The sequence below is a fragment of the Henckelia pumila genome, chromosome 4, assembly GCF_033568475.1.
Source record: "Henckelia pumila isolate YLH828 chromosome 4, ASM3356847v2, whole genome shotgun sequence".
NCBI classification, from domain to species: Eukaryota; Viridiplantae; Streptophyta; class Magnoliopsida; order Lamiales; family Gesneriaceae; genus Henckelia; species Henckelia pumila.
The window spans coordinates 158,949,106-159,021,194 of NC_133123.1; the positions used below are offsets into that span (position 1 = coordinate 158,949,106).

The 72,089-nt window shown below is 35.9% G+C and overlaps 6 protein-coding genes across 6 annotated transcripts; 3 read left to right on the top strand and 3 right to left on the bottom strand.

Annotated features, from left to right (window-relative positions):
* The first annotated feature begins 24,729 nt into the window (after positions 1-24,729).
* LOC140865915 (probable myosin-binding protein 5) lies at positions 24,730-28,133 on the top strand. Its single transcript, XM_073270756.1, has 4 exons — positions 24,730-25,674; positions 25,773-26,639; positions 27,048-27,270; positions 27,562-28,133. The coding sequence occupies exons 1-3, from the start codon at positions 24,942-24,944 to the stop codon at positions 27,254-27,256; spliced, it is 1,809 nt and encodes a 602-aa protein (XP_073126857.1). The 5' UTR covers positions 24,730-24,941; the 3' UTR covers positions 27,257-27,270; positions 27,562-28,133.
* A 925-nt stretch (positions 28,134-29,058) lies between these two features.
* LOC140862196 (rhicadhesin receptor-like) lies at positions 29,059-29,821 on the top strand. Its single transcript, XM_073265202.1, has one exon. The coding sequence runs from the start codon at positions 29,059-29,061 to the stop codon at positions 29,728-29,730; it is 672 nt and encodes a 223-aa protein (XP_073121303.1). The 3' UTR covers positions 29,731-29,821.
* Positions 29,822-32,568: 2,747 nt separating this feature from the next.
* Positions 32,569-33,237, top strand: LOC140867598 (germin-like protein subfamily T member 1). The gene has a single exon (XM_073272663.1). It carries the CDS (start codon positions 32,569-32,571, stop codon positions 33,235-33,237), a length of 669 nt encoding a protein of 222 aa, XP_073128764.1.
* A 1,485-nt stretch (positions 33,238-34,722) lies between these two features.
* Positions 34,723-35,394, bottom strand: LOC140862197 (germin-like protein 5-1). Its single transcript, XM_073265203.1, has one exon. The coding sequence runs from the start codon at positions 35,392-35,394 to the stop codon at positions 34,723-34,725; it is 672 nt and encodes a 223-aa protein (XP_073121304.1).
* A 6,409-nt stretch (positions 35,395-41,803) lies between these two features.
* LOC140864590 (uncharacterized) lies at positions 41,804-45,743 on the bottom strand. The gene is made up of 4 exons (XM_073268868.1): positions 45,228-45,743; positions 44,002-44,115; positions 43,584-43,862; positions 41,804-43,404 (listed from the first exon to the last, which is right to left on the bottom strand). Exons 1-4 carry the CDS (start codon positions 45,699-45,701, stop codon positions 43,213-43,215), a joined length of 1,059 nt encoding a protein of 352 aa, XP_073124969.1. The 5' UTR covers positions 45,702-45,743; the 3' UTR covers positions 41,804-43,212.
* Positions 45,744-47,178: 1,435 nt separating this feature from the next.
* On the bottom strand, positions 47,179-49,099 carry LOC140862198 (uncharacterized). Its single transcript, XM_073265204.1, has 3 exons — positions 49,003-49,099; positions 48,521-48,659; positions 47,179-47,851 (listed from the first exon to the last, which is right to left on the bottom strand). Exons 1-3 carry the CDS (start codon positions 49,097-49,099, stop codon positions 47,179-47,181), a joined length of 909 nt encoding a protein of 302 aa, XP_073121305.1.
* Between the last annotated feature and the right edge of the window lie 22,990 nt (positions 49,100-72,089).

Here is a 72,089-nt window from a genome sequence, read left to right on the forward strand (position 1 = left end):
TAACAAAATCCATAGTCACATGCTCCCACTTCCATTCGGAAATCTCAAGATTCTGCAATAATCCACGTGGTCGTCGATATTCAGCCTTGACCTGTTGACAAACCAAACATCGAGAAACAAATTGATACACACTCATCTTCATCCCTTTCCACCAGAATCTAGTTCACAAGTCCTTATACATTTTCATGATTCCAGGATGAACTGATAATCGACTCCTGTGAGCTTGAGATAGAATATCGTTCCTGAACTCCGCAACATTAGGTACAACCACTCGATTAGATAAGCACAATAAACCATCTTCCTGAAAATGAAATCCAGATGTATTAACTCCATTGGCTAAACGTGCCAAACGCTGAGTCTTAACATAGAATATCTGAGCAAATATGATCCGAGAATACAATGCTGGCTCAGACAAAATAGTATATAATCAAATCCCATTTCTCCCTTTCTTGTGCTTGAGCGTAAAACTCAATGAACAACACTCTTGAATCATATGAGATACTTCACTAGTCTGAAGTGCAGAAAGTCTCACCTGCCGACTCAAGGCATCAGCAGTAAGATTAACAGAACCTGGATGATATTTGATTTCACAATCATAATCCTTCAGAAGATCCATCCAGCGTCTCTGTCGCATATTCAACTCCGCCTGAGTGAATAAATACTTCAAACTCTTATGATCCGTGAATATCTCAAATTTCTCGCCATAAAGATAATGCCTCCAGATCTTGAGTGCAAATAAAATGGCGGCTAACTTGAGATCATGTACTGGATAATTACTCTTATGTGTCTTCAACTGTCGAGAAGCATAGGCAATAACATGTCCATGCTGTGTCAGAACACATCCTAACCCCTGACCAGAGGCATCAGTATAGACAACATAACCTCCTGATCCAGAAGGTAGAGCTAGCACAGGTGCAGTAGTAAGACGTCCACACAGCTCGTGAAATGACTCCTCGCAATACGAGGACCATATGAAGGCAACATCTTTCCGTGTAAGTTGTGTCAAAGGTCTGGCCAACTGTGCAAAATTATCGATAAACCGACGATAATATCCAGCTAGACCCAAGAAACTACAAATCTCAGCAACCGTCGTCGGACGAGACCAGTTCAGCACTGCCTCTATCTTACTAGGATCAACAGATATCCCTTCATTAGAAATCACATGACCGAGAAACACTACCCGATCAAGCCAGAATTCACACTTGCTCAATTTCGCATACAGCTGCTTATCTCGTAACGTCTGTAAAAAAATTCTCAAATGCTATGCATGCTCATCCTTGTCATGAGAATAGACAAGAATATCATCAATGAAGACGATGACAAATCTATCCAGATATTCTCGAAATACCTGATTCATCAGATTCATAAAGACTGCCGGTGCATTCGTTAAACCAAATGGCATAACCAGAAATTCATAATGCCCGTATCTGGTCCTGAAAGCAGTAGTAGAAATATCTGAGTCTTGTACCCGCATCTGGTGGTATCCAGATCTCAGATCTATCTTGGAGTAAACAGAAGTACCCTGTAGTTGATCAAATAGATCATCAATCCGCGGCAAAGGATACTTATTCTTGATGGTGACACGATTCAACTGCCTGTAGTCAATACATAATCGCATCGATCCATCCTTCTTCTTGACGAACAAAACAGATGCTCCCCATGGAGAAACACTCGGACGAATATATCCCTTATCAAACAGATCCTGTAACTGCTGTTTCAATTCCCTCATCTCTGATGGTGCTAAACGATAAGGCGCTCGGGATATAGGCATAGTTCCTGGTACTAAATCAATACCAAATTCAACCTCTCGCACCGGAGGAAAACCAGGAATCTCATCAGGGAATACATCAGGAAACTCACCGACTACCGGTAACTGATCATTACCCGTACTACTCATGGACATATCAACTGCATAGATAAGGTAGCCCTCCCCACCTGACTCCAAGACATGGCATGCCTTCAGAGCCGAAACAAGTGGCATCGGAGGTCGCGCACCCTTACCATAAAAATACCAGCTATCACCCTCAGCGAGATGAAACTGTACCAGAAGCTGATAACAATCCACAGTAGCATGATAAAAAGTCAGTATATCTATTCCCAAAATACAATCAAAATCTGTCATCGCTAATATCATCAGATTAGCTGACAATACATTACCTTCAAACTCTAGAAGGCAACCCATCACTAGACGCTTAGTTACTATCTCCTGCTCCAGCGGAGTAGATACAACTAAATCCATATCTAATGATACATAAGGTAATCTATGTCTCTTAACAAAGCGACTAAAAATAAAGGAATGCGATGCTCCAGTATCAATTAAAACAAGTGCAGGAATACCACATAACAGAAAGGTACCTGCCAACATGCGATCGCTTCCCTCAGTAGCCTGTTCTTGAGACAGAGCAAATATTTTCCCTTGAGTCTAGGGACGGTAACCAGAAGAACTCTGTGGTGCTGGTTGCTGTCGTGGAAAAGTAGAAGCCTGAGATCCAACCTATGATCCCGATCCACTAGCAGAACCCATGCGCTGAGGACAATCTCTCCGCAGATGTCCCTGCTGACCGCAAATATAACAAGCACCAGTAGCTCTCCGACATGAAGCTGCAGGATGCTTCCCTCCACAGTGACTACAAAACTCCTCCTTCTTCTTCTTTTTCCCAAAACAGAACATACCTTGTGAACCACGAGATCCAGATGAAGTAGTAGGAGTAGAAGAAAACGTAGGTCCAGATTGCACAACAGATTGAGCTCTAGGCTCAAATGATCCACTAGGCTGTGCTGGCATCAACAACTGTGCACGCCTGTTGCTGGTCTCCACAAGACGGCAACGGTTCACCAAAGTCTCATAAGATACTGGGTCATCACAGACAACAACCTATGAGTAGATATCTTGGTTCAGGCCTTGTACAAAGAGATCATACTTCGATGCACCACTCTCATTAATATGAGGACTGAAAGGTAGCAGATCAAGAAATCGTTGCTGATATTGATCAATAGTCATTGATCCTTGCCTCAGAGTAAGCAACTCCATCGATCGTGCTTGGCGAACAGCTGGAGGAAAATACAGTTTCTGGAACTGCTGACAGAAATCTCCCCAAGTCACCTGTCCTCTCTCAGTACGTGTCTGAGCAGCTTTGGCATCCCACCAAAAATGTGCTCGATCCTCTAGAACAAATTCTAGAACTTCCAATTTCTGATCCTCAGTACAATCGAAAGCACGAAAAGTACTCTCGAGTTTAGACATCCAACTTCTTGCTTGCTCAGGATTCTCGCCTCCCACCAAAGGTTTCGGTCCTACTTGCATGAATTTATTAATAGAGTAGCGACGTCTACCCTCATGATGATGATTTTGATCATCATGATGGCGGTGATGACGATGATGATGACCACCTCCCTGGCCAACACTACCGTGACTCTTGTCAGTCATATCCTGAAAAGAATTGCACATTAAAATCCCAAATGCACAAGAATTACTCAAAACTAATTCTAAATCCCAAGTACTAATCCCAAAATCTAAGCATGCTCTGATACCAAAAATGTAGTGACCCTGCATGGAATCACCTACTAACTGGCAACTAATAGCATGCATTAAACTTAATACAGCAAAATACTTAACAGAGTAAAAACGTGCGGAAACTTAACCATAATTTACATATCAGCTTAGTATAAAAGTGTCAAGCTTATTCATCAGTAGTGATACAACCATATCGAAATACTTAAAAATAAACATTATACAGCTATATCGAATCCTGCTGTATAACTAACTCCTCAAGGCCTGCTCCCTAATCCTACCTTGAACCACCAGCTCCGTCCATCCTGCGACCTGCCCCATGGAATAGGGTGTCCAAGATAACAACTAGGACGTGAGCGCTAACGCCCAGTACATAAACATGAGTACACGTATAAATATGATGCATGCAACATGATAACTGGTAAAGGGTCATCTGAAAAGTCATGCTCAGTACAGGCGCCACATGAGTGCTGCCACCGAACGGATCAACCTCTGGGTGCAACCACACTCGTCAAGTACACCAGAGTAGTCAGACATAAATGTCCCCGCCGTCGCGGTACTCTCAGTGACAGACTATCGAATATAGAGCTGAGCGGTTCTATAGTCAGGTATAACAAGGTATAGGCTCAACGTGTATATGCACATGACATATGAATAAAGAAAATGGTAAATCATATCTCATGCCATATAATAATGCCAAATAAATGCAACATATAAACATGTATACTCGCTGGCAATCTCAGTCAATGTGTACGTACCTCTAGGCTAGTTCAAGTATAGTAGGATCCTAGGTTCCAAGCCTATATTCAAAAGTTCACCGTATCACTACATAAATTCTATAAGCCTTAACTAAGCTAATAAGTACTTCCAAAAATTAAATAGATTCCCGAACCATACCTTCGTCCGTAGATAGCCCTTTGGAGTCGCTAGTCCCGGATGACTATAACCACTTCTTGGTTATTCCAAAACCTCTATTATAACCGATAGGGCCCTCAAGTGTATAACTCACACTATATAACTGAAGAAGAAACCTCGGGAATTCGTATTTCAAATTATGACTCCGAAGAGCCCTATTTATAGCCAAAAATCCGTCGGAGTTCGGAGCCTCCGAACCTGCATGTACGACACTTGTAAAAAATCGTGGATTAGTCATCTAGCATTGCTGTCTGGGGGAGTTCGGAGCCTTCGAACTGGCTGAGTTTGGAGCCTCCTAAGTGCTGGGTTCGGATCCTCCGAACTTTGTATTTGAGTTCGGATGGTCCGAACTCATTTCGGTGCCTCCGAACTGTCCGAGACCCCCAGGACCCTTCCTACCATTTTCGGACGTTCCGGAGCTGAGTTTCCACTTATTTTTACCAAATAAGGAATCCTTAATCATGTTTTGCCACATTTAAAATTATATGCCATATCATAGCATGGAAAGTGGAACTTGGCTATCACCCTTATATGCAGTGACCCCTCTGGTAATTCTGAAGTCCAATTATGCCCTGAAATTGGTTAATTACTAACCCTTAATCATGTTTAACATATCATTATCTTAAAATAGAATCTGGATTACTACAGGTTGGCCAGCTGAAGATTCGCCTAAGTTTTTATTTTATTGTATATGGTTGATACAACATTCGATTTGGTTGTATAACTATTTGGAGTAATTGCAGATTCCTTTCCTTGGAATTGTATCTTTGCTTATTGTTTCCGCATCTTAATTCTGGTTTACTGTTTTATTAAGTTAATTGCATGCCTAAGTTCTATTTAGTAGGTGATCTCGGTAAGGGTCACTACATTTATGTTATCAGAGCATGCATAGTATTCTTGGGATTTAGATTCTGCATAAGATAACCGTGAGGTAATTTTTGTAGATGGCAGATCACGGTGATCAGAGTAGCCATGGTATTATAGGTGGACGTTGGGGCGATGGTGACCGGGAGCGTCGCCGGGAACGCCATCATCGTCGTCATGATTATCAGCGTTTCAGTGTGCGCCAATTCTTACAGATGTGTCCTAAGCCCTTGGTTGGAGTCGAGACTCCGGAGGATGCGGAGAAATAGCTAGATCGCATGGAGACAACTTTTCAGACATTTCACTGTACTGAGGAGCAGAAGATGGAGACTCTTGGTTATCATCTGGATGGGCGAGCTCGTAAGTGGTGGAGATTCACTTTTGCACCATTTGTTGCGGCGAGAGGAGTTACCACTTGGGCCAAGTTTTGCACAACTTTTCAGAAGCTGTATTTTCCTCCTGCACTTTGTCATATGAAGGCGGGTGAGTTACTGAGTTTGCGTCAGAGATATATTTTTATTGAGGAGTATCAGCAGAAGTTCTTTGATCTATTTTCCTATTGCCCCGAAATTGATGATAGTTCCGAGATGAAGTACAATCTATTCCTTCAGGGTCTTAACCCGGAGATTCATGACCGTGTGGCGGTCGGTGATGATATGACCTATGAGGGTTTGGTGAGCCATTGTCACCAGGCGGAGGATAGCATTAGGCGTAACAGGTCTTTCTCTCAGTCTAGGCCTGCGAGTTCTTTGGTTCATCGTGCTCAGTCTTTCAAGAAGTCCGGATCTAATTCTTCTTCCTCTGGTTCCGCTGTTGTTGTTTGTTTTGGGAAGGAAGAGAAGCGCGACCATTGCGGGAAGAACCATCCGACCGACAGATGTCGTAAAGCTTCTGGAGCATGTTTTTTTTGTGGAGAGGTTGGTCATATCCGGAGGGATTGTCCACTATCTGGGGGAGGCGGTTCTGGTTCTGGTTTGGGATCGGGTTCTCAGGCCACCGTTCAGCAGAGGTCGTAGGGACAGCCTGCTGGGAGTTCTCACTTGAAGCCGCGGGCTTTTGGCTAGGTGTTTTCCTTGAGGCACGATCAGGCAGTGGAGGAGAACGAGAAGGTCATCGCAGGTACATTTTTGTTATTTGGCATACCTGCTCTTGTACTTATTGACACTGGTGCATCTCATTCCTTGATTTCTAAACGTTTTGTTAAGAGGCATAAGTTACCATGCATTGCACTAGACGTAGTAGTTTCTATTTCTACTCCGACGGGTCAATCTGCTTTGGCTAAGACTCTAGTGATGGGTTGCCCTTTAGAGTTCGAAGGGAACATTCTGATAGCGAATCTCATGGTTCTGGCGATGAATGACTTTGATTGTATTCTGGGGATAGACATGCTGACTACCTATCGAGCTTCATTAGACTGCTATCAGAGATTAGTACGCTTTCATCCGGATGGGAGTGATAGCTGGTTTTTCTATGGTAAGGGAGCGCGACCCCCGATGCCATTGGTATCAGCTTTGAGAGCCTGTCGAGCTCTAGAGTCTGGTGGGGAGCTCCTGTACTCTTTGTGAAGATGAAGGATGGGTCTATGCGTCTGTGCATTGAATACCGACAGATGAACCGTGTTACTGTGAAGAACAAGTATCCTTTGCCTCATATTGACGACTTGTTCGATTAGTTGCAGGGTACTTTGGTTTACTCCAAGATTGACTTGAGATCTGGGTATCATCAGATGAGAGTCCGAGATCAGGACATAGCCAAGAATAAATTCCGTACTCGCTATGGGCATTACGAGTTTCTAGTGATGCCGTTTGGATTGACTAATGCGCCGGCTATATTTATGGATCTGATGAACCGTGTCTTTAGGGAGTATTTGGACAAGTTTGTCGTGGTTTTCATTGAAGACATTCTGGTGTATTCGCGTAATGCGGACGAGCATGTTTCTCACTTGAGGTTGGTACTGCAGACTCTTCGGGATGAGCAGTTGTATGCCAAACTGAGTAAGTGTGAGTTCTGGATGGATCAAGTGGTTTTTCTTGGCCATATCATATCCAAGGAGGGGATTTCTGTTGATCCAAGCAAGATTGAGGCTGTGCTTAATTGGTCGCGTCCGACGACGGTTGCTGAGATCCGTAGTTTTCTGAGTCTAACATGATATTATCGTCGCTTCATTTTGAACTTCTCTCAGCTAGCTCGACCGTTGATGCAGCTTACCCGCAAGGGTGTTGATTTCTACTGGTCATCAGAGTGTGAGGAGAATTTTTGTGAGTTTCGACGGCGTTTGACTTCTGCGCCGGTGTTGGCATTACCGTCAGGATCTGAATGGTATGTGGTTTACACAAATGCTTCTGTTCAGGGGTTAGGTTGTGTCCTGACTCAGAATGGGCATGTGATCGCAACGCTTCTAGACAGTTGAAGTTGCACGAAGACAATTATCCAATTCATGATTTGGAGTTGGCAGCCATTGTGTTCACTTTGAAGTTTGAAGATCTGGCGTCATTATTTGTATGGCGAGAAATTTGAGATTTTCACCGACCACAAGAGTCTCAAGTACTTGTTCACTCAGGCGGAGTTGAACATGAGGCAGAGGCGTTGGATGGACTTTCTTAAGGATTATGATTGCGAGATTAAGTACCATCCGGGAGCTGCTAATCTCACTGCTGATGTTTTGAGTCGCAAGGTGCGACTATCCGCACTTCAGACATGTTCGATGTCTAATGCGATCGAGGAGTGTTGTTCTTCAGGTTATACCTTCAAGCACAAGAAAGGTATGCAGAGTATCCAGATGTTTGCGATATTATATGAGCCAGCCTTGTATTCGCGGATTCGGGATGCTCAGATGTCTGATCAAAGACCCAACGTTTGGCTCGTCTAGCCAACGAGGGTAGCACGTTTGGATATCACTATCAGTCAGATGTTTTTCTGTGTTTGTATGGTAGGCTTGTGATTCCGGAGGATGAAGAGTTGCGATAGGAGATCTTGTCTCAGGCACATCGCACTAAGTTGAGTATTCATCCTGGGAGCAATAAGATGTACAAAGATCTATATACTCGGTTTTGGTGGAAGGGAATGAAACGCAGTGTGTATCAGTATGTTTCGAAATGTTTGGTCATCAGCAGGTCAAGGCAGAGCACCGACGACCTGGCATTTTGCTTCACAGTCTGCCTATTCCTGAGTGGAAATGAGAGTTTATCACGATGGATTTTGTGACCCATTTGCCGGTATCCTCGAGGAATTGTGATGCTATCTGGGTTGTGGTGGACCGACTCACCAAGTCAGCTCATTTCATTTCCTATAGCCGAGAGTACAATGTGGATCGTATGGCTCGGTTGTGCATTCAGGAGATCGTTCGACTTCATGGAGTGCCTGTGAGCATTGTCAGCGATCGAGACCCCAAGTTTATTTCTAGGTTCTGGGGGAGTGTTCAGCATGCGATGGACACTACTCTCAGTTTGAGTACTGCCTCATCCAGAGACAGATGGTCAGTCAAAGTGCACTATCCGTACTTTGGAGGATATGCTTCGAGCGTGCATTATGGATTTTGGTTCATCCTGGCAAGATCATTTTCCATTGATTGAGTTCGCATACAACAACAGCTATCATCGTAAAATTGGGATGGCACCGTTTGAGGAGTTGTACAGACAACGTTGTCATACTCCACTTTTCTGGGAAAAAGTGGAGGAGAGACAGGAAGAGGGACCAGAGTTAGTCCAGCAGGCAGCAGATATTATTGATCAGATCAAGAAACGGATTAAGACTGCAAAGGATCTACAGGCCAGCTATGCCAATACTAAGCGTATGCCTTTGCAGTTTGACGTTGGGAAGAAGGTATTTCTGAGAGTTTCACCTTTTCGCAGGATTATCAGATTTGGCCTCAAGGGCAAATTTTCTCCCAGATTTATCGGTCCGTTTGAGATCTTGGAGAGCATTGGCGATTTAGCGTATCGGCTAGCCTTGCCATCGTATCTGTCCAGTATTCATGATGTGTTTCACGTATCTCTGTTGATATGGTATGTGATGGATCAGTCTCATATTCTAAAGCCGTCTGAAGTTAAGGTGGATACGGATTTGACCTATATTGAGAGACCTATTCATATCCTGGATCATAAGAATAAGGTCTTGCGGAATAAATTCATTCCTCTGGTTTTAGTTCAATGGCAGCGTCGAGGCACTGAAGAAGTCACTTGGGAGCTCGAGAGCAGGTTGCATTCGGAACATCCTGAGTTATTTTGACTTTATTTCCCTGTTTTATTCGGTTGTGAACTTTGTAAACATTTAATTTGAATAAAGAATGTTCTGCATATTGTTTATTCTGTCAGTACTTAAGATCTGATTTTGAGGATGAAATATCTTAAATGGGGTAGAATGTAGTAGCCCGTACCCAGAATTAGTGAGTAATTGTTATTAATCCAACAAATCATGTTAGTTTAGATTAAATATGATTAAGGGGATTTCTAATAGATTAGCGGAGTCCGGAAATGGACCCAAAATGATCAGAATGGTCCGGAGGGTAAGGTGGAATCGACGCAATGTCCTAGGATCGGATGCAACGTTTGTGCCAACAAGAATGTGTCACTGCTTACGCACATGATGTGACGTTTGAACGCAACGATGGAGAATGGACGCAACAAAGGTAGAACAGAAGCAACGATGGAGGAACAGACGTTCCGTTCGATGTCTATAAATAGAGGTGCCGAGATTCATTTCCAAGCACACCTTTCACCTCTCTTCTCTCGATTCCTTGGTCTTCAAGCTTAGATCTAGGGCATTCTAGACGTCCCATTGGGAATACGGAAGTGGCGTAGCGATCCAGACGTCGTAGCGGAGCTGTGGCCTAGTTTTGAGGCAAGCGACAACAACGGGCTAACGACGAACGAAGGTATAGCTTTTGCTTCCTAAAAATATTTAGGAGTATGCAATAGCTTAGTTAAGGCTTTTAGAGCACTTTCATGATATTAGTATCATTTCACAGTGTAGGTTTGGACAATAGGCGTGGACTTAGAGCTGGTAGAGCTTGCCTAGTATTTGAGGTACGAAAGTACTGTTCGAGATATCCTGACTGAGTATGCATGTATTATGTGACTGCATGATTTATATGACATGATTTTATGTTTCATGCATTTGCATCTTGAGCTATCTCTTTTGAGATGTCTGTTAGTAGGGTTTTACCCTATCCTGTTAGTGGATAGACTTCCATCAATTTGGGTCCGGCGTATCCACTGGTATTTTGGTATGTGAGTCACCTCCTGAAGCGATGACACAGCATGCTACATACCAGGGCCCAGTCTATCTTTGTTATCTAATTCTTGACCTCTAGTCAGTAGGTGGTACACTTGCATTCATGTATACTCATACTCTCGTGCTGAGCATTTTATGCTCACGTCTCGTACTTTGTGTTTTTGGACACCCTATTCCATGGGGCAGGTTTGCGATTGGATGAGGATGGTTGATCCAAGAGGGGCTAGGCAGTGGTTGAACAGCTGAAGCTTCGCCTAGGTTTTTTATTTTATTGTATTGGGTTGATACAACATTTGATTTGGTTGTATAACCATTTGGAGTAATTGCATATTCATTTCCTTGGGATTGTATCTTTGTTTATTGTTTCCGCAGCTTAATTTTGGTTTATTGTTTAATTAAGTTAATTACATGCCTAAGTTCTGTTTAGTAGGTGATTTCGGTAAGGGTCACTGTACTCCAGGTCTTGAGGGAGAGACAGTTGTATGCGAAGTTGAGCAAGTGTGACTTCTTGATTGATCGAGTTGTATTCCTTGGTCATGTCATTTCTCAGGAGGGAGTATCTATTGACCCCAGCAAGACAGATGCTATTTTGAATTGTTCGCGTCCGACTACAGCTTCTGAGATCCGTAGTTTCCTTGATTTGGCAGGGTACTACCGGCATTTTGTGGAGAATTTCTCTCAGATAGCTAGGCCTTTGACACAGTTGACAAAGAAAGATGCTTCTTTCGTGTGGTCTGATGCTTGTGAAGAAAGTTTTCGAGAGCTGAGACGTCATTTGACGACAACGCCAGTTCTTGCTTTGCCGTCTGGATCAGGTGGGTTTGTAGTCTACAATAATGCTTCTCTCCAGGGTTTGGGGTGCGTGTTGACTTAGAATGGCCACGTGATTGCGTATGCTTCCAGACAGTTGAAAACTCACGAGGAGAACTATCGCGTACATGATCTAGAGCTTGCAGCCATTGTCTTTGCTATGAAGATATGGCGTCACTATTTGTACGGGGAAAGATTCGAGATCTTCACCGATCATAAGAGTTTGAAGTATCTGTTCACTCAGGCTGAGTTGAACATGCGGCATCATCGTTGGATGGATCTGTTGAAGGATTATGATTGTGAGATCAAGTACCATCTAGGTTCATCGAACCCCGTTGCTGATGCGCTTAGTCGCAAGGTCTATGTGAGTTCCCTTCTTACAAGTTCAGTTTCGAAGGTAGTGGATGAATGTTGTTCTTTGGGATTCACGTTCCGTCATAAGAAAGAACAGCAAGTGATTCATGTTTCTTCTGTGCTTGCATATCCAGCATTGTATTGACGAATCCGGGAAGCTCATAATTCTGATCTGAGGACTCAGAATTTAGCCCGTCTGGATGAAAGTGGTAATACTTCTGGTTTCCATCTGCAGGGAGACGGTATGTTGTGTCTTTCTGGTCGAGTAGTGGTGCCCGACGATTCTTCTTTAAGGGTCGAGATCTTATCGCAAGCTCACTGCAATAGATTTTCTATACATCCAGGCAGGATGAAGATGTATAAGGATCTTCGCACTTGATTTTTGTGGAAAGGGATGAAACGCAGCGTCTATCAGTTTGTATCCCGATGCCTTGTGTGTCAGCAGGTCAAGGCAGAGTTTAGACGACCCGGAGGGTTACTTCACAGCTTAGAGATTCCTGAGTGGAAGTGGGAGAATGTGACAATGGATTATGTCACCCACTTGCCTATGTCTTCTAGGAATTGTGATGCTATTTGGGTTGTCGTGGATCGATTATCTAATTCAGCACATTTTCTTCCCTATAATCAAGATTATACCTTTGATAGGATGGTGCAATTGTATGTGCGAGAGATTGTTCGATTACATGGCATTCCGTTGAGTATTGTCAGCGACAGAGATCCAAGGTTTACCTCTAGGTTTTGGGGTAGCTTACAGCGAGCTCTTGACACTACTCTGAGTTTGAGTACAGCTTACCACCCGGAGACCAACGGGCAGAGTGAGAGGACTATTCGTACTCTCGAGGATATGCTTCGAGCTACAGTGATGGATTTTGGTCCAACGTGGCATGACCACTTGGCGTTAGTGGAGTTTGCTTATAACAACAGTTACCATAGCAGCATTGGCATGGCACCATTCGAGGCCTTATACGGACGTCGTTGTCGTACGCCTTTGTTTTGGGATGAGGTTGGCAAGCATCAAGTTGAGGGTCCTCAGATGATTCAGCAGATGACCGATGCAGTGGAGATGATCCATAAGAGAATTTAGGCAGCCCAGGATCGACAGGCTAGTTACGCTAACACTCACCGCAGACCATTACATTTCGAGGCAGAGGATCATGTGTTCCTGCGAGTGTCACCTTTCCGGAAGGTGATGAGATTTGGACTCAAAGGCAAGTTTTCGCCGAGATTTATCGGTCCGTTCGAGATTTTTGAGAAAGTTGGAGACTTGGATTATCATCTAGCATTGCCACCGTATCTTTCCAGAATCCATGATGTGTTACACGTGTCTTTGCTGAGGTAGTACGTGGCGGATGAGTTGCACATCATGCATTCGACAGAGGTGAAATTGGATCAGGATTTGTCCTACGTGGAGAGACCTCTCAGGATTCTTGACAGAAATGACAAGGTGCTTTGCAATAAGAGCATACTCTTGGTGATGGTGCAGTGGCAGCACAGAAGTACATAGGAGGATACTTGGCAACTGGAAAGCCGGATGCGAGCTGAGTATCCAGAGTTTTTTTGATATTTTGTACTTTTCTTTGTAAGGAAGATTTTTACTTTGTAATGTTCAGTTGTAATAAAGAACATCTAGTTGACTTTTCATGTTTTCCTCTATACTTAAATTTTGAGGATGAAATTTCTTAAGTGGGGGAGAATTTAGTGACCCGTATCCAGAATTACTGATTAATGAGTAAATAATCATGTGATCATGTTTATATTTAGTAAAACATGATTAAGGGGTTTCCAAAAGAATCTAAGGAGTCCAAAAATGGATCCAGAACACTTGAAAATGGCCGGGAAGGTTCCGAGAGTTCGGAGGGTTCGAAGGCTCCGAACCATGTTAGGAGGCTCCAAACGGGTTCGGAGGATCCAAAGAAAATGCGTCATTGGTGACGTCACTGATGGGAATTTGGGGGATCCGAAGTCAGGATCGGAGGCTCCGAACAGGAATGGAGGCTCCGAAGTCAGGAACGAAGGATCCGAACCAGTTCGGAGGCTCCGAAGTCGAGTTCGGAGGCTCCGAACTGTGGCTATAAATAGGGGAGCCAAAATCCATTTTCACTCGCACCTCTCCTCGCTTCTCTCTCAATTCCTAGGTCTTCTAACTCAGATCTAGGGAGATCTAGGCGTTCTATAGGGAATCCAAAAGTGTCATAGCAATCCAGATATCGTAGCGGAGCTGTGGCCTAGTTTTGAGGCAAGCGACAGCAAAGGGCTAATGACGGACGCGAGTATTGCTTGGCTTCCTAAAAATATTTAAGAGTATAGAATAGTTCAGTTAAGGCTTTTAGAGCTTAATTATTGATGCATGGGTAACTACATTGTGGTAGCAGTAGACTGGACTAGTAGGCGTGGGATCTAAACCGATGGTGCTAGGAATTACCTGCAATTGTTAGAGGTATGTAAGTATTGACCGAGATAGCCGGCATGATATATTTTCATGTATGTTGCATGAGTATGTGCTATATGTTTTATCATGTTTTACCGCCTTAGCACATGCACGATTTTACGTATGACTGCATCCCGAGAGATGTGAGTCATTGACAGTCTCCATAGGGAACAGTGATCTCATGTTGGACTCGAGTTAGGTATGACAGTTTTCATATGGGACTTGTATCCTGTTTTGGATTCGGGTCAGGATGGGGTTGGCTCAGCCCTGATATAGAATATATGAGTACCCCGCGGAGTCGCTTTCTAGCCGGTTCTGTATATTCCTGGCGCCTTGAGCAGTGTTTTACCTGTGATTTTAAATCATCTGTGTGCGCATATTTGTACTTATATCATTGCTTATGTATTGAGCGTAGTCGCTCACGCCCCTGTGTTTGGATATTATGATGTACCTTGTGACGGGGCAAGTTTGAGGCTGGACGGTCCAGGCGGCTCTCAGCAGGATTGAGGATCCGAGAGCGTGAGGTTTTAGAGGGTAGGGATTGTTTACCCTGAACCTTCGATTTGGTTGTATAATGGTATTTATACACATATATTATCTTCGGTTGTATTCTACCGATTGGATTTGTTGTATTTTAAATTATCCGCTCCTTACGCTTTAATTATTATTGCATGCGTTTTATTATAACTCCGATTAGATAGTGAATACGGGTTGGGTCACTAAAAAAAGATGATTTTTTTTAGGATTGGTTACACCTTCTCTATGAAACCATATTTTCATTGTTGCATATATGCTTGACCCTATAAAATAGAGTAAAATGTAAATTATACTCACATTTATAGATAGATAAATATCAATAAGAAACAATATATATACACATCAATATAATGAAATATGCATTACAAAATGATATCTCCCTTATTTTCTTACGAATGTAGATCGTAACAACGAATCAATCATAGCTTAAGCGTGTCTACTTCAAGGATAACTCTAATTGAGTTATTTGTGTATTTTGATTGAATCATTATATCATTGTTTTATATTTGTATATATTAAGTGTGTGTTCAAATAAAATGATAATTGTTTTTGTATATATGATATACTTTTCAAAATTTCATCAGTAAAAAGGTAAATAGTGATATGATATATATATAGAAACACACATACAAAATTTATTGAACATTTCACACAAATATATGGTAAACTACCAAAATTTGATTTGGTAGAATATATATTATATATATCATTTATGCAATATTTTTCATATATATTATAAATATATCAAAATCTGAACTGAAGCAAGTTTTCAGACGTAATTAGCTCCATAAAAAATGTCCATACCACTAATATTTATCTCTATCCTTTTTATAACATAATTGTTATAATATTATGAATGTCAAAGATTTGGGTGATCGGAGAAAATCATAATCAAATCTGTGGGAGATGTTAAAGAATCAATATAATATCACTTTCTTGTAATATCATAGTTAACATACCCGAGAATTTCTTGTACCTATAAATATGTCACTCATGTAATACTTTTGATATATTGAATTTACTTGTTTTCTTTGCATATTCTTTGGTTAGTTTCTTCTTTATTTTACAACACATTATCAACATGATTTAGATATTATTTTTATTTTGAAATTTTTAAAGAAAAGTCACGCAATTCATCACTGATTCTTGAATTTCTTGTACTATTGTTTTCATCGAATTTTTATATATGCACTGTTCTTAGTTCTCATCATATTCTTATTTATCCTAATTATAAACGTAGGACACATCATCTCTTATGTGCCTTGTACGTGTATTTCTTTGTCAAGATCGTGTCATTCCTTGTCCTCTTTTGATTGGCATGTATATAGATGATATGTGATGACATGATGTGTGAATTAAATTCCCTAGTTAAAGCATGATTAATTTTGCACTATTGAATACATGATTAATTTTGTTTTCTCGTTTTATTTGTTTAAATTTATTGGATATCATGCATCACATATAAATTAGATATAATCATATTAAATATGGATTCTAGCTTGTCTCGAATCATGTTTTTATTCCAATCATGTTATGCCATGTATATGTTTAAATTCGGTTTAATTAACGTGACTGATTCATGATTTTTGTGAAATATAGATTTCATCATGTCGAATATCTCAAAACTTGAATTTGACGCCCTTGATATCTCCAGCAAAAATTATATCTCTTGGATACTAGATGCTGAAATACATCTAGATGTTATGGGTATTGGAGATACCATCAAAGTGGAAAATAAAGAATCACTACAAAATCGTGCAAAGGCTATGATATTCCTTCGTCACCATCTTCATGATGGTTTGAAAATTGAATATTTGACGATAAAAGATCCGCTTGATCTATGGAATAATTTGAAAGAGAGATATAGCCATCAAAAGATGATGATTCTTCCAAAAGCACGATATGATTAGATGCACTTGCGCTTACAAGATTTTAAGTCTGTAAGTGAATATAATTCTTCATTGTTTCGCATCAGTTCACAATTGAAATTGTGTAGAGAGAAAATAACTGATGATGATTTGTTAGAAAAAACATATTCCACATTTCATGCCTCTAATGTTGTCTTACAACATCAGTATAGAGAGAAAGGTTTCAAGAAGTATTCTGATTTGATTTCATGTGTTTCTTGTGGCTGAGCAAAATAATAAGTTATTGATGAAAAATTATGAAATTCGTCCCACGGGTGCCAAACCATTCCCTGAAGTGAATGTGGCAATGCATGATAAAAAGATGAAACAAAATAAGATCGGATTTGGTCGTGGTCATGGGCATAGCCGTGGCCGTGGGCGCAGTCGATGACGCTTTCATCCATATGGCCGTGGGCATGAAAAATCTCGTTACTTTAACGATGGTTATAATAATAATAATGATCAAAAGAATGGAAGTTCCAAAAAGTGTGGTAATGACCAAGAGATCAAATGTTGAAAGTGGTCAAAACGATAAATCAATGAATTCAGAAAATGGGTGCTATAGATGTGGAGATAAAATGCATTGATATAATAATTATCGTGCATCGAAACATCTTGTTGATCTTTATCAAGCATCAAAAGAAAAATCAAAGGATGCTGAGACTAATTTTATGTATCAAGGTGATGATTTAAAGTCAAGACCCATCTCTGTCCGCACATTTTGACATTTCTGATTTCTTTGAAGATCCAAAAGAAAAAAATTTGATTATTTATTGAAGATGGAAGCGTGCAAAATTATTGAATAATTTTTTTATTGTTTATTTGGTTATTTTAATTTAAGTTTGATTTATATTTATGAGTTATTTAGGACTATTGGTTTATGAGATTGGTTTGACTATGTTTATCTATTATTAATAAAAGTTATTTGTTTCTTATTATGAATAAAATATTTTATTTTTATGGATTCTATTATTGTGAGTAGAATATGAATTTTGGACAGAAATCAATATAGATTTATGTCGCGTTGACAACGCAATGGTCAACACAATTTTTGAAAGTACAAGCATTATTGAAAGCTCTAGAAAAGTAAATATTATATGGAGAGACAAATTGTGTTACTCTCTCATAAGTCTCAAAGAAATTTATTGAGCTTTCAAGATATCCATCGGAATGGATATCATATTGAGACTATAAGCGAAGAAGGAAAATAATATCCTTTATTATGAAAGAAATGTCGAGAAAGAAATACATTGTTGAAAAATTATGGACATTTACTTATGGCTTATACTATACAAATAAATGTAGTGGAGACGAATGCAACGGTTAGCCAAGAAATTCATTGATATGAATATGTTTATGACTTGACATAATCAATTGAGAAATCCCAATTTTATAATGATGCGAAAAATAATATTGAAAATTCATATGGGCATCAATTAAGAAAGAGAGATTATTAATGTTAATGAATTCTCATGTGTTGCTTGTTCTCAAGGAAAATTATAAGCCTTCACCAGCTAAAATTGATATTGAATCACCTATATTTTGAGAGGGTACAAGATGATATTTATGAACACATTCACCCATCATGTGAACCATTTAAATATTTTATGTATCTATGAAATGGTTACATGTGTATTTACTATCATATTGCAAACTGATGTTTGCAATTCATATTTAGAAAAATTTATTGATAATGCTGGTGAAATTACATCCCAAACTTTCAATGACTATTGTAGTATGTCAATTGGGATCATTTGAACATCTTGTTGAAAATGTTCATATACAAAATGGTTTAGCGAAATTATTGATTAAGCGTCTCCAATTGATAGCTAACCATGGATAATGAGAACAAAACTCACCAAATATTTATGGGGATATGATATTTTGTGTATAGCAACACTTATACGCATCAGATTGACTAGTTACCATGAATTCTCCCCTTTACAACTAGCTTTTGGCCAAAAGCTTAAGAATAAATTTGCATATGCGATGATTAGGGGGAGAAAATATGAGATTACCAAGATAATTAGCTTGAAATGCATCATTGCATCATTTTGATTATCAGACAAATGTGAACTTGAGGTTCAAGGATAGACCATTTGCAAGATATTGCAAATATATTATTTGATGCACTAAATGAGAAAAATGGTTACTAAGTCACACATAATAGCTGCTAATGCTCCAGCACATATTGATGTTCTGAAAGAACAATAAAACAACGAGCTCGAATCAAGCGTGGTAGAGAAATTGGATCCAAAGATAAAAATCCACGAAAAGAAAAGGAGCAATAATATAGATGTCCATATTAAAAAATATGATTGATCAGTCTCAAATGTAGATGATCAAACCCCCGAAGAAGTTCAAGTATTTGAAAATGAAGAGATCTCAACAAATTATTTCAAAACAGGGAAATGATTTAATCAATTGAAAATTATTGTCGACAATAAAATTTGCCTATGGTGTGGCATTTGATGTTATGATCTAGATCACAAGTTTGTTAATGAATGTCATTGTAGACATGATTGGCCAAGTTAAAATAGTGCAATACAAGAAGAGTTAAACTCAATAACGAAACATGAGATTTTGGGACCTGTGGTCCAAACTTTTAGGAGTAATGGATGCAATTAATTTTGATATCTTATAGGTATATGGTACAAACGACTTATTTTATTTTAATGCTTGTGATTTGCAATTGATTAGTTATGCAGATATCTTATTGACAAACTGGATGCTTGTTACTTATGATGGAACACTTATATCCCGAAGATCTATGAAGGATATGAGGCATACACTTCTCAACTAAATTCAACATTAATTTGCTCAGGTGATAACATGGCCGATCTTTTCACAAAATCATTGCCGACATCAAATTTTGAGAAGTTGGTGTACAAGATCGGAATGCGGCAACTTAGAGATTTCAAGTGATATTTGCAACAAGGGGAGTAAATCCAAACTGCACTCTTTTTCCCTTATCCATGATTCCCAAGTGGTTTTTCATGGCAAGGTTTTTAACGAGGCAGTTGAACAACGAGGGATATATGTTGTATTTTTTTTCTTCGCTAGACTTTTATCCCATTGGGTTTTTTCTAATAAGGTTTTAACGAGGCACATCCGTCGAATGACATCCAAGGGGGAGTGTTACAATATTATGGATGTCAAAGATTTGGGTGATCGGAGAAAATCATAATCAAATCTCCGGTAGATGGTAAAGAATCAATATAATATCACTTTCTTGTAATATCATAGTTACCATATCCGAGAATTTCTTGTACCTATAAATAGGTCGCTCATGTAATACTTTTGATATATTGAATATACTTGTTTTCTTTGCATATTCTTTGGTTAGTTTCTTCTTTATTTTACAACAATAATTATATTTTGAAACAAATTTGACTTTCTGAATCATGTGAACGAAATAAAAAATTTTGAATTGAAAATTGTTATATTTATTTACACAAAACTCCCGCGAAAAGGTCTTACGGATGAATTTTGTGTGACAGATCTTCTATTTGGATTATCCATAAAAGAGTATTATATATTATTTTATGACAAAAATATTACTTTTTATTAATATGTGTAGGGTTGACCCGTCTCACAGATAAAAATCCGTGAGATCGTCTCATAAAGTTCTACTCATTTATTTTTAGTATTAATAATTATCTAGTTTTTATTATTAATTTTTTGGCTAATTAAATTTCTGTAAAGAAAATAAATTTGAACCAATTATTTTTGTACATTATTATATATACGTATATTCATATTTGGAATTGTGAATCAATTCTAAACCAAGAAAAAGTTGAAAAGAATTTACGTATATTAATTTTATATATAGAATTATTTAATTGAATTATTATTTCATGGTTTTATATTTTAAGCATTGTTTATATATTTCAAGTATGCTCAAGTCGAAATATTAAAGGGATTTTCGGTAGATTGTTATATATATATATATATATATATATATATATATATATATGAGTTCTTTTATGGTGCGCAACACTATATGCCCACTTCATGTCCACCATGTACAAGTCAACTCATCTATTGTACCGGTCAAATCATCTATTGTACATGATGGGCATGAAGTGAGCATATAGTGTTGGACAACATAAAAGAACTATATATATATATCATAGAACATTTTGCATATATGGTAAATATACAAAATTTGGTACATTATCATATATATCATTTATGGAAAAATGCACATATATATGGATAAAAAAAATAAATTAAATTACAATTTAGTAATAAAATTCGATCAAATTTCAAATTTTGAATAGAAAATTAGTGCATTATCGTACAAAAATATGAAAATGTTCACTTATATATATAAAAAATTAAATGTAATTTAAAATTAATTATAACATTCGGTATAATTTTGAATCGAACATTGGTACATTTCATAGAGTGTATTTATTGAAATTTTCAAATATATATACATAACAAATTAACTGAAATTAAAATTTATTGATAACGTCTAATTAAATTAAAAAAATTTAATTAAAAATTGGTGCATTACCATGTTTCATATATGGACAAAACAAAATTAACTAAAATTAAAAATAGTGATAAAATCCGATGAAATTTAAAATTTGAACAAAAAATTTGTAAACTATCATGTATTGTATTTATGAAAATTCTCACTATGGAGATAAAAAATTTAATTGAAATTTGAGATATTATTATATACATAACATTATGAATATTTTCACGTATATTTGGAGACAAAAAAATTTAAATGATTTTTTAAAATATAAAATTTATCAAGTTTTGAACCGAAAATTAGTATATTGTCATATATAATATTTATGGATACTTTTACACACAAAAAACTTATTGAAAATAAAAATAATGATAATATCCGATTAAATTTTAAATTTTAAATAAAAAAATCTTTATCATTATCATCATCCTCATTATATATATATATAGCATTAATTAGTATATTGTCATATATAATATTTATGGATATTTATACACACAAAAAACTTATGGAAAATCAAAATAATGATAATATCCGATTAAATTTCAAATTTTAAATAAAAAAATCGTTATCATTATCATCATCCTCATTATATATATATATATATAGAGTTATGCTATGTTGCCCACCTCTCGTGCCCACCTTCATGCCCATCTATGAGGTGGTAATCATCCATGAGAAGAATCATATACAAATGGTTCATCTAATGGATGAGTGTCACCTCATACATAAACATGGTGGTGAACACGAAAAGTGGGCATTTTCTTTTTTTTGTAATTATATTTTGGCGAAAAATTACTATATTTTTTTTAAAACTCAGATTCAGAAGAAAATATCATTATCGGGTACTAGTGCAATGGCATTACATAGCGGACACGCATTCTTCTGTCGCAGCCATGTTTTGATGCAATCCGCATGATATCCATGGCCGCAATCGAGCGTCCAAATCGACTCGTTCTTCCCTTGCTCGTGCAAATCATCCTGGCACACTGTACAGATCTCAGTGGTGTCTTGTGGAGTAGCAGCCCTAGTTTTCATGTGCTTGGATATCGCTTCTTCTGATAGTACTACTGGTGGTGGCCCTCCTGATCTGTTTCGGTTTCGAACGTCGAGATCGAAGATGGAATGTCCATCGATCATATGCTGCTGATGATGATCATGGTCATCATGGGTGGTACGTGGAGATGTTGAAGCATCTTCTATAACCAGAACATCGTCGTCGTCGTCGAAAATCTGACCGAGCGTGATGGCATCGGAATAATAATTGGCTGCCGTGTATGGATAGGGATCCACATGAGTTTGAGGCTGAAAACGTGCGGCATCGGCCGATGGAACGTTGAACAAATCTGCTGGGATCGTAAGCAATAACTCGATCTCATCACGATGGTTAGCAAAACGTGGTGGCAAGTAACTGGCGCCGTTGTTGATGATCTGCTCACGGAGGAGGAGGTGGCGTGTAAATATCTCAAGAGCCCTGAAGCGGGGAGCCATCAAATTTGAAGAGGAGTGCTTTTTTTTTTTTTTTTGGCTGGAACAATTATTGTATATATTGAGAATGTGAGATTTAGAACACATGCAATGTTACATACATATATATATATATATGTTCGGTGTTGGGACTTTACCTGGTTGGATTATAAAAGTACAAGGTTTTCTGTCCAAAAAAACAAAAGAAGAAGATATATATATATATATATATATATATATAATTCGGTGTTTGGGACTTTTCCTAGTTGGATTATAAAAGTACAAGGTTTTCTGTACAAAAAAAAAAGAAAAAAAGAAAGAAGGTATATATATATATATATATATATATATAAAACATCAAATCAATAAGATATTTCTTGAAATCAAGGGGTCGGCAATTGAAATCAAAGATATTTCTAATATTTAGTTTTTAAAAGATTTTAATATATAATATTGAGAGTAAGAATTGTAATACACGCCAATAGAGGATAAACAGACAAATATGTAATTTAGAAAATGTAGTTAGCTAAAAAAATTGAGTGTAATAATTTCTTTCATATAAGTTTCATTTGAATGAAGTCTATTACGTCTAAAAAAACCAAAACCAAAACAAAAACAAAAACAAAAACAAAAGGAGTTATATAATTCGATAACTTCTACTTTACTTTCTTCTTATTAATTGTGTCATACAAAAATTGTTATACATAAATTTCATATATTATAGTATGATTTTTTTTTTCCCATTTCATTTATGTATTTCCAATATTCCAATAAAAATTCTTGTAATAATATTCAATGAAGAAATAGATTTTTGTAACCGACAAATAGTATAGTTAAAAATTTTGGAAAATAAATAAATTCTTATAGTAAATATTATATAGAATTTTAACAAATTCTCATAAAATTTTTAAAAGTAAATAGAAAAAAAATTCAAAAATTCAAGATTTGTTTCAAATTGTATATTAATAAAAAGTCTTGCAAAATAAATGATTATAGTATTATATAATATCTTAAAAAAATCTCAAAAAATTTAAAGTAAATAGATAGAAATCCAAAAATCCAAGATTTATTTCAATAATTTACATATATCAAAGTATATTATTCGGTAAATAAGTGATTTTTGTTTAATATTTTTACTAAGGAACATTTAATGATAATTAATAGTTTTATTTTCTACTATTTGAATTTTTTATACCGAGTAAATAAATATTTTTGTATGACACAATTAATAAGAAGGAAGAAAAATAGAAGTTATCGAATTAAATAAACTCCTTTGTTTTTTTAGAGTTAATAGACTCCATTCAACTGGAACTCATATGTGAGAAATTATTATACCCATTTGTTTTATTCATTTTTTCATCTTAATTTGTCCCATTCTTTTATGTAATTTTACTTATATAATCATCATTAATATATCATTTATATAGAATAAAAGGTAAACATGTATATAAACAATGAAAAAACTCTACCCCTACATTTATACTTTTATAGCAGAAATATTATGAAATTTTTTAAAGATATTATATAAATTTTACAATAATCATTTATTTATTTTGCAAGACTTTTTATTAACATACAATTTAAAACAAATATTGGATTTTTTATTTTTTTAATTTAATTTATATATTTTATGAGAATCTATCAAAATGCTATATAATATATATTTACTATAGCCATTTATCTATTTTGCAAGATTTTTACTATACTATTTTTCGGTTACAATAATCTATTTCTTAATTGAATATTATTACAAAAATTTATATTGAAATATTGGAAATACACAAATAAAATAAAAAAATCATAATATAATATATCATCAGTAATTCTCATAATTAATTAAATATTTTATTTGAATTTGTCAAAATTCTATATAATATCTACTATAAGCATTTATTGATTTTGTATAAGAACATTGTTTATTATCATATATATCATATTACTAATATAGTGGATTAATTAACATTTATTTACTGCCTCTAAAACAAAAACAAAAACTCGCTGAAAGCATTGCTAGGAAGTTGAGAATGAAGAAATATTATTACTTTTTATTTATAAAAATACTATATATTATGGCCATCATTGAATTTTCAGAACGGTGATGCGTTAATTGAGGAGGCAATTCCCATTTTACGAATCAAACTTGCGAACTGTTGTTTACCACAGATATCTCAAAACCAACCGAATTTTGGCAACCTTTGAATCTAACAACCTGTTCGCCACTCTTCCTCGTACAGACACAGCTGCCACAAAGAGGGAAAAAAAAAACCCAAAAGGAAACAGATCATGATCTGGGATTCACCTGTTCTTGCCATGATCATGATCTATTCCGAAAAACTTTCTGAATATTGATTCCTTCCTCGGCAAGACCCTTTTGATCAATCGTATCTGTTTGGATTCTGAGGCTTTCTTGGTTAATTCGGAAGCGTCGAAATGCCGGTGGGATCGTTCAAATGTTTCGTGGAGCAGAAGCTCGGGAAATTCCCGCATTTCTTGATATATGCATTCCTCGAATGGGTGATGATAATATTGCTTTTTGTGGATGGCTTTCTCGCCTTTGTTTCGAATGAATTCGCCAAGTACTTCGAGCTCAGAATCCCATGCTTACTCTGCACAAGGATAGATCATCTTCTTGCACACAGGAACTCCAACTTTTACTACAATGATTCCATCTGTGAGCATCACAAGAAAGAAATCTCGTCCCTCGCGTATTGCCACGTCCACAAGAAGCTATCCGATTTGCGTACCATGTGTGAGGGTTGCCTTCTGTCTTTTGCCACGGAGAAAGATTCCGACTGTGATAAGTACAAGTCCCTTATTGGGATTCTGCACAAGGATATCGATTGCTTTGTGGAGGATAATCAGAAGTTGTTGATGAATTTGGGGAATGGCGACGATGGGAAAGAGATATCAGATGAAAAGAGTGGTGCACACTTGTGTTCTTGTTGTGGGGAGGCTCTGAAACCGAGAGCTTCCGCGAAATATGGGCGGAGTCTGTCCATGAATGCTCCGACCCCATCCCCTAGAGCGCCCTTGCTGGCGAGGAGGAACGAAGAGGGGCGTAGCATATTGTTACCACATGTTAAGTACACTGAGCTGAAGTTTATGTCAGATGCAGAGCAGGAGCTCTCTGAGTATGAAGATGCTCCAAATGGAGAGAATCAAGGTGAAACAATTTTTTGTTACATTTTCTTTAACTTTCTATCTATGTAATAGTATCTTCAAGTGCATGATGTTGAATAGTTTTCTTGTGTTCTATGATAGGAAGAGACGATGTAAAGTCGGCTTCGGTGCCATTGCTACCTGATTCAGAGGAAATGACTGATGATTCTTGCAGAACCCCTAGTTTTGCCAGAGGGACCAGATTTTTTGGAATCCCTTTGTCAGATTCAGCTCAAGCTAGTCCTAGATGGGGCTACAAGATTGGTCGAAAACTAGCAAACATCGATTGTGCTCCTGAACCCAATGATGCAAATTCATTCAATGAACTAGATGGAGACATCTTGAACCGGTTGAAAAGACAGGTCCGTTTGGACCGCAAATCGTTGATAGCTCTATACATGGAGTTGGATGAAGAAAGAAGTGCTTCTGCGGTTGCAGCGAATAATGCCATGGCCATGATAACTCGTCTGCAAGCTGAGAAAGCAGCTGTGCAAATGGAGGCCTTGCAATATCAGAGAATGATGGAAGAACAGGCGGAATACGATCAAGAAGCTCTGCAAGTGATGAAAGACATGCTTTTGAAAAGGGAAGAGGATATAAAGGCTTTGGAGTCGGAACTGGACACTTACAGAGAAAAGTATGGGCTTATCAAGAAAGTAGGAAGTGATATATGTGAGATTGATGCTGATGAAGATTATCAAGACATGAAGTCTCAGTCCTTGTCATCCTATGGTGAGAGATCAGAATGTGGGAGCTCGAATGGAGCGGATAGAAACGAAAATGAACGTCCCAATAATTCGATGGAGGATGGAGAAGGAAGTCCAAACGAATCATCTTTGGATTTCGAGGGTGAGAGATCTTATCTTCTTGGTCTATTGGTAGATCTTGAGAGAAAAATCAATTCACCTTCAGATGAAGTGTCCAATTCCTCTGAAGGCGTCGCGATCAGTAATGAAGATGGAAGCAAAGGTAATCGAATGTCTAGTTTTGTTTATGATAATGTAGTTATATTTAATGATAACATTGATCATTATTGGATCTTGTAGGACATAAACAGGAATCATAAAAAACACTTGCATGAGTTAATTACAACAATTCACAGGAAACTGTGCTGTAGGAAAAACCATTTTGTAGATATGATTAACTCGAAAAGAAAACGATGATACAGTACTCTTTGAGCTTGTATATGTCAGTGATGATCTGATTGCAGACCTACATGATTTACCAAAGAAACGATTCGTCCGATGTAGCATAGAAAAAATAGTTATGCACATCCTTTTTTCAGTCCTTTTACATCTATAATTTAATGCTCCTAAATATTTCCCATATTTCTGTTGTTTTAAGCTCTGATATCTATCCTTTTGTGCGTGATCACAGGAAAAGAGCAGAAGGGTAGCCTTAAAAGAGAGGTATCTCTAATAAGGGAGAGATTGAGGACCATTGAAGCAGACAGTGGATTTTTAAAGCATGCAGCCATGACGCTGCAACGAGGAGGCGAAGGAACTAAACTCTTGACTGAAATAGCTCAACATCTCCGGCAGATTAGGGACTCAAACAAATCTATAACAGAGGATTCAGAAGCATGAAACTTATCCTTCAGGTGAGATTCCAAAGTACTACTTCCCGCACCCCAAGCCGCACGACTTCTCTACTGATAGGGCAATTAAAACAACTAGCCTCATGTTGCAACAAGCCTGTAAGTCTAGGGGCATGATGATACACCGCTTGTTTATTCAGAATTAGACTATATTGCCCTTGTTGAGGTTTTGAGGGTGACTTGAAAACCTTCAACAAACAATATAATAAACTAGGTAAAAGAGTGCATGATGAGGAAAATTTTCTTGAAAATGCAAAGGAATCTGATTTTTCCCTCTACTTCTTTTGGTTGCAGTGTTCTTTTTTGTTCACTTCTCCATTCTTTTCTCCACAAGCTAGGCCACAGAAACTTGTACATGTATTAAGCATTGACATCGCATGACACGCCGTTGGATGTGAAAGCCGTGACGCCTGGCTTGGATGCTTTATGAGCTCCTGGTTCACCTATATCTTCTTCATTGCACTTGAGAAAGTTCTTGAAAAGGCAGTTTTTTATTTGTTGACAATGTACAAGTACTTACACAATCAGCAACAGCAGAGGGTACTATAGATCTTGCACTTGGAGAGTAAACTCATGCTTTTTTTTTTTTTGTTTAGGACAATTTGTGCAACTGAATAAGAATGTAAACTATTCGAGCTAGTTTCTCCTACAACAGGTGCGACGCATTCGATACTCAAATTAGTCGAGCAAAGATTCTATGCTACTTCGAGAAAAACACTTTCGATGTATTTGTACGATATGTTTGTCTGAACATCTTACTTGAAAACAAAAAATATAGATATACTCACATATATGTATTCAAATCAAATGTTCAGGCAAACTCCTCGTACAAAACTTTGTGTAACGTAGAATCACTCAGCAACGTGTTAACAATTGACCTTATTTTGTTTAAACCTGTACATGATACAATTTTCTGCTAACTGAAAAATATATAAAATAACAATATGCATTTATTTTTCAGTATCAAAGAAATTTTCTCCTACAGTCTACATGATAATTTACCAGAACACATTGAGGAAATTTTCTCCTACAATCAACATGATAATTTACCAAAACAAATCAACATCTAATTTTTTTTTTAAAAAAAAAATATTATGTGTGGTGCAGGAGAGAAAAGAATATATTATAATAGTATTATTCAACTCCTTTTTTTTAATTAGTAACAGTTTTTCAATATGGTGATGTAGATATGATTTATTCAAACATTGAGGATTTATATATTTGTGTGCTTGAGCGCGCGCTTGGTTCATGAAACGTGATGTAAACATAGAACCTAACCAGTTGAATATTGCATCCACATTCATGAAATTATTAATAAATATCACTTTAAATATAAGACAATTTCATATTTTAAGAAATTTAAGACAAAAAGAGGCCAAACCATTTTTTTGAGATGCTACTTAATTACAAGTCTTTGTGTACATATAATTAATTTAAAGTCAAACAACTACTCCCAAACCCCTTAGTTCCCCTCTCTTGTCATCACTCAAAAGCCAAAAATTCTTTTATTTTTGTTTTTTTAAAATACAAATATAATTTTGATCCAAATTACAAACATATAAAGTAAATGTCTGTACTACAGACATGATTTGAGCGTAAACTCGAGACGTGTTTATCTCGAGCAGAAGAAAAACTAATAAATTAAAAAAACTACACGCAGTCAACGAGAATCGAATTTGAGACCAAATGATACTCTCAGGGCCTCAACTTATCTTCGAATATATATATAGAAACCGCATACCCCCACAATATATATCCAACAGGCAATAATCCTCCAAATCAGCTACTTTAATGGCTTCTTTAATTTGCAAATATTCATCATGTAATGCCATAATCTTAACACTTTTGCTGCTAACACCATTTCCTTCTCACTCAGCTGATCCTGATCCTTTGCAAGATTTCTGTGTCGCAGATTTGGCAAGCAACATAGTGCTGAATGGTTTTCCCTGTAAACCGGCAACAAACGTCACCTCGGAAGACTTTTTCTTCGACGGGCTAGTCCAAGAAGGTGACACCAACAACACCTTCGGGAGCCAGCCCACTTTGGGCAATGTTTTGGCATTTCCAGGCCTGAATACCCAGGGAATTTCCATGAACCGGGTCGATTTCGCTCCTGGAGGACTGAATCCTCCTCATTCACACCCCCGGGCGACGGAATCAGGCGTAGTGATCCAGGGAAAACTTCTCGTGGGGTTCATAACGACGGGAAATGTGTTTCACTCGAAGATCTTGGGGCCTGGACAGATGTTCGTGATTCCCAGGGGACTGGTGCATTTCCAGATGAATGTTGGAGAGCAGAAGGCCCTGATTGTCACTGCTTTCAACAGCCAGCTGCCTGGAGCGGTTATCGCCCCGTCGACTCTGTTCGCGGCGACGCCGGCTGTTCCTGATTATGTGTTGAGCAAAGCTTTCCAGGTTGGAAGTGAAGTTATTGATCAGATCAAGTCCAAGTTTGCAGCTTAATAAGTTATTGTTTCTTTCGTTTTCTTTAATTACCTTTTTTTTTTAATAAAAAAAAAAAAATTGGGTTTGCGTAGCCATTTGGTTTGGCCAAAATAATGTAACCACTTTAATTGTTTTTTGTTTTTCATGTATGTTGTTTGTAATTTGTTGATTGTGACAAGAAAATGGTTGTGCTTAATTTTGTTGTGCAAATTACTTGTTTTTTTAGAGTTGCAAATAGAGAAATTAAATGATGTCCATTATAAATTGATGACAAAATTTAAATAAATTATGTTATAAAATTCATTTAAATTATCTTAATATTTAATTAAAAATATGCACCATTTACTGACTAAGTTTCAATTAATTCCGTGAAGTCTAAATGAAATTATAATTATATCCTCATTATTTGTAATTTATGTATAATTATAATATATTATCTTATTTAGAAAAATTTTTAGTTACTAAAATTTCGTTTATCTTAATTTAAATTTTTTAATATTTAATTTATGATCATGTCACTACTGAAAATAACTAAAAATTAATTAGCATAAAATTTTTTACATATTAAAAAGAATTTATGTATATTTACGCATCGACACGTACACTAGTATTAATTAAAAATTGAGATAATTGTTAATATAACAATAATTTTTAGTTCAAAGTATAATTATTTTAAAATATTTTTAAAATAAAAATACTTATTGCATAAATTAATATTTCATGAATTAAAATATTAAATTTAATTACCTTAAAAATTTGCAGTTACTTTTTCCGGGGTACACTCAAATGTATGAGTTAAAACCTTGAGTTTCTTGAAATCAGGTATAAAACCTTATAGAAACGACGTAAATGTGTTTGAAAAAAAAAACACTATTTTTTTTATAGGAACATACTAGAGGTACAACAAATATCGTGTACAACGATATTTATAACAATAATATCGTGAGATTTTGTTAGTTTATCGCGAGATTTTGTATTTAATATATCGTACGAAATTTTGATAAATTAAATTCTTGTATTGATTTTTTTGTGTTGTAAGATTTAGTGTATAAATTTCGTTGTAGCTATAGCATCACTCTTAGCTTTTTTATAAGCTTGAATTTCTAGTTTTTTAGTTCCACTTTTATTTATGTTTAAAAAAAAATTAAAAGAAAATTTTAACATTTCTCCAAATGCCAAAATTACTTTTTTTTTATTTTTAAAAAATAAAAATATAAACACTTTTTTTTTGAAGAAAAAATATAAACACTTGACACTATAAAAAAATTTGTTTTTAAGAGCGGTTTTTTACAAGCAGTTTTAATTAAGTATTTTTTCAAATTATAGCTTCTGCATCCAAATTAACACTTAAAACTTATACAACGTAACTTTAAAAAATGTTGTTTTTAAATTATTATTTTAAGTACGTACCTAGCTACTCCCATATTGTTAGTGGAAACAATATCAATTATTACGGCGCAGTTTTTTCCCAGTCAACTTGTTAAATTATTTCGTTAAACAAGAAGATATATATGTTCCCAGGTGTTGTATTAATCAAACCACGAAGATATATTGTAATATTTATATTGTCCCATGAGAGTAAAACTATTTTGTTTAGGCGCATGTTGTTATTAATCAATTAATGAATTAGCTAGGTTTGAAGCGGTCGGGTTACCCTAACGTAGTAAATATTCAACTAGGAAAATCCTAAATTTTTTCTTCGTTATAATATTTTTTCCAATGTTTAAAATTATAATCAATCAAATGAAGAAAATGACACAAAAACTAACCCTAGCAAGGATTCCCGAAATCTGCGATTGACAGAGTCTTTTAATCTTTCTTTCAATTTATTTTTCGTCAACTTTAAGGTACCAAATATCTAGCTACTCTTTACCCAGTCAATTAATTTGTCCTTATATATTATCGTATCCTCCATAATTTATATATATATTTAAAAAATAATAATATTCTATATTGAACTCTTCTTACCTTTGGTATATTCTCTAATTAATCTACGGTCAAATTGTTTCAAATGATATAACTTTCGTTTAACTGTATCAAGAAGAGATTCCAGCATTGCGAGTCTATATTAAATATGTGGAGGAAATAGAGAAATTCTTGGTCTACATTATATTTTCATTCTTTAATTTATCAAAATTAGTTTATAGTGGAATAATTTGGATTCTTTGTACTTTTATAATTCCAGTTTTGGTTGAGTTTTAGTTGTGCTGATATGATATCAGATATTGTTGACGTCATTAATTCTTATCATTTTTTATATGATAGTTCAATATTGACAACGTTTTCAGCAACATATTAACACCAGGTGAAAAAAACAAGACCAAAAGAATTAACCAAAAAATCTAGTTATTGCACTAAAATAGGGAAAATTGTATTTTTTTTTGTGCATCTTTGCGATTTTTGGTCCGCTATATTGTCAAATCTTAGACTAATTAGATACCCAGCTATCTCTGTTTTTCGTGTCTAACATTTCTTCCAATATATGTGACGTTGATATAGCACAAATGCGACACTGATGTGACATTGACGTGTGTAGTGTCACTTCAACATTTCCAATGAAACTGATTAAACCAAAACCAAAATATATAAGACTTGAAATTCGAATCTGATAACATAAAAGATCAAAATCATAAAATGATAGTATTGAGTATCAGAATCGAAAAAAAAAATACCTAATTAGTACTAGACCAAAAACATAGTTAATTTTCCCATTAAACTAACCAAAAATTATAAAATCCAAGCGTCATCCTAGCTTGGACCTGGTAAGTGAACCACATTGTACAAACACTTCCTTAAAATAAACACATTCATGTTAGAACTCAACTATGCAATAGAATCACGAGAAGAAAACCAAAAATGGAGGCCAAGATGATCTCCTTCTTCACCATGATACTCTTCCATGTCCTTATACTCTTGCTCCCAATTCCGGGCCATTCCGCAGACTCCGATCCCTTGCAAGACTTCTGCATCGCCGATTTACAAAGCCCCCCTCACCTCAACGGCTTCCCCTGCAAACCCGCCTTCAACGTAACTTCTGACGACTTCTTCTACTCGGGGCTGGTAAACGAAGCAAACACGAGCAACTTGTTAGGGAGCTACGTGACTCAAGCCAACGTGCTCGCGTTTCCGGGCCTAAACACGCTCGGTATCTCCATAAACCGCGTCGATATAGCCGTAGGAGGTGTCACGCACCCTCACACGCACCCACGTGCGACCGAGTGCGGGGTCCTGATCCAAGGGAAGCTGCTCGTGGGGTTGATCAGCAGCGGGAACACGGTTTACTCGAGGAACTTGAGCGTCGGGGAGGTTTTCGTTATCCCGAGGGGACTCGTGCACTTCCAGATGAATGTTGGGGAGGAGAAAGTGCTGGTTTTCACGGCTTTCAACAGCCAGATGCCTGGTACCATTCAGATTTCGAGGAACCTGTTCGGTTCGGTGCCGCCCGTTCCCGATCAGATCTTGGCTAAAGCGTTTCAAGTGAATCAAACTTTGGTAGATCAGATCAAATCCAAGTTTGCTGCTTGAAAATCATGTGTGGAAAATATTGTATGTTTGTTGATTGGTTTGCATGTTTCAGTTTGAATGAAATAGTGAATCAGTGTGTAGTTATCAGTTTTAAACTTGTAATGTTTTCCCTTCAATAATAGTCTTCCAATTAATGTAATCGAATTTATTGAGAACTCTTGCGAATGCCTGTTATTGGTATATAAAAATGTAGGCATAGTTTTCATCATAAAGTTTTTAAATGTTAAATTTAGAAAACTGCTATTTTAGTAATTTAATTATGTATTTGTTTATTTGCGATTTTGGTGTTCAACGTACATTGTTTAATTTACGTACATTGTTTAATTTAAGTCTTTTGTCCTTCATGTTTAAATTTTGTATCCTTCGTCATCGAAAATGTTGACATGTCACCACGTATCAGCGCACATCATGTCGGAGCTGTGCAAGCGCCCCATTTGATGGATCAAAATTGCAAAAATGAGATAAAGATAACGTGGGACCAAGACTTATAAGCCTTACAAGATAGCAATTGATAATCAAAATCGTGGAAAGACAAATGCATATGACTAGCTAGTATTGCAATTTTTTCTATAAAATTTTGTTACCATATAAATTGCACAGATTTTATGAGGACGTACCGAAATTAATTGGAAAAACTGCAATTTTGGACATTTATGTTTGTTATTTTGCGATTTTGGTCTTTTATGTTTTCATATTTCAATTTTAGTCCTGCATGTTTTGATTTTTGGTAATTTCGGTCCCTTTTATTCGAAAATTCTTACGTGACACTGTATACATCAGTATTGCATTTGTGCCACATCAGAAAAATGACTAAAATTGCCAAAAAAATAAACATAACGGACTAAAACTGAAATTTGAAAATATAAATGACCAAAATTGCAAAGTGACAAACATACATGGCTAAAAAAGCAATTTTCTCGAAATTAATTATATGCACCACATGCATATTATTCATGCCCAGAGTTTGTACGACCTTGGTAGTAAGAATATTGACATAATTTGCAAACTAAGAATATACTACTGTAAATCTGGTGTGTTCTTTTTTCGTATGCAGTATATTTTTTTTTATCAATTATTATCGTTTCGATAATTAGGACCAGAGTTTAAACCCTATATATAACACATATATATATTCCACTCGCCTAACAGTGAGACTGGAGCTGCATGTCACAAAGATTGTAACAATAAATTTTATGTATTTAAACCTTATTCTAAGAAAAAAAAATCATGTATTGTCCACACAAAAATGTAAATTAAATGACAAGATTAACACAAATATGAGAATACACTGACTGCATGCATGAAAAGCATGCACAACACGATTACATTACATTACACTGCATCAGGAACTAATCGAACAAGATCCAACAGAATTCGAGTCACAAACATTAATAAACAGCACGACGAAAAACGAGCAGGCTTGAGTTTATTGATTCGACATAAACACGAAAACCAAACAATTAAGAATCATGACTTACACATCATTCAACTCGCGAACTTGGATTTGATTTGATCCACCACACTTTGGTCCACCTGAAAAGCTTTAGCCAGGACTTGATCAGGAACAGAAGGCGTCGAACCGAACATATTCTGGGCGACATTGACGGTACCAGGCAGCTGGCTGTTAGCAGCAGAGAAAGCAAGCGCAGGCTCATTTCCAACGTTCAAATGGAAGTGCACCAGCCCCCTCGGAACCACGTACATCTCGCCAACGCTCACGTTCCGCGAGTAAACGACGTTCCCGCTAGTAATGATCCCCAACAAAACCGTCCCTTGGATTAAAACCCCACATTCCGTGGCTCGCGGGTGCCAGTGAGGATTCGTGACACCGCCTACAGCGATGTCAATACGAGTCATGGAGACACCGAGCGTGTTTAGCCCCGGAAAGGCGAAGACGTTGGCCAGGTTTAAGTAACTTCCCAAGTAATTGCTTGTGTTCCCCACGTTGACCAGGCCGGAGTAGACGAAGTCGTCCGAGGTGACGTTAGAGGCCGGTTTGCAGGGAAAGCCATTGACGGAGAAGGTACCGAGTAGATCGGCTATGCAGAAGTCCTGCAAGGGATCAGGATCAGTGGAATGGCAAGGTATGGGGAGTAGAAGTAGTTGGAGAAGTATCATGAAGAGGGAGATGGAGAGAAGGATGATATTAGCCGCCATTTTCGGTCCTGTTGCGGAGATATTAATTCAGTAGCAAATTGAGCAGTGATGCAATGGAATTTAAAGAAGTTCATGCAGTATTTATAGCAGGTTTTTTTGCTGGTTTTTAGTCTTCATTTTTAGTTTTTTGTTTTAGCAATTAAAGGGAACAAAAATATGAAAGAAATATTGCAGTGTGAGTCTAACGTTAGATCCCCTTATAAGGATGTATTGGTCAAGGATTTCTCTTTTTGCTAGATTGAACTCACACTTATATGGTAGTGTTGCAAAATACACCGCCTAATTGTACAGTATTCCAGTTAAAAGTCGAGATTGCTAAAATCTCTTCTGAAAAAATAATGATATGTTAACTCCTTGTATTTTGAGATATCGAGCACATACATCTTCGTGATTCTAAATTTTGAGTAAATCCTCCTATGTCCGTACGTGTTTTTAAAGGCATATATAATCAAAATTTGAAAACACGAAGAATTAAAAATCATCGAGTGTTTTTTGCAATCTTGTGATTTCACAAGGGTACACGTACATGCAAGTAACCCTAATTTATTTAATTTTAAGTTCTTCCGAGCTTTTAGATACAATTTTCAAGTATATTATTCACTAGAAATTTGGAAGCACTTAAAATAACCTCTCACAAACACTTCTTATCGTCTTCATACATGACTATCTGTTTTGAGGAAAAAAATATCGGCAAAATTGCGTAAAATTGAATAACAGGTTAATATGTTCGACGAGGTAGCTATACATGGATTCACGTCGTTGCTAGTGAATCTCGTTATATGCCATCGCGTTTGGATGGGACGAATTAATCATGTTAGAATCACATGTTAGCTAGAATGTGAGATTTAAAACGCGTGGTGATGGGAGGAATTCCATTTTTGCGAGGGCCATCTTTTGAACTATGAAGACAAGATGTTACATGTACGTAAGCAATCTTTTAAACTATGCAGACAAGACGTTACATGAATCAAAGTGGTAGAGTTCAACCTAGCATATGAATATTATCCTAATGATAGATCTAATGTCCCATGATTTGCTACGTCAACAATATATAATTAATTACGCATATATATAAAAATACGAACCATTTAATATATGATTTAGATATTACCCTTAATGTAAGATCTCATTAACTAAAGTCACCTCCTGATCAATGTGTAACAGCCACCTAAATTCTGGTACGAGGTGGGCAAACATGTCATGTTCGCAAGGACAGAACATATCCTGGTATATCTTATAATAAAGTAAATAGCATAAATAATTGAGTAGAAAATGTTGACATCGGGCATATAAATTGACCCAATTTTTCTTTTTTTAAAAAAAAAAAGAAAAGAAAAGAAAAAGAGAAGAGTACCTGTGAAAGATCTTTCAAGTCAACTGCAAAAGTAAGAGGTTCTAGCTAAGGGTAGTTTTATTGTCGTTTTCTTTGATTGGATCACGAAACCTAGAAATTCAGTTATATTTGGTGAAATAATATTGCGAGGAACAATGAATATTGTATCTGTTTGAATGCTTGAAATTTCAATTTCCTAACACACCTATATATAGGCCAACCATCGGAGGTGACATGCATGTCCACACATTTTGTGAAACTTCACTTCAGATTTAAATTTTTGTGAGACGTTCATGTGAATATCTTATGAGTGCTTATGATATGAGGTGTCCATCAAGAAGTACTTTGCGTGTATTTATATATATATACTATTGATTATCTGAAATAGAGGAAACATAACATAATATTGGTTAGGTACTCATCATTGACAATTGACAAATGAATTAATATATATTATTGCGTGCAGTGCATCGTGGAAAAATCATGAGATCAAGGAGCATGCATGCATAAAATTAAATTCTAAAAATAATAATATTTCATCTGTTGAAATTAATATTTATAAGATAGTGTTTGGGAAAGCTTCTAGAAAGCAGTTTTCAATTTTTCTTTAATAGAATTTTCAAAATTCAAAATTCTGTTAAAAAAAAATTAAGAAGTGTTTTTTAGAAATTTTTCGAAACACTACCTAAATTTCTTTCCATTTGATTTTGAAATCCTGGTGACGTTTCCCGTGGAGAGAGTTCAGCGAAAGTGGGAAATTAAAATTGAGATTTTAGTCCAACTTATCATGAGTTGGTATATTTTGAGTTTTATTTGTGTAATTTGTCAAGTTTTTGTTTTCATCCAATTACTTGAAATTTTTTTTGTCTTGTTTTTGCTAGAAACAATTAAACTCATGAAATATTGCTTATTTGATACTTATGATGTCTTACGAGGTTCATATGGTGCAAATAAAACCCATATCACACACATTATATAAACTTCATCTAAGGAAAAAATAAAGCAAATCGAATGACGCCACGTATTTCGAAATGAGAGGAAAAAGTTCTCCATTTTTCTTAGGCAAATTTTAATATATGTAATATAAGTTTTATTAATTATGGCCTACATATTAACCATGTTGGATAACACTGATGAAAAATAAGTAGTATTCGCTGGATCTAGTGACTTCAGATAAAAAAAAAAAATCAAAACCAAAACAAAATCTAATTTCCTAGATATAAATAAAATCAAATTTTAACAAGTACAAAAATAAAATCCAAAACAAACCAATTTACAAGTCCAAAATCCAAATTTGTCGTTGAAAGCTCTCTGTAGTGGGAAACCCAAAAAAAAATCAAAACTAAAAGTGATTTATTTGGGGATGGGCGAGGTGTTAAATAAATTTTTCATTATCGAGTAAATTAATTATTTGATCGTTTATCAAGTGGGTGGTAAATTGGTAATCAACTGCTTAGTTTGCTTAAGCCTAGTTGGCTCCCTCTAATTATTTTTTGTTTTATAAGTGAAATATTATTATTTTCTTGAGACAAATTAAATTGTATTATATGTTTATATGTAATAATTTCCAGATATAATTACCATAACATAGTAATAAACTATGAGATAAGTAAATTGAAAGAGAAAGACGAAGACTTTTTATCCGTGACATTGCTAAAATTTTAAAAAAACACTAGTTGTGTTTGCACACACGTTATGTGTATGATTAAAATATGAATAATATTTATTTTATACACATATTATATGTTTGTTTCAATCAATTTAAATTTGAAAATAAAATGAGTTGTGCGTGTGATTAAAATATGTACATAATTTATTATATACATGTATTATATTTTTTATTCAAAAATCAATTTAAATTTGAAAATAAGATGAAATTAAGCACAAAAATGGAGATTATTGTTGACAAATAAAGTTTAAAATAGAGATGGAGATTTTGTTCTTTTTTTTCCTTCCTTCTTTAATAACATAGTAACATATATAAAAGTTAATCTGGCTAGTAAAATCATGATAATTGATAATATTTTATTTGATAAATGAGACTTTATTGTTTACGTAATTTATTTGAGAAGACCGATCGAGAGCATTCCCATCATCCCATGTGTTGATGAAGAAAATATTTAATAGTCGAATTCCAAATTTTATTAGGTGAGACGAATAAATTCTTAAAATGGTCATGAAAGGTTGTTCATTTTGTATTTTAGTCATGTTTATGTTTTGGATTTTGAACCTTTTTTTACGAAGTTCAGACGTGACACTAGAAATTAATACTAATAAAATATCGAAACACCACCTTATAACTTATTAAATTAAAACTCAAAATTAAACACCTATCGAATGAAAAAACAAAATGAGTAAGCTTCTTTTCCATTTATAAAAATAACATTCAATAAAAAAAAACTTTATTGAGAATTATATTCAAAAAATGTAAACTTATCTTCTAATCAAATATTCTCCAACAAATTGATTTTGAAAGATGGTGGGCACTATTGATACAAACGTGAAAGAATCTGACAAATAATTAAGCATACGAGACCGGATAAATTTTTTGGTTGCACGAAGTTCCAATAAAAAATGCATTTCATCTACAACAGAATTCATGAGGTATATATAATATTCTTTTCATGTATGAATCTATGTATTATTTTTGTATAAATCGAGAGTAACCCGCGATTGTTCTCGGAATTCTTGATTTGGGAAAATGTGAAGGAAAACCATGATTCCCTCTCGCATGTCTGTCTATTTACAATTTTTCTAAATTTTTTTCGACAACTTTGATATTTTTCATTAGAAGTGTTGATACGACAATGTATATGTTACGTCGACTTCATGTTAACTCAATGTCCTCCACATCAATACGTTGGAAAAAGAAACAAATTGCGAAAAAAAATAATAATAAACTAAATTGAAATTTGATAACACAAAAGTTCAAAATTATAAAGAAACACATATGGGGAATCAAAACTAAAATTTTCCTAATTTTTTAGTTTCGGTTCCCATTCTTGGGAAAGCCGAGACTTCAAACATATTTGCAACTTTTGCATGCATATATGATATATCGACTTTTACAACAAAGATACAAGAAAAATAAAAGGTTAAATTTTGCTAGACGATGCCTCTGTTATGATCACTTCTCTCGGGTTTATATTATGGATTCTATATAATATAGTAATTTGAATCCATAATATCACAGATTCTATAAATTACGCCTCCGTAAACTATAGATTCGACTTATAATTTTCACGAGGAATTTCGATTTAGCTACCTTAATTAGGATACTACCATATAAGAGTGAATATTTAATGATAGATATGAGGTCCACTCGAAAATGGAATATTTACTCTCTCTCAGTTATAGTTCATAATCAGAAATTATGTGTAAGTTGTAACAAGAAAAAATATAATTTTTTTAAAGAAAAAAGTTAAAGTGAAAAATCAGAAAACCATCAAAAACCAGCAATGTGAAAAGAAGAAAACCAAATCACCATATCCTCAGTGAAGCATTCTTGTCTTGTGTCCCTCTTCTGCTCATCGTCCGAAGCATGATCCCCCGTCGGAAACCGGCAAATCGGGCACGTCTTCCCGCAAGAAAAACCTAGCCATCTCTCGATACAAACCCTGTGAAACTCATGCAAACATGGCAATATCCATGCATCGTCTCCTCCATTCAAACTCGACAAACAAATCGAGCATTCTTTATCTTCCGTAGCTTTGTTGCCTTTGCTGCTTCTTCTCTTCTGCAAGAAACTAGTGAGCATAGAACATATCATGTCCATTTGATCACAAGAATTATAAGCATTGCTTCATTCATTAGCATTTGTTAGAGATTCGATTAGCATCGGATTAGATAGCGCGAAGAAACAGATTAAGATGTAGTGTTTGTATAGCTTGTAATGGGTCACTTTTGATATACATTTTGCTTGGTTTCAACGTGAAAGGGTGGTTGAAGAAGTTGGAATTATATTGAAGATTAATGTGATTAAATAAAATTGGTTGCACCAATAAAAGATTGATACCTTACTCCAACTTTAATTAAAATTTGAAATTAATTATGGTTCCTTCGTTGTTATTCAAAAAGAGGTTTTATTTTATTTTCTCAAAAAAGAAAAGAGGTTTTATTTTCATTGAACTTTATCATTTTCTATGGTAAAATATAATTATTTTGTGAATTCAATAGTAAAGCGCCACAAATAAAATCAAATGTTTTTGGAACTGTATTTTATTTCAATAATTACTTGAAAGAGTGTCTACAATGATTTATTTATATCAATATAAATATATTCCTTACATTCTAAATTGATTGTGAACTACATGTTTTGGATTATTATATGTGACACGGACGTTGCATCTTTTAAACAATATTTCCTTGTAAGGGAAGATGAGACAATATTATTTTCGTACAATTTATAATTTTTTCACTTTCGGTTCAATTAATAATGACTTTATATTTATAATAACTTGTATTTCTTTTTCACTTTTGATCCTCTTAGGTTGCATTTTCATTTTTATTTTTATTCGTGTAACTTAAATGTTTTTTTTTTTTGATTCTTTAATGATTGGAGTCCATCGAATGATAAAAAATGAAAAAAAAAATATAAGTTAAATGATCAATATATATATAAATTACGGGTCTAAAAAATAAATTCGTCGTAACATGACCAAAATGAAAAAGAAATATAAGTTATATGACTAAAAAATGCAAAATTATTGTTAACAAGACTAAAAATAGAAAAAAAAATTCAATTTACAAGATAAAAAATGCAACTTTTCTATGAATTAGGTTTGAGGCAATTGTTGGTAGAAAATTGTTGTTTATTTGTTCTTCTGGAATGTTAATCGTTTTGCAATTTTGTTATCTTCCATTGTCAAATTTCAGTCTTGCTCCACAATTTTTGTTTTGTAACGATACTAATCATATTCCAACATTCTCTCTCCAAAAAAAAAAATACTAAAATTGCCAACCAAATTATGTAAATCTAAAACTCAAATTTGATACCAAAATCAAGTGAAAATTATAATAGGATCAAAAATCGCAATTCGCCCTTAAAAGCATAATGTAAGAGAAACTTAAAGGGGCTTTGTTCAGAAACAATAATTAATTATCTTGTGCAGAGATGCATCCAAATTTGGACAAGAAATGTTTTGAGATTCATAAGGTCAAAAAATAAACATGGACAAAAAATAATTGGCTCTATATAAAGAGAAGACTTTACCAAAACATATACGTAAATATATAGTGGCCTTGAACGAACAACAGTATCAAACCTTTTTCCCTGCATTAAGATCGTCAGCAATGATCCCTACAATATCACACAAAAGACTCAACTTCAAATCATCCCCAGCGACAGGGGATGTATACGGGCTCTTGAACAAACTCTCACAATATTGAGTCGCAGCAGCAGCTTTGTCGGCATGCACACGAAGAGCACGATACTGCCCGCGGTCCAAATCATCCGACGTCATTCCTAAAGTAGTTATAATAGTGCCATAGGCGTTTTCGCACAGGCCCAGAAATCCTTTTAGATTAGGATCAGTCGCAGCAAGCAAGGAGTTGTGAATCTTCAACTGTGTATGTGTGGCAAGAACTTGCACAGTGCCGATGGCGATTCTTCCGAGCAATGGGTAATCGGCAAATCTTGTGCGTGAATTCGAACCAAAATCATATAGGCAAAACTTTTCATCTTTGCATTGACGACATACATCTTGGAGGGGTAAACCAATGGTTGTGCCAAAGAGCAATCCGTTGGTAACAAGAATTAATTGAAGTATAACGATTACTTTCTCAAGAGGAAATGCCATTTTCTTGATTTGTGATTGTGTGATGGGAGTAGATTTTGATTGTGCATCTAAATGTAGCGGTTTGGACTTTGGAATGTCAAGTGTCCCTAAACTTTAAAAAAAGGTTTAAAAAAAAAGGTAGGTAATAAAAGTAAATCTGGCCATGAGAAATTTCAATAACAGGAAAGGAAGGTAGAATCTATAAAATCTTAGGCTACATTACACCTCCCATCCAAATTCCAAATTTATTTATTAGAATAGAATGATATTTAGTGCTACTATCTTATTCAAATCTCTCCCTAACCGTAGAACTTCTAAAGAATCAAAACCCATTTAAGAGATATTCAGAATCTTTTTAACCCAGTAATTACTATAAATTTATTTGGGTCAAAAAGAGATGCTTAAGAAATGCAATTAAGAATTGATATTACACAGTTTGCTTTCGAGAACCACATAATTTATATTTGCATCCACAGCAACATAAACACAACGATCCAGCCATGAGAAAGGGGAAGTTTTTATTACTACGTCAATCACACACATACAACAACATATCTAAACATTGGTACCAATCTGTTTCTGAAAGTTTCTATCAACCGAAAAAATAACAGCATAAAGCTTAGCAGGTTTTATTTCTCACTTAGAATAAAATATGTTAGAAATTCCGAGCCAACTTACAAGAATAGTCTGTGCAGCACAAGTACATGTCTAATTCCAGGGACTCGGAAGCCTGCCATCTCTGAAAACGGAAGTGCCGCCCGATGCTGCAGGTGAAGGAGAGGAAGCTATGTAATTTGTTCCTGTTACAGAGATCGAGGAATGTACTTGCCCAGCAAGTGCGAATCTTGAAGGACTAGGACTACCAGCAACCCCCAGTGACGTTCTATGAGTTAGAGGTACCTGCTAGGAAAAAAGTAAATTAATCCGCTCCATGCCTAAATCAGACAAAATAAAGGTCCCTACATTGTTCATTTCAAAACTATAATTAATCTTTTGTAATAGAGGGCTCATTTTCAGATGCGAGGCATGTGTGGATAATGGGGTAAAACCATAGTCTCCAGAACTAATGAGACAATTACCATGTTAGGGGGAGGCTTCCGCTGTTGACAGTCTGACGATGGTGAAGTGCTGCTCATGCGTGGTACATGGCGAGGATGGATATTATTATTTAATACATCATCAGCTTCTCCTACATCCATATCAACGCAAGGAATTCCATCTGAGGCCATTTTAGGGGTGTTAGCCCTCGACATTGACCCTGTATCAGTCGTGGTATCCACTTGTAGTGGAAGAGGTGGACGACCAGAAGTTCCTTGCATACTATTCTGTCTTTTTAACTGCTCTTCTGCACTCAGAATCTGTCACCACAATCCACAGGATGAGTATGACTATTCCGAGTATAAAAAAAATAGAGGGAATATGCTTAAAGTTAATGCCAAAGAGTTGTCCAGAATATATAATTATACTCTTTCACGACACAGAAAAAATTTGTGTTACCTGTTTCAGCACTTGTACTAAACTATGTTTTCTCTCATTCAAAATTTCCAATTTCTCCTCAATCTCCTTCCGTCTTTTCTCTTTATCATTTATAGCATCTTCCTGTTTGCTTCCCTACAAAGAAAGAAAAGACACATATTGAGTACAATATTGAGAAGTAAAAGACAAGAATGTAACCCGTAATATACTAGAATAAAGATTAGAGTTAGCTTTATTCAAGATTTATGTGAACCAAGACGATCAAACTTAAGGTCAAAAGGCTCAGCTCCAATTCAACAGCAGTGTTGATTTAAAACACAGAGACTTGCCTTGCCTGCCTGATATTCAACAACTACTTGTGAAACATACTCTTGGGTTTATTATTTCATAAATGATGCTTGTCCTGCAAAGTTAAATTTCAAGTCCCAAAATACCTAAACAACAAAGAAACAGGAGCATCTGGCTTCACATTTAAATGATGCTCATATCATGATACATGTCTTCATCCTAAAATCAGAATCCGAAGTATAAGACTATTGCATTTACTTGAAACAAGATGCTATCCATGTCCCAGATGCATTCGACTGCCTGATTTAAAACTAAATGAAGAACGCGGAGTGCTTATAACGATGTGCGTATAGCTTTGGCATAACGTTTGCTGAAGATGAATTATACCGATGTGGGTATAGCTTTTGTGATTTTACATGCATGAATTATAATTCTTCTTTGGCAAACGTTATGCACATTTATTGCTTTTAGGGCAATAATCTTAATCTGCTGAGAAGCATAAAATCTGTAATGATTCATGACGATTGACGAGTGACACGTGTAACGTAACTACGTGAACCCGTCCAAATTCATGTCCCATATTCAGCCAAACAACTCCTTTTCCTATCTCCTGTTGAGATTTGAGAAGCATAAAATCTGTATTCTTAGACACCATATCTATACCAAGCATTCCAAACCTTTCTTTGCCACCAAGAATTTCATGTCAACTACAAGCGCTGTAAATCCAAAATCCATCACAATCACTAATCTTCTCACAAGAAATTCAACATATGTTTATCGCAGAAACATCATCCACCAAACAGCGCATGCATTTAAACTAACAACAGTGATGAATATGATCTCCGCTAGACCTCCTACATGCAAAATTCCATAACAGAACCCCAAAGATTGAAAAGATAACAACATTGCAAAAAAAAAAAAAAAAAATCCCCTCGAAACCAAAATCAGAACTTCTTTACCTCGCCCTCGGTGTTATTGACAACCTCAGTTTTGTCCTCATTTTTCGCCATTTCCTCCTTCTCCTCCTCCTCCACTATCGCGTCACTCTTCTCCACCAATTTCATCAAAACATCCTCATTCACCTCCACGTCCTTCGCCCCTCCTACATCCTTCAAATCCTCCTGTGGCGGCAACTCAGGTCCAGTACTGGAATTATCCTTATCGTTCTGATCTCCGTTCTGATTTTTGTCCAAATCATCACCCTTAGGGATTGGATCTGGCCTAGAATCGTTATGATTCAAATTCGAGGCAGGGTTAGGGATTGAAACCAGGGCAACGTTAGCGGGGGATCGGATGCGGGCGAGGGCTCTGGAGCGGCGGCGGAGGAGGATTTGGAAGTCCTTGAGCGAGATGTTGGGGGCGGGCCGAGGCCATCGGCGGGGCACGTCGGTCGCTTTGTGCAGATTCCCCTTGTACAGCGATATTGCCACCATCTTCGATAAAGATGTTCTTACCGGAATTTGATTTCAATATGAGCAAATGTTTACCTAATTTTATCCCCAAAAAATATCAATCAATCAATTTTTGCTCGCAATTTTTTTTTTTTTTTAAATATATAAATATATGTTTTATTTTATTTTATTTATCTCAAATATATGTTTTATTATTATTTTATTATTAATCTTAAACTTATACTAACTAATGTTTTGCTAAATTTCAATCTAGCTCACGTGTATTACTACTAATTACTAACTTATTTGCACATACGTTGTGTGTGTGACGAAAAAATTGATTTTTTTAATTAAAATTAATGTTTTTTAAAAAAAAATTAATAAATTTATGGGAACAAAAAATGAATTTCTTTTGATTAAATATTAGTCATAAGTTTATGAGGAGTAATTAAAAGATAATAAATTATATATTTATATTATTTATTTCCCAGCATTATTTTTCAAATAATTTGAATTCAAATTGAGGCCATACCAAGAGATCAAGTTGGTTTCTCTAAGGCCCTTTCATTTAATAAATAGTATAGATATATGCTTACATGTTAAAATATAGATCATTAAATCTACGATTTGGGCAATACCTAAAGGTAAGATTTTATTAACCCTAATTTTGGTACGTCAACGTGACATCGAAATTTTTATAATTAATATTTTATAATATTTTTTATTTATCTTTGATAGTGAAAATTTCATAATTTTTTTATTGCTGTTTCTTTTCTATAAATGTGAGATGTTTTTAAATTTATAGATTATGAAGAAATGAAGAAAAATAAAAAATTTAAAGTGTTTGAAAAACTGAAATCAGAAAAGGTACTAGTTTTTTGATTTCAAATAAATTAAACATCTCTCTAAAAAAAATTAAACATAACTTAACCCAATTACAGGTGTCCAAATTATTTGATTGCAAAAGGATATAAATTTGTATTCAAATAATAATATCAAATTTAAAAATAAAAATAAAAATAACTCAAAAAAGTACTTTAAAAATAAAAACATCACCAGAAAAAAATTAATTGAATAAAAATTTTATAATAACATCACTTAAATAAAGTACTTTAAAAATAAAAACACATAATAAATAAATAAATAATGTTTTAATTTCGTACCAAAACCAAAATTGGGAGATCAAGTAAACTAAAACACAAAATGAGATAAGTTGGTAGACTTAAAAAAAATTATTTTCTTCTTTTTATTAATATATACTTACAAAGGCGATGGACAAATTTCTTAAATAAATTAACAAGTAAAAAATAAATAAAGGTCTTTCTATTATGGGCTCTGGAGTCTGGAGTAGAAGTTCAATCTCGTGCTAAATAAAAATTCCATCAACATTTATTTTTTAACAACTCCAAAAATATCAAATGTTAACATCAAACCAAACTTCATATATAAATTAAAAACCATCAATAATGTGATGATTCCCAAATTTAAATTACTGAATAATCCATAGCAAATAATTATTTCACAGATAATTAAATGGTTCTTCATAAAATCCTGGGAACTGCGAGAACATGATCTCATCTTGATGCTCCATCATGGCTTCCACAAACGAACCATTCGAAGACGACGAAGATGCTTCGAACCCGTTGTTGATCAATCTCATCCCATTTGCTCCAAAATCCACAGCTGCTTCAGTACATTTTTGTCCAATTATTTCTTGATCACCCTCAACATTTGATGTCAAGAACTCGTCGTCAAGAAGAAAATCGCTCCAACAGAAGCTCGATAATTCGTGATCCAATGACGATGACATGCAGTGATTCGTCGTAAAAGTTTGCGTCATGTTGCAAGTAGTTGTGTTGTTAGTGTAGTTTGAGGTATCTGCACTGACCATATTCATGGCATGGAGTTGGGAGCAAAAATCAAAAGTACTACTCTGCTGATGTCTTTGTGGTGGTTCTTGCTTCAAGATGAATGGATTATTCTTGGACGGATCGAGGGCGAGGTGCGCGATTTGTGCTCGATCTTTAGGGAAAGCACCGATGTTTCCATAATCTGCTAGGATTTGGGAGAAGGGTTTGTGTGTGACAGGATCAATTCCCATTGCAGATAGCTTCTTTCTTAGTTTGGTGTTCCATAGGATTTTCACGTCGGTTTCGGTTCGCCCCGGAAGTTGTTGTGCTATTATAGGCCACCTGCAGATGATGGAAACGTATGATAGAGTTCATTTTAGGTGTTGCATGCTGCAAATGGTTACAACATTCAATATATATATATATATATATATACCTAATACATATATGCTGAATTATTCTAGATTCGGACTCATATATATAGATCAGATTCTTGCTGAATATACTATGAGTACGCATCGTTGAAAGAACTTATAATTAACCAAAAGAATGACCCATTTTGATTTTAGGTTGAGCCTAAAAGTTTGTTACAATTGAATGTCGAACTTGTAACATTAGTGTTGCCAAATGGACTATCGCTCTTGGCCAACTAAGTTTTAAAAAGTTTGGTTTTTGTGCACTAGGTTTGATTTTGTTGGGTTTTAGTCTTATTTCATCCGAGTGCTGACGTGATGTGACAAAAAAAATGTTGATCTGATCACATCGAAAAAAAAAAGATGATTTGCAATGAAAATTGCTGACTTTTATATCCCGTTAGAAATTTGATCAAAATTACTGAAAATCAAAAATTGATGTATAATTAAAACCAAACATTGAAAAAACTTAATGAACCAAAACCCCAAAATTAAACAAACTAATTGACCAAAAAATTATTTTTCGGATCGACTATAACTACGTACCCATTTCGATTGGGTCATAAAAACTCAAATTTTTGGATGAAAATTAAATTACCTGCTACCTATGGCTGCATGTAGCTTGATGACCAACTCCTCCTCTTGAGGGGTGAAATTGCTTTCCTTTGGATCGGTCCGGCCTTTCTCTTCATTACTCCACCTTTGCCTGCTAATTTTCCCACTACTTTTTCTCAACCCTGAAAAAACATGCGGCTTGCCATGAAATTTGTACACATTAATTAAACCATCTCTAAAATTTATTTTAAAATAAAAATAAATTAAATCTTTGAAATTACTAGCTTTCATCTCTCAAGCTTAACATGCATCAATCTACTTTCATGTCCGGGTATCGAGATTTTCAAATTCATATATAGCTTGAAAAACGAATTTTCCGGGACTTTTAATGGGCAAGAACTAAAGTTGAGTTCCATTTTAAGGAATTCGATGCATGGTTTCGAATCCGGATCTATATTTAGTTGAGATTAAGGAAGCTGAATCAAGAAAATGTACCTGATCTCTTGGAGAAACTTGTCCAATTACCTGTTTCTTGCTTTTGCTCTTTCCTAACAAATTTTTCATTCTCATCATCTTCATTATTCCAAAGACCTCTTTTCATGGGAAGCTGAGTTTTCACCATATTTTATGTTGTGTATTAAAGACTAAATATTGGAATTTTAAGAATTATTTGATGTTAGAATTGTAGAAAGGACCAAAGGAATGCAATAATAATAAGGTAATGGTGTGACTTTTAGGCAAGAAATGCATGAGAGAATTGAGGTATATTTGCATGATCAAATGCATCTGATTTTCATTTTTGTTTTCTGAGTTCCAAAAGTAACGATGATAATTTCATATATATAACTATTAAATAAAAGTCGAATCTTTCTTTAAAACTATGCTATGCTAAAAAAACACGTAACATGTGCATGTCTCGTTCGCTGGTATATACGGGTTCAAAGAGCATTCTCATGAGTCAGGTTCGAATTGGATGAGTTATTTGGTTAAATATAGATCCAAGCTTAGTTGATTTAACAATTAAAATGTCGCATATTGAATGCTTTCCAAATAGAAAAGGCAATGAGATTTGTGTTTTAATTTGATTTGATTCACAAGTTTGATAAAGGGTGATTATTTTAATCTTGGATTTTGAGCCATTTTGGATAAAGAAGTTGTAGCTTAAAAACATTTAAATAAGTTCAGCTTTTTAAAGTGTTTTATTTAAAAAATTAAAACGATTTTGGCGTTTGGATAAACTTTGAAAAAACTTTTAATTTAAAATTTTAAATATAGCTAGAAGCAAAAACCCAAAAGACTAAAAATTTTAACTTTTAGTCCCTCCCTAATTTTTTCAACTATGATATTACTCCTATTTATTATAAATAAAATTAATTAAACATATTATATGAGCAGACAACGTATGCACCGATATACTAGCATATAAAAATTATTTTCAATACATTATGCTGATTAGTTTTCCTAATATTTTCAAAACCGGCACGATAAATCAAATATTAGTACCGTTTGGTTGAGAGATAGACGATAAATAATACGTAGACAAGTAATATATTGTAAATAAAAAATAAATAAGATATGATAGTTAATATAGTATTATATTTGATTGATATATTATAGTTTATTTGATTTGACTGATTAAATTTTATATAAAAATATTAAATAATCATTTTGTCCTTTTAATATTAAATAAAATATAAATTATATTATTTATAAAGGGTAATATAATAATTTAAATTCAATGATTTGATTGATATAAGATAAATTATTAATGATTTGATTGATTCTAAAATTAATAATTAATAAATTGAAAAATAATATGACGAAAAGAACGCAAGATTGGATGAGATAAGTTATACAAAGATTAATAATAATGTGTACCAAACGGGATCTGAAAGGTTTAGAATGAGATAGATTGAGATAAATTAATATTTAGCAATTTAAAAAAAGGGCTTAAAAACAACTTAAAAGAAGACGAGATATAATATTTAACTTAAAGTAACTCAGATCAAATATCTTGTTAGATTTTTTTATTACCTTTACACTCGAGTTGAGTTAGTTTAATCCAATCAGATATCAATAACCTAATTCGCCAACAAAAGTCTCTGTGCGTTTCCTAATTAAAACAAATTGGAATCCTACTATATTTATACATTGATAAGAAGAATATTTTAAAAAAAACTGGTTTCATTAATTTATTACCTTATATAAACTTTCATCAAGAATTAGAATCCCAATCGAATTCCAATTATTTATGGTAACATTGTGTTCTATAAAGAGTTCTAATATCTCACATAATCGATTCAAAAATAAACAAAAATCATCTCAATTTCTTCCATCAAAAAACACTCTGCTTCAGATTTCTACTCAAAATTAAATCATGGCTTCCCACCACTGCCACCGTGACCAGAGAAGCGACGCCAATTTCCGACCACCGTGGGATTCTGATTCTTTCACGAAAAATTTGGCAATCTATTTTGACTATCCTCAAGTTCCTATTTACTACGAATATTCTGATGAGATCGACTGGCGACGTCCCCGACATTCGTGGAACGATAACCAGGACTACACTTACTTCAACTTGTTTGGTCGCCGCGCGAGCGAAAACTTCGAGATTAGTCATCTGCTTGCAAGTCCGGAAGAGTCTGCGGATAGGGATTTGTTCGTTCATGAAGCTAGAGAAGCCTTTAGTGACGCGAAAAACCGTGGAGTAGACGAGAAGAAGAGATGCGGGGTATGCGAAAAAGACGAGCATAAGGAGAGGATTGCGATGCTGGAATGCGGGCATGGACATCATGTGTATTGCAGACAAGATTGGGTGCGACAATGGAATGTTTGCCCTCTTTGCAAGTCTGAGGGGGGTGTATTCAATACGAAGAGTTAATGACTTTTATGGATTTTAAAAATCTAGTAGTATTCAATCATGACCAAGTGATATTCAATCTTGACTTTTAAGAACTCTATAAAAGTCTAGTGTTATTCAAAATGTCAATGAACTTTTAATAACTCCATGAAAATCATGGACATACAAACATTAATGCTTAAGGTACAACTATATTTTGTAAAAAAATGTCTTTGGTCTAACCCAAAGATTTGGATAGATTTCTAAACTTATAAAACTCATAATTTATATCTTTTTCTCACATTTTCTCACTCTTCACTATCTCACCCCTCTCTATCTCACTCTCTTCTATATATGTATTTTTTCGTTCTTCTCCAAAAATCAAAAGAAAAAATATTATTTAAAAATTTGAAATTTTCCAAATATTTTGTGATTTTTAATATATGATTTATATCAATAATTATAATATTTAATGATAATAATATATGATTCAATAAATTATAATATGATTTAATTCAAATATTTGAATAGCGGATAACAGACATGATAAAAAAACAAATAAATTTTTATGATATAATTGATAAAATAATTTATAAGTTATCATATGTTTTTTTAAAAAAAATAATTTTACACACTTTCAAATTTTTTGGTTTATAATTTTGTTACAATAATATATATATATACATTTAAAATAAATGAAATCCATTTTCATTAATAAATTAAAAAAATATTTCAAATAAATTTAGGAAAAATTATTTTTTTTGTCCTGTATGTTTATCATTTTGCGATTTCAGTCCTTTATATTTTTATATTTTAATTTTAGTCTGTTATCTTTATTTTTTTTTGACAATTTTAGTTTTTTTTTACGTGGCATCAATTCAATGCTGATGTGAGCTGACGTGTACAGTGTCACATAAGCATTTTTGAATAAAAGTACCGAAATTGCCAAAAATAAAACATGCAGGACTAACTTAAATGTGAAAACATAGAGGACCAAAATCGCAAACCACTATCTTAATTTTTTCGGCAATTTTAATCCTTTTCCGACGTGGCGCTGACGTGACACAAATTCAGTGCTGATGTGGAGCTGACATGTACAGTGTCACGTAAGCATTTTTGAATAAAAAAAACCGAAATTGCCAAAAATAGAACATAAATGACTAAAACTGAAACGTGAAAATATAGAGAACTAAAATCGCAAAGTGTCAAACATACATGACTAAATTTGCAATTTTCCCATAAAGTTATTATTTATGTCAAACAATTATTACTTCAAAGAAAAAAAAGAAGATATATTTAAGATACAAATTCATGTAATTGTATGAAAAGTTTATAAATCTCTATAAAAGTCCTGCAAAAGTCTACAAAGAATTCATGAAAATCTGTTTGTAAATCCGTGAGATTCTATAAAAGTCAATAAAAATCCATCAACTCCACAAAAGTCTATCATTTTAAAAAGTTACTAAAAGTCATTAAAACTCTGGATTGAATACAACCCACCTGATTAAATTCGTGACTTGTTGCAATTCCATTATATATGTTGTTATTATTATTTTGTTTATAATGAATGAAGAGATTGAAATTTCTTAATTAGCGGGGCTCCAATTTCGTTGGCTTCGATCTATGTTGATCATTGGGTACGTACATTGTCATTGTTTGTTTTGCGGCGGCGACTTTGTTGACTTCAGAAATTAATTTCTGATGAATGACTTCTTTCTTAAAAAAAAAAAAAAAAAAAAAACTTATGCTAGTTTCAAAGTTTGTAATTTACAAAATTTTTAATTTGGAATTATCTTACCATTTAAAGTTTCAACCCCTTATAATCACTGATTTGGTAATTTATTTGTGAAGAGTAAAATACCCTTTGATTTTATTTATTGATAGAAATAATTGATAAATTGAATGACAATATATATAGTAATTTACATGACTTATTTTAAATCCAACTTTTCATTTCAAGTCTATATTCTCTCCACTTTTCCCATTACCCTTTATTTTATATATATATATATATATATATATATATATATATATATATATTATATTCACAAACAACGTGTGTACGTGTGTAGCTAGTCGTAATTATGATTTATGCAAGAAACATGTAAATGATTTTAAAGTACTTTACTAAAAAGAAACTTTTTAAATTACCATAAATATGATTTATTCACGAAACATGCATCATCTAATGGAATAATTGAAGACCTTGATACTCCAACAATGATTCATTTAGATTTTTGTTAATTTATTGTTATATTATTTATTTTGGAAAATTTTTTTTGGTCTTTTACGTTTGCCACTTTGCGGTTTCAGTCATCTATATTTTCAAATTTTAGTTTTATTTCGTTATCTTTATTTTTTTTGGCAATTTTACTCTTTTTTCTGATGTCACGCTGATGTGACACCAATGCTCTGGTGATGTGAAGCTGACGTGTATAGTATCACGTAAGCATTTTCAAAAAAAATGAATAAAATTATCAAAAATCAAAATATACATGGCTTAAACAACATATTCATGAGAATAGTCAGCTAAACTAATAAAAAATTAATAGATATTGACATGAATGGATGTTCTCATATTCATGAGAATAGTTTCCATCCATTTTAATTAAATTTTTTTTCATTTTTAGATTATCTAAACTAATATTAACTTATATAATTACAATAACTATTATAATAATATATTATAATATATATATATATAAGTAATTATATTATTATATTAATAAAATAAATTTTAATATTAATTATTAGTATTATGATTTATTTATTTATTAAATATTATTATTGTTCATAAAATTATTAATAAAAATATTATAATTATTATTATTTATTATAAAGATATTATTATTAAATATTATTTTGAAAATAATAAATAATAATATTAAATTATTATTTTTTATTATTAGTAAAAAATATTATTATATCTTATTATAATAATAAAATTATTATTATTATTATTATAAAAATATAAATTTGGATTAGCTAAACTATATAATGATAATTTTATAAGAATTAATACATTATCAATAATAATAATAATAATAATAATAATAATAATAATAATAAAATTGTATGAATAACTATTATTTTGATATATCCAGTTAAAACATAAGGTTTGATAAATAATTAAAATAAAAATAAATTAAAGTTGAATTTGGATGAAAAGATTTGAAATCCATGGATTTAAATATATTTTCATTGTTATATAACTTACACAAAAATTCTAATTCATTTATATATTTATTTACATATTATTGTGCTAATCACAATGGACTTCAAATCTTTAGAATATTGGAATTATTTGAAATACATTATGGATAGAGTGTGCATGTATGGAGAGCTAATTATAAGCTTTTTAATTTTTTTTTTGTATTAAAAAAAACAGTTTATAAAATATCAAAATAAACTGTTTGATAACTTATAAGGTGTTTTTAAAATAGTTGGTCTACTCGACTTTTTTTTATAAAATATCTTATTTTAATATTTTTCCACCTCATATTATCTTTGTATATTTTATTAAATGTTCACCCTGCCCCTACATAATTTTCACATTAACCTAAAAAATTTGCAGCCACCTATTTTCCACACTAACCAAAAATATAAAATATTTTTATTTTTATTTCAAAAAATAAAAAAAAATTTAATAAAGGTTTAACATTTCTGATAAAATTTTAAATTTTTTTTGTACATGAATTACTTAAATTACCTTCATAGTATTGTGGTAATTTGGACAAAAAAAGATCTTATAATAGATAATACATCAACATCTTTAAATTATTTAAAATAAATTATCCAAACATTTTTTTGGATTCAAAGCGAAATCTTATAAGGAATCAAAATTTGGTGTATTAATTCATCTTTGCATAAAATTCAAAATTATTTTCCCGATATCTTATGCTTCTATTAATTACTTGCGGGATCGGACTTGTTAATATAGTCATGTGATTGCGTATTTCTTGTTATATAGTCATGTGATTGGGTATTTTAATCTGTAAACTACCCCTTACCTTTTCATATTATATTGCTACCATAATTAAACGTGGCATTAGATTTGTTTTCCTCAATCTTCAAACCCAAATATGGTAACTAATCAAGTAATCAAATATTAAGATAAGGGAAACACTCCACTCATGTGTAAAGTGGAGTGAAAACTTATTCACAAATGAAGTGCAAATAACAAAAAATGGATGAATTTTCAGATGTATTTCCAGATGAGATTCCTGGCTTTCCTCCTGCTAGGAAAGTTGAGTTTGGCATAGAGTTGATGCCGGGTACTTCGCCTATTTCTCGAGTACCGTATCGTTTGGCTCCGTCAGAGATGCGAGAGTTGAAGAATCAGTTACAAGATCTTTTGGACAAGGGGTACATTCGTCCTAGTGTATCTCCTTGGGGAGCTCCTGTTCTCTTTGTGAAGACACTACAACAAATTTTGGTAACAACAACACCTAAAAGACAACGATTTTTTCAAAAAACCGTTGTCTTTTAGTATTTAACAACGGTTTTAGTAAAAACCGTTGTTGTTGGCCATATTTTAATGGGTCTATGCGGTTGTGCATTGACTACCGACAGCTGAACCGAGTTACTGTAAAGAACAAGTATCCTTTGCCTCGTATTGATGACTTGTTTGATCAGCTGCAGGGTACTTCGGTTTACTCCAAGATTGACTTAAGATCTGGGTATCATCAGATGAGAGTCCGAGGTCAGGACATAGCCAAGACTGCATTCCATACTCGCTATGGGCATTACGTGTTTCTAGTGATGCCATTTGGATTGACTAATGCGCCGGCTATATTTATGGATCTGATGAACCGTGTCTTCAGGGAGTATTTGGACAAGTTTATCGTGGTCTTCACTGACGACATCATGGTGTATTCGCGTAATGCAGACGAGAATGTTTCTCACTTGCGATTGGTACTGCAGACTCTTCGGGATGAGCAGTTGTATGTCAAACTAAGCAAGTGTGAGTTCTGGATGGATCGAGTCATTTTTCTTGGCCATATCATATCCAGGGAGGGGATTTCTGTTGATCCGAGCAAGATCGAGGATGTGCTTAATTGGTCGCGCCCGACGACGGTTGCTGAGATCCGTAGTTTTCTGGGTCTAGCAGGATATTATCGTCGCTTCATCTTGAACTTCTCTCAGCTAGCTCGACCATTGACGCAGCTTACCCGCAAGGGTGTTGATTTTGAGTGGTCCTCAGAGTGTGAGGAGAATTTTTGTGAGCTTCGACGACGGTTGACTTTTGCGTCGGTGTTGGCATTACCGTCAGAATCTGGAGGGTACGTGGTTTACACAGATGCTTCTCTTCAGGGGTTGGGTTGTGTCCTGACTCAGAATGGGCATGTAATCGCGTACGCTTCTAGACAGTTGAAGTTGCACGAAGACAATTATCCAGTTCATGATTTGGAGTTGGCAGCCATTGTGTTCGCTTTGAAGATCTGACGTCATTATCTGTATGGCGAGAAATTTGAGATCTTCACCGACCACAAGAGTCTCAAGTATTTGTTCACTCAGGCGGAGTTGAACATGAGGCAGAGACGTTGGATGGACTTGCTTAAGGACTATGATTGCGAGATTAAGTACCATCCGAGAGCTGCTAATCTCACTGCTGATGCTTTGAGTCGCAAGGTACGATTGTCCGCACTTCATACTTGTTCGATGTCTAGTGCGATTGGAGATTTTTGTTCTTCAGGGTATACCTTCAAGCACAAGAGAGGTATGCAGAGTATTCAGATGTTTGTGTTACTTTTTGAGCCAACTTTGTATTCGCGGATTCGGGATGCTCAGATGTCTGATTCGAAGACCCAGCGGTTGGCTCGTCTAGCCAACTAGGGTAGCACGTCTGGATTTCACTATCAGTCAGATGGTTTTCTATGTTTTTCTGGTAGGCTTGTGATTCCGGAGGATGAGGAGTTGCGAGGGGAGATTTTGTCTCAGGCACATCGAACTAAGTTGAGTATTCATCCGGGGAGCAACAAGATGTACAAGGATCTTCGTACTCGGTTTTGGTGGAAGGGGATGAAACGCAGCGTTTATCAGTTTGTCTCGAAATGTTTGGTGTGTCAGCAGGTCAAGGCAGAACACCGACGACCTGGAGGTTTGCTTCACAGTCTGCCTATTCCTGAGTGGAAATGGGAGTTTATCACGATGGATTTTGTGACCCATTTGCCGGTATACTCGAGGAATTGTGATGCTATCTGGGTTGTGGTGGACCGACTCACCAAGTCAGCGCATTTCATTGCCTATAGCCGAGAGTACAATGTGGATCGTATGGCTCCGTTGTACATTCAGGAGATCGTTCGACTTCATGAAGTGCCTGTGAGCATTGTCAGCGATCGAGACCCCAAGTTTACTTCTAGGTTCTGGGGGAGTGTTCAGCGTGCGATGGGCACTACTCTCATTTTGAGTACTGCCTATCATCCGGATACAGATGGTCAGTCAGAGCGCACTATCCGTACTTTGGAGGATATGCTTCGAGCGTGCGTTATGGATTTTGGTTCAGCCTGGCAGGATCATTTGTCATTGATTGAGTTCGCGTACAACAACAGCTATCATACTAGCATTGGGATGGCACCTTTTGAGGTGTTGTACGGGCAATGTTGTCGTACTACACTTTTCTGGGAAGAAGTGGGGGAGAGACAGGCTGAGGGACCTGAGTTAGTTCTGCAGACAGCAGATGTTGATCAGATCAAGAAACGGATTAAGACTGCACAGGATCGTCAGGCCAGCTATGCTAATACTAAGCGTAGGCCTTTGTAGTTTGATGTTGGGGAGAAAGTGTTTCTGAGAGTGTCACCTTTCCACAGGATTCTCATATTTGGCCTTAATGGCAAGTTTTCTCCCAAATTTATCGGTCTGTTTGAGATCTTTAAGAGCATTGGCGATTTAGCGTATCGACTAGCTTTGCCACCGTATCTGTCCAGTATTCACGATGTGTTCCACGTATCTCTGTTGTGACGGTATGTGGCAGATCAGTCTCATATTCTGCAGCCGTCTGAAGTTCAGGTGGATACGGACTTGACTTATGTTGAGAGACCTATTCGTATCCTGGATCATAAGGATAAGATCTTGCGGAATAAAGTCATTCCTCTGGTTTTAGTTCAGTGGCAGCGTCGAGACACTGAAGAAGCCACTTGGGAACTTGAGAGAAGGATGCGTTCAGAGCATCCTGAGTTATTTTGATTTTTTTCTTTTCGAGTTGTATTCAGTTGTAAACTCTGTGAATTTTTTCATTTGAATAAAAGAATGTTTATGCATCTCGTTTTACATTCAGTACTTAAGATTTGATTTTGAGGACCAAATATCTTAAGTGGGGGAGAATGTAGTAGCCCGTACCCAATTAAGGTGATTAAAAGATTAATTAAGCAAATTGGGAATCAACCGAAATGGAAGCTACGTTGGCAAGAACGGAAGCTCCGATGGAGATCGGAAGCTCCGGTATGCAATGGAAGCTCCGGTAGTATTATGTCATGCATGACGTGTGAGACATCGGAAGCTCCGGTTCAGAACGGAGGTTCCGATCGCCCCTATTCGTTGGCAACCAATCAGATTTTGACATGTGGCGGATAAGCGAGAACGAAAGCTCCGATGGTGCATCGGAGGTTCTGTTTGTGTCCTATAAATATAGGGCCGAGGATTCATATTTCTTCACCAATTCCGCGAGTTCTCTCTCTATTCTAGGCTTATTTTAGTAGTTCTAGCCCTCATAGGCTTGACCTGGGGGTCGGCAAGGCGTTCGGGAGACGCAACGGAGTTGTGCCATAGTTCTGGAGGCATCGACATCAAAGGGCTAACGACGGACGAAGGTATAACTTTTGCTTCCTAAAAATATTTAGGAGTATGCAATAGCTTAGTTAAGTCTTTTAGAGCACTTTAATGATATTAGTATCATTTGGCAGTGTAGTGCGGATTATAGGCGTAGACCTAGAGCTGGTAGAGCTCGCCTAGTATTTTGAGGTACGAAAGTACTGTTCGAGATATCCTGACTGAGTATGCATGTATTATGTGACTGCATGATTTATATGCCATGATTTTATGCTGCATATATTTGCATCTTGAGCTATCTCTTTTGAGATGTCTGTTAGTAGAGTTTTACCCTATCCTGTTAGTGGATGGACTTCCATCGATTTGGCTCCTGCTTATCCACTGGTATTTCGGTATGTGAGCCACCTCCTGAAGCGACGGCACAGCGTGCTACATACTAGGGCCCGGTCTGTCTTTGTTATCTGATTCTTGACCTTCAGTCAGTAGACGGTTCACTTGCATGCATGTATACTCATACTCTCGTGCTGAGCGTTTTTATGCTCACATCTCGTACTCTGTGTTTTTGGACACCCTATTCCATGTGGCAGGTTTGCGATTGGATGAGGCGGGTGGATCCAAGAGGGGCTAGGCAGTGGTTGACCAGCTGGAGCTTTGCCTAGGGTTTATTCTTTTGTATTGGGTTAATACAGCGTTCGATTTGGTTGTATAAACTATTTGGGTGTTTATAGATTTATTTCCTTGGGATTGTATAATGATTATTGTTTCTGCAGCTTATTTCTGTTTTACTTTTTGATTAAGTTAATTGCATGCCTAAGTTCTGTTTAGTAGGTGATCTCGGTAAGGGTCATTACAGTAAGTGATCCTGCCAGGATAACCCAAAATCCATCACTGATGCCCTCAACATATCCTCCAATGTCCGAATAGTCCTCTCAGACTGGTCGTCCGTCTCTGGGTGATAAGCCGTACTCAAACTCAGAGTAGTACCCAAAGCTCTCTAAAAGCTACCTCAAAACTGTGAGGTGAATCTCGGATCTCTATCACTGACTATGCTCAAAGGAACGCCATGTAATTGCACAATCTCTTGAATGTATAACCTCTTCATGCAATCAAAAGTGAACTCGCGGTTATACAGAATAAAGTGAGCGGACTTGGACAACCTATCCACAACAACCCAAATCACATCACACTGCCTGGAAGTCATTGGCAAGTGGGTGAAAAAATCCATCGTCACATGCTCCCACTTCCATTCCGGAATCTCCAAGCTCTGCATCAGACCACTTTGTCGTCGATGCTCCTCCTTAACCTGATGACAAACAAGGCATTGAGAGAAAAATTGATAAACACTACGCTTCATATCTTTCCACCAGAATCTCATATGTAGATCCTTATACATCTTGGCGCAGCCTGGGTGCACGGCGAATCAACTACGATGGGCCTAAGACAAAACTTCATTTCATAGGTCTAAATCATTAGGTAACACAACTCTACCAGACAAACACAACAATCCGTCTATCTTAAAGTGAAAACCATATGTGTTGTCTCCCTGAGAAAGTCTTGCTAACTTCTGCGTCTTCGGATTAGAAAACTGCATTTCTCAGATACGTGCAAACAGAGATGGCTCAGCTAACATTGAAAACACTTGGATCCCTTGTTGTCCTTTCTTATGTCTAAAAATAAATTCTGAATAACAACACTCTTGAATCGAACTAGCTCTAGCACGAGTGTGGAGAGTACTAATACTCACCTTGCGGCTAAGTGCATCTGCCACTGGATTTGCAGTACCCGAATGTTACTTGATCCCACAATCATAATCCTTGAGAAAATCTATCCAACAACGATGTCGCATGTTCAACTCTGCCTGAGTGAATGAGTATTTCAAACTCTTGCGATCCGAAAAGATCTCTAATCGCTTGCCATACAGGTAATGACGCCAGATCTTCAGCGCAAACACTATCGCTACAAGCTCTATATCATGTGCTGGGTAGTTCCCTTCTTGGGTCTTCAACTGTCTAGAAGCATAGCCAATAACATGCTCATTCTTTGTCAAAACACAACCTAACCCTTGAAGAGATGTATCTGTATAAACCACATAACCTCCTGATCCATATGGTAACGTAAAAATAGGTGCAGTAGACAATCGGTTCCTCAACTCGTCGAAACTTTGTTCACACTCGCTTGACCAGACAAAAGAATCATATTTCCTTGTTATATGTCTCAATGGTCTAGATACCGAGAGAAATTCTTGATGAATCGATGGTAGTAGCCTGCTAAACCCAGAAATCTACGAATCTCCGAAGTTGTAGTTGGACGTGACCAATTCAGAATAACTTCAGTCTTACTTGGGTCAACTGATACACCTTCCCGAGAGATGACATGACCAAGAAACACTACTCGTTCAATCCAAAATTCACACTTGCTAAACTTGACATATAACTGTTTCTCACGGAGAATCTGCAGTACAAGCCACAAGTGTTGCGCATGTTCATCAACACTACGCAAATGAATCAAAATGTTGTCAATAAATACAATGACAAGATTGCCCAGATAATCGTGAAACACTTGTTTCATCAAATCCATGAACACTGCAGGTGCATTAGTCAAACCAAAAGGCATTATTAAAAACTCGTAATGACCATACCTGGTACGAAATGTTGTCTTTGAAATGTCTGCATCACGAACACGCAATTGATGATAACTTGGCCTCATATCAATTTTGGAATACACAGAAGTCCCTTGAAGTTGGTAAAACAAATCATCAATCGGCGACAAAGGGTACTTGTTAACCATCGCTCGGTTCAACTGCATGTAGTCAATACAGAGGTGCATAGAACCATCATTTTTCTTGACGAAAAGAACTAGCGCTCCCAAAGATGAAATGTTCGGTCGGATATATCCCTTATCTAACCAATCCTGCAACTGCTGCTGCAACTCTCTTATCTCTGCCGGTGCTAGACGATAAGACGCGCGAGAAATATGTGTCGTCCCTGACACCAGTTCAATCCCGAACTGGAATTCTCTAACTGGAGGAAACCCTGGAATCTCATCTGGGAAAACATCTGGGTACTCACAAACTAATGGTATCTCCTCTACGGACTTGCTACCTAGGGATGTGTCAATCGCATGGATAAGGTATCCTTCCCTATCGCCTCTAATGTCTGACAAGCCCTCGGAACTAAAACCAGAGGCATAAAGGGTCGCGCTCCCTCACCATAGAAATACCAACTAAATGCTTAGACAAAGCATAATGACTAGTCGGGGTAAACACTGACAAGACGACGTCTAGGGTTACGTACGACAATCTATAACGCTTAGCAAATCATGCTAAAACAAACAAATACGATGAACCAATATCTATGAGAACAAAAGCAGGAATTCCGCACAAATTAAGTGCACCTGCAATGACTTCCTCATTCTATTTCTGAACCTGATCTTTTCTTAGGGAAAATACTTGGTCTGGAACATGTGGCCTCTTGTTGGTGCTCCCAACCGATTGTCCTGTTGTCCTCTGCGGAACTGATGCTTGTGAACCAGATCCAGATGATGATCCTCCAACGTTCTGCGGGGAATCCCTCTTCAAATGACCCATCTGGCCACATCAAAAACAAGCACACTGGATACACGACATATGTCTGTAGGATGGTGTCCTTCACACTTCTCAAACTATCCTTTCTTCTTCCCAAAATGGAACACACCCCTTTCAAATCCCAAACCTGGTCCGGATCCTGAAGAAGTAGACGTTCCAGATTTCTTAAAAGACTGGGCTCTTGGCCCCCAAGAGTTACCTGACCGAAAAGAATGAGAAGAGAAGTTCATGTTCCTCTTGATCTTGTTCTCCACTTGGCGGCAACGGTTCACCAACACTTCATACGACGTCGGATCATCGTTAATAGCTACTTGTGAATAAATTTTTGGGTTCAAGCCTTGTAGGAAAAGATCATACTTGGCTTTTGAGTTGTTGGCAACATACGAGCAATAAGGTAAAAGCTCAAGAACTTCAGTTGCTACTCGTCAATAGACATGTTGCCTTGTTTCAGATTCATCATCTTATTCGTCTTTGCTTGGCGGAGTGTTGAAGGAAAGTACAACTTTCGGAACGTGGCACGGAATTCTTCCCAAGTATCTGAGCCTCGCTTGGCTATGATAGGTGTGGAAGTAGATCTCCATCACTTACGAACACTCCCATGAATAAGGAATTTAACGCATGCATTTTCTGCTCATCAGTGCAATGATACACTTTGAAGAAGGTTTCTATTTCCTTCAGCCAGTTCTCAGAAACCTCCGGATTCTCGCCTCCTTCCAATGGCTTCAGAGCCATCTGCACAAGCCTGCGTAAATCAAAATTGTGTCTGTCATCCCTGGGGCTGTTGAAAACGCGGCTTTCAGATCAAACAAGATTGATACCCGGTGCAGCGGAAGTTTAAAATTTTTATTATATGGAACGATTCCATATTGGGTATCAAATCTTTACGATTAAATTGTGTGTGTAAAAATTTAAATAACTATTATAAAATTTTTACCTTTAATCTCGAATCGAGATTCTGGACACCAACAGATTTCTCTGCTCTTGTTGTATCTCCCTGGAACCGATGGACGAACAGTTCTTCAATCAGGTCCACGAATAGAGATTTAATCCCTCTGATAGATTGCACTAGAAAATCTATCAGAAGTTTTCTACGAAGAGAGTTAACGAATTTGATCCGTTAAAACCAGACTGTAATTCAAAATCACAGGCTGGAATTTTTCTCGAGTAGAGAGAGGGAGAGGGGGCGGCCACTTTAAGAAAAATAGCTTAGGGTTTTCGAAAATTTTGTGCCTGTTGTGTCTAATTTCTGTACTGCAATAACTTATTTATAATGCAGGCCACTAACAGCTTAGGGCCCATTAGTCATAAGTTCAAGCCCGACAAGCAAAGCCCGCATGTTCAGAAATTAATATAAAATTCATCGTGACTCCGATTGATAAACCGATTTCACCAATGTGCACAGAAACCATTTCTGCACCTTTTAAAGTCAAGATAAATTTTTCTGAATCCGAATTCAGTGATTTCCAAAAATGGCCATCCCTATGTCATTTTAGGAAATCTTACTCCTCTACTCTTAAATAAGAAGTCCAACTTATTCGTTCATTAAATTTAACTCTTTAAATTTAACTATCTCAACGGGGATTAAAAATCCATTACACTGTGTGACCCTCAATGGTTCAGGGATACAGCTAGCCGTGGGCTCACAACTCCTTGTGACTCGGAACAACAATTTCCGACTTGCCCATCGAATCATGGTATGAGCGCCTAGCAACATCGCCCCATGATTCCCTAGGTATCACTGATAGCGCCTACAAGAACCAGTAGATTTTGGTTAGCGTAAAGTACGGTCCCTTCATCCATATATCCCGATCGAATCAACAACCATTGGTATATCGAGAGTCGCTCGAGATTCGATACCTATGCAATGCATCTTGAAGATCAAATAGTGACATCGCATGCGCTACTAAGAAACCATTTCTTAAATCACATCATGTACTCTGGCCAGAGATTCGTCACACTAATATCTCCTCAGATCGCATAGGATATCCACACTCGCAAGTATATGGTGAATCCTTGACAACAAAGCATCGACTCCTATATGTGTTGTAACTGTACCCAATCCCGACACCTGATGACCCCAATAGAGTCGGTAAACGAGTCAAAGCACAGTACTAGCATATAGAGTCTCAATGATGTTTCAAGTAATAAGGACTAATGGTGTACAACCAAAACCGCGGACTTTATCCACTCGATAAGTGATAACCACTTGGAAAGTCCGGATAGGGTAGTTCGATCATTCATCATATGAATATCCATTTGCATGCTTCGAACATCTCTATGTTCCTTACCAATGAAACGTGGTACTCCGCATCGCAAATGCTAGTCTCAAACTCGAGCGATCCTTATCCTTATTATCGGACGGCTCAATCGACTAGGAACAGTTTAGAATATACAGTGACTATAAGATGTGTTTCATGATAGACATCTCCATGTTCTACCACATCTTACATACACTATAGTATATTCAAGGTCTTTATCAAAACAACAATAGTATATCACAATATAACAATATGAAGAAAGATAAAGTCATTGCCATTAATAAAAGTGTAAATTATATTAAACAAAAGATTGTTTATACAAAGAGTCATCAAATCCCTTAGCCACAAGTTGGCTCACTGGGCACCCACTCTTTCAATCTCCCACTTGCCCTATAGCCAACTAGTCATACTACGTAGACCCATTGCTTCGCGATGTTTGTCAAATAATGGTCCTGGCAAGGGCTTAGTAAGTGGATCAGCGATATTGTCTGCAGAGGCCACTCTTTCGACAGTGATGTCTCCTCTTTCCACAATCTCCCGGATGATGTGGTATTTCCTCAGTACGTGTTTGGATCTTTGATGAGACCTTGGTTCCTTTGCGTGAGCAACGGCACCCGTGTTGTCACAGTACACCGGGACTGGACCAACAACTTCAGGAATGACGCCCAACTCTTGGACGAAATTCCTCATCCAAACGGCCTCTTTAGCAGCAGCTGATGCTGCAATGTATTCAGCCTCAGTGGTGGAATCCGCTGTGGTGTCCTGCTTGGAACTCTTCCAAGAGACAGCACCGCCATTGAGCATGAACACAAATCCAGAGGTTGACTTCGAGTCATCCACGTCACTTTGGAAGCTAGAGTCAGTATAGCCTTCCAATTTTAGTTCTCTTCCTCCATATACCATGAACATATTCTTAGTCCTTCGTAAGTACTTAAGAATGTCCTTCACGGCTTTCCAATGCATTTGACCGGGATTAGCTTGATATCTGCTCGTGACACTCAGAGCAAATGCTACATCCGGTCTGGTAGATATCATCCCATACATGATACTACCTATGGCTGACGCATATGGTACATGTGTCATTTTCTCTATCTCTTCATCAGTCTTGGGACACATAGACTTGGATAGAGAAACTCCATGACACATGGGTAGATGTCCTCTCTTGGACCCATCCATTGAAAACCGTTTCAATATGGTGTCGATGTAGGTTGATTGAGTGAGTCCTATCATTCTCTTAGATCTATCTCTATAGATCTGTATCCCAAGAATATAGGATGCCTCACCCAAATCCTTCATCGAGAATCTACCTGATAACCATATCTTTGTTGACTGCAACATCCCTACATCATTCCCAATGAGTAGGATGTCATCAACATAAAGTACTAAAAATGTCACAGCATCCTTAACTACTTTCTTGTACACGCATGGTTCCTCCGGATTCTTGATGAAACCAAAATCTTTTATTGTTTCATCAAATTTTTGGTTCCAACTTCTTGATGCTTGTTTTAGACCATAAATTGATCTCTGAAGCTTGCATACCTTATGCTCGCTTCCCATGGATGTGAACCCCTCAGGCTGCTTCATATAGATTTCTTCCTTAATGTCTCCATTAAGAAAAGCAGTCTTCACATCCATTTGCCATATCTCATAGTCATACCATGCAGCTATGGCAATAAGGATTCTTATGGACTTGAACATTGCAACTGGTGAAAAGGTTTCATCATAGTCAACTCCTTGTCTTTGAGTATAACCTTTCGCCACCAATCGCGCCTTGTAGGTCAATACCTTACCATCAGGCCCAAGCTTTCTCTTGTAGATCCATTTACACCCTATTGGAACAATTCCATCGGGAGGATCTACTAAAGACCAAACTTGGTTTGTATGCATCGAATCTATTTCCGACTGCATAGCTTCAAGCCATAAATTTGAATCCGCATCAGAAATTGCTTCCTTGAAGTTTCTTGGATCACATCCAACATCGGGTTCACCTTGATCCCCTTCAAGAAGAAGACCATATCGAATAGGAGGTCTAGAAGTCCTTTCGGATCTTCTAGGTATAGGCGTGTCCAGCAATGGTTCCTGAGGTGTAGGATCGTTATTTTGTATTTCGGGTTCTTCTCGAATTTCTTCGAGTTCCATCATCTCGCCTTTCTTATCCAATAAGAACTCCTTCTCCAAGAAGGTGGCATTCCTTGAAACAAACACCTTTGTTTCAGCAGGATAATAGAAATAATATCCGATTGAATTCTTCGGATATCCTACAAAATAACATAAGCTGGATCGACTATCCAACTTATCTCCCACTGTCCGCTTCACGTAAGCAGGACATCCCCAAATCCTCAAGTACGAATACTTAGGAGCTTTGCCATTCCATAACTCGTATGGTGTTTTGTCCACTGCTTTAGTGTGGACGTTGTTCAACAACAATACCGCCGTTTCAAGCGCATAGCCCCAAAACGAAGGTGGAAGCTCAGTGAAGCTCATCATGGATCGAACCATGTCCAACAAAGTTCGATTACGACGCTCCGATACACCATTAAGCTGTGGTGTCATAGGAGGAGTCCACTGAGAGAGAATCCCATTCTCTTTTAGATATTCCAAAAACTCGGTACTCAAGTATTCTCCACCTCGATCCGATCGAAGTGCTTTAATATTTTTACCTAGCTTGTTTTCTACTTCAGCCTTGAATTCATTGAACTTTTCAAATGCTTCAGACTTATATTTCATTAAATATAAATACCCATACCTTGAATAATCATCAGTAAAGGTAATGAATTAGGTGTGGCCATATTGAGTCCCAACTCTAAATGGACCACAAACATCTGTATGGATCAAATCCAACAGATTTTGACTACGCTCAGGTTTCCCCTTAAAAGGAGATTTAGTCATTTTTCCTTTTAGGCAGGATTCACAAGTAGGTAGAGAGTTCATATCAGACATATCAAACATGCCCTCTCCCACTAGCTTGTTCATCCTCCTTGAGGAAATATGACCTAGTCTAGCGTGCCAATGGTTTGCCGGGTTTTGGCTATCGATTTTCCTTTTGTTTGTTGTTGCCGGTTTATCAACATAATTTATTGGAACGTCTTTTAATTTTAAGTTATATAGATCGTTTTCAAGTTGTCCATTTCCAATCAAACATTCATTCTTGTAAATATTGCAAATCCCATTTACAAAATTGCAAGAATAACCATCTCTATCAAGCATAGAAACAGAAATAATGTTTTTAATCAAATCTGGCACAAATAAAACATCTCTCAAAATAACTTAAAATCGTTCTGCAAAACTAAATAAATGTCTCCTATAGCTTGGGCTTCAACTCTAGAACCATTTTCGAGTCTTAGCTGGGTCTCACCCTTCTTAAGCTTATTACTTCTTGTCATCATTTGCAACTCATTGCAAATGTGAGATCTACATCTGGTATCCAATACCCAAGAAGTAGTATTAAGAAAAACATTTATTTCAATGTAAAACATACCCTTTGCAGTTCGCAACTGCTCGAGGTATTCCTTGCAGTTACGTTTCCAATGACCGGGTTTCTTGCAGTGATGGCAAACTTGTTTAGACTTGTCCAATTTTGCATGTAACATTTGGCCTTGAGATCATGGTCCAACCATTTCTCTAGTTCGGCCAACCTTTCGGCAGTTACATCAGCCGGGGCTGTTTTTCGAAGAAGCCTTTTCTAACACTTAGAAAATCTTTTCCGAACTTAGGACAATCTTAACTTATGGAATCATTCTGTATTGTTTGCGCCAATAAGTTTGTTTTGTTGGAGAATAGAAACATGTGGATTACTGAGATGAAACAGACAAATATCATCGATTGTTTAAGTAATTTACTAAGACATAAAATAGGCGAAATTTATTTTATGAATCTCACTCCCACTATTTTAACGATTTCACTACCCTCTAGTGAAAACGGGAAACTGTTTTCCTTAGTGAGAACATGGAGTCCAATTGACAAACTATGGTCCCGAATAATATCAGCCAACCATAATTTTCAAAAGGTAGAGCCCAATTGCTTCCAAAGAAACCTCCACGTTTTTACCTCATGTCCAATAAGGGCCCAATAATATGACGCCGATTATTGTGACATGTCAAGATGACCCATCAATATTAAGTTGTGATGGACGGTCGCCATGTGGATCCCCAATAATATGAGCCGATCCCATGGGAGTTCCACCCAACTTACAACATGTGTCGATCCAATGTACAGCTTTCCGACGAACGGGCCCCCCAATAATATGAGCCGGACCGTATCCGCGGGTAGCATCTCATACATTGATCGTTGATGGAAGGTAGGAACATTTAAACAAATTTAAATTTCCTTTATTTATCTTGATATCAATTTTAAATCATATTTAAAATGAGGGATTTTAATTATAAAAATTTGTCTCATCATTTTTAAAATTTTTGTATGCTTGCCGGATTCACACAATTATGTCTAAAACATGCATACAACTATAATATCACATATTATATAGGATGATCGATTCCATTTCTAATCGACCCGTGGTTTCCAATCACGAGTCTTAGTCCAATCCTAGGTAATATGCAGTATGCAATGCAATCCTATTACATTTGCTTCCAATTTACATTTCTTCTGTCTTTATTGTCTGCTGGGCCCACCTCCATCTTCAAATCTTGATCTCCCACTAAATCTAATGTATTTACAATAAATAACAATGACAAGTAGGGGATACATTTTTAAGGGGTGGGAACGGGCCATAAACCAAGCCCACTTTTATTACATATGACATTCATATTGGGCCATAAACCAGGCCCATTAATAAAACCAACAACAATAAAACAAATGTAAATTCCTAACATACACCTACAAAATTGGTCATGGCAATCGATCATCCTTATCCAATAACATTTAATTCAAAATTAATTTATTGGATAACATGCAATGGCAATTTAAATTTAAAAAGATAAAATCATATCTCATACATAAAATCTTATTTTACATATAAAATCATATTTTATCCTTTTATCAAATAAAATCATATTTTATCTATAAAATCCAATTTTATACATAAAATCATATTTTACTCAATATATTCATAAGATCATATCTTATCATCAATTGTACCAAAAATTAATTAATTTCAAAATTCAATTAAAGGATAAAATATTAAAATTTTCCAAAAATTCAAATTTATCCAAAAATCAATTTTAAAATTTTCGGACTCGAACAATTCGATCCGACGCCTCGTGGACCAATCAAAACAATTTTCGATCGGACCAAAAATAGAATTTTAACATATTAAAATTTAATTTAAAAAATTAAAAATAATTTTTCCCGCGGGCCGCCCGGAACGTTCCCGGGCCGGGCAGCCCGGCTGCCCCTAGGGCAGCGAAGATCGCCCTGGGCAGCGATCACATCGCTGCCCATGGGCAGCGCCGTGCGCCGCCCTGTGCAGCGCCCAGCGCTGCGCAGGGCAGCGCCGTGCGCTGCCCGGGGCAGCGACCATCGCTGCCCTTCCCGGGCAGCGATCCAATCGCTGCCCGGGTTTTTGCCCGAAAAATATTTTTATTTTAAAATATTTATTTTGTTTCAAAAACCGAGGCCTAAAAATTTTTTTGTACAATCGATTAATTTAATCGCTTGATCTGAGCAACCTGGCTCTGATACCACTGTTGGATAACGCGGCTTTCAGATCAAACAAGATTGATACCCGGTGCAGCGGAAGTTTAAAATTTTTATTATATGGAACGATTCCATATTGGGTATCAAATCTTTACGATTAAATTGTGTCTGTAAAAATTTAAATAACTATTATAAAATTTTTACCTTTAATCTCGAATCGAGATTCTGGACACCAACAGATTTCTCTGCTCTTGTTGTATCTCCCTGGAACCGATGGACGAACAGTTCTTCAATCAGGTCCACGAATAGAGATTTAATCCCTCTGATAGATTGCACTAGAAAATCTATCAGAAGTTTTCTACGAAGAGAGTTAACGAATTTGATCCGTTAAAACCAGACTGTAATTCAAAATCACAGGCTGGAATTTTTCTCGAGTAGAGAGAGGGAGAGGGGGCGGCCACTTTAAGAAAAATAGCTTAGGGTTTTCGAAAATTTTGTGCCTGTTGTGTCTAATTTCTGTACTGCAATAACTTATTTATAATGCAGGCCACTAACAGCTTAGGGCCCATTAGTCATAAGTTCAAGCCCGACAAGCAAAGCCCGCATGTTCAGAAATTAATATAAAATTCATCGTGACTCCGATTGATAAACCGATTTCACCAATGTGCACAGAAACCATTTCTGCACCTTTTAAAGTCAAGATAAATTTTTCTGAATCCGAATTCAGTGATTTCCAAAAATGGCCATCCCTATGTCATTTTAGGAAATTTTACTCCTCTACTCTTAAATAAGAAGTCCAACTTCTTCGTTCATTAAATTTAACTCTTTAAATTTAACTATCTCAACGGGGATTAAAAATCCATTACACTGTGTGACCCTCAATGGTTCAGGGATACAGCTAGCCGTGGGCTCACAACTCCTTGTGACTCGGAACAACAATTTTCGACTTGCCCATCGAATCATGGTATGAGCGCCTAGCAACATCGCCCCATGATTCCCTAGGTATCACTGATAGTGCCTACAAGAACCAGTAGATTTTGGTTAGCGTACAGTACGGTCCCTTCATCCATATATCCCGATCGAATCAACAACCATTGGTATATCGAGAGTCGCTCGAGATTCGATAACTATGCAATGCATCTTGAAGATCAAATAGTGACATCGCATGCGCTACTAAGAAACCATTTCTTAAATCACATCATGTACTCTGGCCAGAGATTCGTCACACTAATATCTCCTCAGATCGCATAGGATATCCACACTCGCAAGTATGTGGTGAATCCTTGACAACAAAGCATCGACTCCTATATGTGTTGTAACTGTACCTAATCCCGACACCTGATGACCCCAATAGAGTCGGTAAACGAGTCAAAGCACAGTACTAGCATATAGAGTCTCAATGATGTTTCAAGTAATAAGGACTAATGGTGTACAACCAAAACCGCGGACTTTATCCACTCGATAAGTGATAACCACTTGGAAAGTCCGGATAGGGTAGTTCGATCATTCATCATATGAATATCCATTTGCATGCTTCGAATATCTCTATGTTCCTTACCAATGAAACGTGGTA

Coding starts and splice junctions, on each gene's coding strand:
- LOC140862197 (XM_073265203.1), bottom strand. CDS start 35,394: ATGGCGGCTAATATCATCCTTCTCTCCATCTCCCTCTTCATGATACTT.
- LOC140865915 (XM_073270756.1), top strand. CDS start 24,942: ATGCCGGTGGGATCGTTCAAATGTTTCGTGGAGCAGAAGCTCGGGAAA. Junction 25,675..25,772: donor TCCAAATGGAGAGAATCAAG/GTGAAACAATTT, acceptor GTTCTATGATAG/GAAGAGACGATGTAAAGTCG. Junction 26,640..27,047: donor TAATGAAGATGGAAGCAAAG/GTAATCGAATGT, acceptor GCGTGATCACAG/GAAAAGAGCAGAAGGGTAGC.
- LOC140867598 (XM_073272663.1), top strand. CDS start 32,569: ATGGAGGCCAAGATGATCTCCTTCTTCACCATGATACTCTTCCATGTC.
- LOC140862198 (XM_073265204.1), bottom strand. CDS start 49,099: ATGGTGAAAACTCAGCTTCCCATGAAAAGAGGTCTTTGGAATAATGAA. Junction 48,660..49,002: donor AGAGCAAAAGCAAGAAACAG/GTAATTGGACAA, acceptor ATGTTTTTTCAG/GGTTGAGAAAAAGTAGTGGG. Junction 47,852..48,520: donor CATGCAGCCATAGGTAGCAG/GTAATTTAATTT, acceptor CATCATCTGCAG/GTGGCCTATAATAGCACAAC.
- LOC140862196 (XM_073265202.1), top strand. CDS start 29,059: ATGGCTTCTTTAATTTGCAAATATTCATCATGTAATGCCATAATCTTA.
- LOC140864590 (XM_073268868.1), bottom strand. CDS start 45,701: ATGGTGGCAATATCGCTGTACAAGGGGAATCTGCACAAAGCGACCGAC. Junction 43,863..44,001: donor TAGTACAAGTGCTGAAACAG/GTAACACAAATT, acceptor TTGTGGTGACAG/ATTCTGAGTGCAGAAGAGCA. Junction 43,405..43,583: donor GGAAGCCTCCCCCTAACATG/GTAATTGTCTCA, acceptor TTTTCCTAGCAG/GTACCTCTAACTCATAGAAC.